Source organism: Anas platyrhynchos, chromosome Z (assembly GCF_047663525.1).
Source record: "Anas platyrhynchos isolate ZD024472 breed Pekin duck chromosome Z, IASCAAS_PekinDuck_T2T, whole genome shotgun sequence".
Taxonomy (NCBI): Eukaryota; Metazoa; Chordata; class Aves; order Anseriformes; family Anatidae; genus Anas; species Anas platyrhynchos.
Genome location: NC_092621.1, coordinates 64,044,363 through 64,111,091, shown reverse-complemented (window position 1 = coordinate 64,111,091; position 66,729 = coordinate 64,044,363). Strand labels below are relative to the sequence as shown.

At 41.6% G+C, this 66,729-nt stretch overlaps 2 protein-coding genes across 2 annotated transcripts; one reads left to right on the top strand and one right to left on the bottom strand.

The window, feature by feature from the left end:
- Positions 1–12,628: 12,628 nt before the first annotated feature.
- Positions 12,629–30,275, bottom strand: ALDH7A1 (aldehyde dehydrogenase 7 family member A1). Its single transcript, XM_027446484.3, has 18 exons — positions 30,037–30,275; positions 29,869–29,922; positions 29,534–29,599; positions 27,780–27,860; positions 24,804–24,927; positions 24,090–24,222; positions 23,454–23,498; positions 22,377–22,454; positions 21,666–21,763; positions 20,620–20,661; positions 18,108–18,202; positions 17,098–17,182; positions 16,689–16,795; positions 15,819–15,935; positions 15,276–15,373; positions 15,030–15,103; positions 14,000–14,075; positions 12,629–13,138 (listed from the first exon to the last, which is right to left on the bottom strand). The coding sequence occupies exons 1-18, from the start codon at positions 30,208–30,210 to the stop codon at positions 13,084–13,086; spliced, it is 1,602 nt and encodes a 533-aa protein (XP_027302285.1). The 5' UTR covers positions 30,211–30,275; the 3' UTR covers positions 12,629–13,083.
- A 19,418-nt stretch (positions 30,276–49,693) lies between these two features.
- On the top strand, positions 49,694–66,042 carry FEM1C (fem-1 homolog C). Its single transcript, XM_027446286.3, has 3 exons — positions 49,694–49,829; positions 50,116–50,811; positions 60,368–66,042. Exons 2-3 carry the CDS (start codon positions 50,268–50,270, stop codon positions 61,675–61,677), a joined length of 1,854 nt encoding a protein of 617 aa, XP_027302087.2. The 5' UTR covers positions 49,694–49,829; positions 50,116–50,267; the 3' UTR covers positions 61,678–66,042.
- The last annotated feature ends 687 nt before the right edge of the window (positions 66,043–66,729 follow it).

The window sequence follows — 66,729 nt, the reverse complement described above, 5'->3', positions numbered from 1 at the left end:
TTCAGAGTTGGCTATTCAGAAGTCACATATTTGGTTATTCCTTCCCTCTGCCTATTGTCCATTCTCTACCTCAATTTTCCTTCTTGAGCTACCTGATGTAACACATACAAAAGTAGTTAACTTTCCAACAGATATGTGAAGACAAAGAAGATCTTGTAAGACAGCACAGTATCAAATAAATGCCTGTTGAGCAATGCTGATAGTAATATTCCAGGAGATTTGCTACCATTATTTTTTCCTTCTATCTCTTTCTGTAATTATACTCCATGCAAGGTGAAAAAACATCAGAAACTACAAGAATATTCTGAGGCAGTATCTCTGTCCTACACCTTTTTGCTTCCTCAAGAGCCATTGCCACAGATGGGTGAGATGGGCCAAAAACATCAGCAGTGATTCCTTAGGCTTCTACACAAGCTGAGAGTGCTGCTCACATCAGGGAGAAGTCCTCAATATATGGCAATCAAAGATAATTAAAGCATAATGCATGTGTCCTGTGATGTTTTTGTTGTTGTTGTTGTTGTTTATGTTCTCCCAGGCAGCAGTGACCTGTAGTCCTATTTCCATACAGAGCATACAAAATACAGAGTGCTGTATTCCCATTTCCAATATACTGAAATCTGACAGTTCTTTAAAGTTGTGGCAGCCCTTAATATTAAAGTTGGAAGCATGTCTGTCATAGCAAATACACTTCAGGAGAAGGTAGGCTGTAAGCTAAGTGAAATATTATCTTTTTCTTCTGCAAAAGCAAGGTTACATTCTGGCACACTTTATTGTTTTTCCTCCATGTTTTTAATAGTGGAATTAGTGTCAAGGCACCAACACCAAACAGAAATTATCTCTTTCATCTCTTACTTTTTGTATTTATGTCTTCTTTTTTCATTTACTTCTATCTCATGAATTAGCAAACACTGTGCTATAAGGAACAGATACAGAAAATCACAGGTCTGTTTGATTGTTTATAATAAGCTCTTCAGGCTTATTCTGGAAATTCTATTTATGCATCTCAATTTGTGAAAAAAATGTGTTTTTTTTTTTGTGTTGGTGTAATGTAAAACAACTATACAGTGAACTACCTAGTGTCCTACAGTGTATTTAACTTTTAATATAGCATTGTAGTGTTAATATTTTCATGACTTTAAATACAATTAATGCAAAATGCTCACAGAAATGACACAAGTAAACATGTTTTATTGTTTGATTAATCTATTATTTTCTAAAAAATTTGCCTGACTGTGGCATTAGACATTGAAGACTGATGTTATAACCAAACCATCAAACCATCTTGACCATTTTTATATTCTTAAACAGCATAATTCACAGCAGTTCGTTGTTTAATTAACAACCTTTATTACACTGTTTCCTGGTCTTGTTTTCTAGTCCCTTCGGCAGCTTCATTTCTCTTCTCTGAACATGTTCCAGGAACTTAATATCCTTCTTATAGAGACCCAAAACACTTCCAACTCCCTGGACTGCTTTCTGATAAAAACTTGTTACGATACACCTCAAGAATTTCAATGGATGAGTGACTCACGTAACAGCTACACTGTTCTAGCCACTACAATGCTATTGCATGGTGTCCTGGACCATTCAAAAATGTTGCTTGGAAGCCTGAATGTGGAAAGCTGTGAGCTGTGCACATTTTCCCTTCTGCATAGCTAGCCATCACCTGGCTCTGCTTGGGGGAGACAGCCCCCAGTTGCACTCTCATTGCCCTCAGGCACAGCCCTTCCCTTGAGGGGGAAAAATCTCCAGTAATTTCACAACCTCTGGTAGTTGTTACTTCTCCTGGTGTCAACACCACTGAAAGCTACGTGCCAGTGCTGACAAATAAGGGGATGTATTTACATTGGATGCTCATCCCACACTGGTCTAACAGACGCTGTGGGAGACCTAGAAGAAGAGACCTATTTCTCCTCTGGTTGAACCAGACAAAGAAATTTCCTAAGTGAATAAGCTCGTGCACTGGATAGCCACCACAGCCTAATGACAGGAGACTACAGCATTCTTACCAGTAGTGTCAGGATTAAAAGTCTACAGTGCTGCAAAAGTTTTGGCTTCATTGCAGACTAACAAGGATGTGCAATTTGAGCAAATGAAAGGCAGATCTTTTGTGAGTTGATGTAAAGTTCTGATGTTTCCTCCAACTTATTTGTCCTCATAACTGTCATCAGTCTAGAAGGAATTTTGGCAGCCTTGTTAAGGAAGCAGCCAGAAAACCTATCACAGTAATAAGTAGATAGCATCAGCCTGGATTCTCTAATCTATTTATAATCAAGAATTGTCCAAAGTACAAAAGTCTCTCTGTTGTGAGGGTCTTTGTTTGGATTCCCAGGGCACACCCTCTCTGCTTTGCCTTGCATGCAATCATATTAACACATACAATAACGCAATTTAAGCGTGACTTACTGCAGGGGGTGGGCACACACTAGCTCAGAGGTCCCAGCAAACTGTGGCTTCTGGCTCAGGGCCTGTTGGCAGCAGCACAAATGACAACACCGGAGAAGAAGCTCTGTGCAGGTTGCTGCCAAGCTGCTACTCTCAGTATAAGTTTCTTGATGTAAAAAAAAAAAAAAAAACCAAAAAAAAAAAAACACCAATTTTATTACCAAAATCTAATTGGCCTAGTGAGAGCACATTTTAAAGGCTGCAAATGAACAAAACAAAAGAAAATGTCCATTCACACCTCTGCTGCAGAATCAGTACTTCTTCTTGTTCTCCTCAATCACATGCAACCAGCCAATTTCTCTGCTGGGGATAGTTAATGAGAAAAGGAAGTTGCTAGCCTAGGATTTTATTGGCAATAACATGCGTCATGCGCTGCACCACAGGAGTGCTGGGCTTTTCAAATAACCCACGCCACTTGTCTTTCCTCCACCTCTCCAGCACTTGCAATGAGCAATCCCTCACAAGACGTTTGTGGCCAGCTGCTTCAGTTATTATTTACTATACCCCATGCAGGTGTGAGTGGCTCATGTCTTACCTGAGATTAAAAACGAGTATAAAGAAATTACCTTTGCCTGATTGCTATGCATTTCATCATAATGCCACCCAAATCACTCCAGCCATATGCACATTTCCAGCCCACCACCCTTAAGCCTTTAAATGATGTCGGCTTTGACAGTCTTTGACCATCTTCAGCAGGACTGAAGACCACAAGCACTGCCTCCCTGGTGCTACCTCTCTCCCTGGCTGCCTGCTTCTGCCTTCCATCCCCACACATATGCCTGTGGTGCAGTTCCCAACCACCTCCTGATTTGCTCGGGGTTATTTTGTGCACAGCTCCCAGAGCACAAAGGTCCCAGAGCAAAAAGCACTATGCTGCCCAGCTGAAAGGGATTAGATCAGCTGGGCAAGCAATTTGGTAGAGGAAGGACTGTCGAGAGTAAAAACGCATGTGTCTTCCAGGGGTGGAGGTGGAAGATACTGCTTTGGGCATCAAACAGCCTTTTGGCAGCACTTATCTATATTTAGGAGTGAACTTGAATCCCACTGTCACACTCTCATACATGTGCTTGGTCATAAAATACAACAGCGACAACTGGATTTTGTGAGATTCCCCAGCCTGGCTCTGAGGAAACCTACTGAATCAAACACCAAGAGGCTGCAGGACAAAGGCTGGTTAAAGGCCAGAGGGTTGGGCTGGTTCCAGAGAAAATCACCAGGAAAATCACCAGGATTGGGCAGCAGTCTAACCAAGATTTTGTTCAGACCCAGATTCAATGCACAAGCCTAAATCCTGTTTCATAATGACCTGTCATAAAAGCTGCCTTAATATCAAAACCTCTGTGTTTTCACCTTGTAGGAAAATGCAAAAGGGTAACTGTAGAGCAACAATTTCCCTGTGTCGTGGTTTTGGCTGGGGTAATTTTCTTTGTAGAGGCCTTTATGATGTTGTTTTGGATTCAGGAGAAAAATAATGCTGATAACACACGGATGTGTCAGTTGTTGCAGAGCAGTGCTCACACAGAGCCAAGGACGTTTCAGCTTCTGGCGCTGCCCTGCCAGCTGGAGCCCACCCATGGGTTCTTACACTTTTACCTTTCTGATTCTCTCCCCCATCCCACCTGGGGACAGTGAGCGAGTGGCTTTGTCAGGCCCCGCCGTGCCACAAACACACGCTGTGGTTCCCCAGAGGACTCACTGCACCAGGCTGCCACATGGCGTGCTTCATCTGGCTCGAGGCCTTCTGCCACCTCTGACCCCTGGCGCTGGCTCTGTGGATGGAAAGTTCGGAGGAAATGGGTGGCGGCCGTGCTTGCATGCTGGCTGGAGGCAAAACAGACACTTTACTCCCTCCTCCCACTACGCTGCTTTCCTGAGGCCCGTGACCTTGCCTCCCTGGCCCTCCAAGGCCTACCAAGTATCTCCTTGAGAGGTGCAGCTCTCCAGCAGCTCTGAACCTCAACTCTGAACTGAGTGCCCACATACCTGCTCCTACCGAAACAAGGAGCAGCCCAAGCCCGACCAGTCTCACAGGTGCATCTACACGCTTAGGTGAGGCTATATATTACACACGAAATACAGGTTTGGTGCGTGGCTATGCTCACTGTGCTGGTCCCATCTCTGTGGGAAGAAAGCAAAGATTAACACCTCCAGTCCTAATTAATGAAACAGCCTGTTAGAGACACACACAGCTCTAGATTCTCCTCTCCCAGCTGGAGTAACTATGCAGAAATGAGACAGAAATGGTGCTAAAAAAGTATAATGAGAAGAGAATAATTATTTTCTGCTCTGCTCTGCTGATTTCCTGAACCACAAGCAAAGGTCATCTAATCTCACCTCAGCTGGGGAATGTGAAGCTGCAGAATGATGATCAGGTAAATGACTAAAACAAACACAAGGCCATGAAGACACTACAGAAAATACACTTGAAGGTATTTAGAGGAAAAATAAATTATTTTAACTTGGGTCATATTCACCATAATTCTACATCAGAACTCATTTTGATTTTGCTCTCTTGTAAGCAAAAAAATGAAAGAGCATGGTTTCCTGGTGTTTTAAGCTACATTCCAAAAGGTTTTCTTAGTAGTATAAATACAGAACTCAAAATACTTGTTTTCTGGTTAGCTGAGGACCATTGTAAGATAAACAAATCATAATTTTTGCAGACCCAGCAGACTTTAAAATGCCAGTCTTATCCTGGTTTTAAAAACCCACAAAGAAACCAGCTAACACCAAAGAATGACAAACTTCTTACAGTAAGAGGCAAATCTGCGGCTCAAAGAGTTGCATAAACTATGCTTCATATTTACCATTTCCTGTTGGAACAACGCAACATGGAGTAATAAACCACTGGTAAGGATAGCCTTTTCTTGAACTCTCGCTATTTATTGTTCAGAAATAAGAAGGCAATGAGCAGCCAGAAAAGTAAATGATACAAGCAACATGCAAACTAGAGTACTAAGGCAAATACTGCCTAGCATAAAGCTAACAAATATATAGATGTAGCAAGATATGAAATGTGTGGATTAAAACAACAGATACACAGAACAAAGGGATTGGTGCAGTTTACTTTATTTCAATTTAAATAAAATGTTCTGAACGGGATTGGGATCATTTTTATAGTCAAAAAAAAAAAAAAGAAGAAACACAAATATCAAAACAAGAAAGTTGATTCTGTTCTCCATTCCTTTCCTTTCCTTTGTTGTTGTTTGTTGTTTTTAATCATAATAGGCAGTTTTGACAGCCTGGCCTACTGCCAGATTCACACTCCAACCAGTGAATTCTAGCAGATTTGAAGGTTTTGATATTGTTCTGTCGTGAATATGTGTCTGTGCTTTATCTGCCCTAATTGCAGCCTTATGTATTAACTAAAATTCCTTCTGGCTCCTTTTTCTGTTCTCCTTACCCAGTAATTCTTATCCTTTTGTTCCTTTATACTGTAAAACCATGCCCTCACAACCTATTCTATTTTGTGCACTCTTCCCCATCTCCCACTGCAAGTCTGATGTTATCTTCTTCAGTGCTCCCTATGTAATAACCAGCATCTAAAAGCCTGGTACTGGGTCCTCTTTCTCCTCTTCAATGCTGCCTGTGTCTTTCACCATGGCTTTACCAGCTTCTTTGCTGGTGGTTTTGAATTTCCTATTCTCACTTTCTAGACCTCTCCTTTTTCTGCAGCCAACAGCTTGTTGCTGCCTTCCTAAAGGTTTCCCTGCACATCTCTAGTGCTTGTCAGACTTTGCAGGATGCCATTTCGGCATTAAATTGGCAGGAAAACCAAACCAAACCAAACAAAAACAAAACAACAACAAAAATTACCTAAAATATCAAAAGGAGTAGGAAATTAGCAGGGTCACAGAAGCAGTATAGTTACAAATGCCACAGAACAGCAATGATTGACTACATTATTGTTATATTTTCTATTGTGTGCTCCATCCCTGACTTTTTCCTTATCACCATAAGCCTGTGTCCTCTGCTGTCAGTCCTTGTTACTACATACCTTCAGCTAAGATCCCCACATTGTGTTTTTTTTGTTTGTTTGTTTGTTTGTTTTTGTTTTGTTTTGTTTTTTTGTTTTTTTTCAAGGTACAAATATATAATACCAATAACAAAACCTGGGAGGATAGACTGACGTGTACTATTTTGAGAAACATCGCTTTAACTTTACTCTAGTGCTTTTTCTGCCTTAAACCACTACCATAAATTAGGTGCCGTCATGGTCATATTGATGTATGTATTTACTCCTTATGGGGCAAACAGGAATCCCTTACTTACACTTAACAAGCAGTACCTCAAATCCATAATTGTGAACATGTATAGTCTTAAGTGAATACAGGCACATATGAGCTAAAAAAAGGTTTATACCCTTGAGTTTATGAGTGTCCTGCATACTTCTGGTGCTAAACAAATGCATTACAATTTAAACAAACAAACAAACATAAAAAAAAACAGTATTTCATCTGTGGTATATGCACACCTCACTGTCATTTGTAAACAGGCTCCTTGAATTAGCGTGGACAAAATACAACTCAGAGAAGAGTATGTGCTGCACTTGCTAAGACACTGCTCAAATGCAGTCACCACACTGGACTGAGGGGTTTATATCATTGTACCCCACTGTAAATTATGGGTGAATGAGTGAGTAAACTCTTAAAACCCACATACAGCAAAATACCATAACCACGCAGTAATACCTTGAGCATTAAACAAAAGCAATAGAAGTAAAATAGCTTGCATTTACTCTCTGTTATTACAAATACTACCGAATTACTACCAGTTTTCCAGACTTCATACAATAAAAGGATGTGTCTTCCTCTAAAGTTCAGAAATCCAGCTTGCATTGTCTTTTCCCTTGAACCAATGTCTGAAATCAGATTGCAGGAAAACAGAACCGTAATGCCAGAGAACGTACTAGGCAACGAGTGTATTAAGCAGTTTGTTTTTAGTTCCCCAGAGATGAGTACCTGGTTGAAATACTATTTCTCTATCTTTTAGATTTCGGAGTTAATGTTTTATATAAGAACTGCATTAACCAGCTGAGGCTTTTGCAGAATAAAGTGGGTTTAATTACCAGAAAAGAAGTAACATTCCCAGCTGTGCTGGAATATAAGAGGCGTTCAGAAGAATAGGCTGGTGTTTTACACATCTGCCTAATGAATGGAAAGACTGTTCTGCGGTGACCTCAGGCACGAGAGGGAGAACTGAAGAGCAAGTGCCCTCGGCTGCACACCAGCAGGCCAACAGCGACACCGAGAGGAACACGACGCTCAAAAAATGCTCTGCAATGCTTTACCGGGCAAAGTCCCTGTTCCGAAATACTGAAGTGTGTCCCTGTAATCTGGCAGACAGCAGCGAGCCATATGAGATATCGATGCTGATAATTTCAGCAGAAGGAATAGCGACTGCAAACAAGTGTAACACGTACCTGCAGGCAACCCCGTTCAAAATGCAAGGTTAGAGTTAATGATCCACACTGTAAAAACACTTCATTGGCAACAGAAGTTTGAAAACAAACAAATGCAATTAATCCAGCAGTTTACAAACACAAGGTATATAGCGTATGACTGTACCTTTTGCTCATCCAGGGACGTATATTTCATAACGCTAAAATAATGCATTGCAGAAGTCCCTTCCACACCATTTTTTTTAATCAAAAATTTTATTCTATATGATTAAATCCCATATACAAGTCTTAAAATTGTGTCCTCTTCCACACAGAGAAATAAGAATATACACATGTGCAATACGTGCCCATCACATTGGTGCAGATAACATATTCAGAAGACAATCCAGGGAAAAAGCTCTCCCATAATTTGCACATTTTTACACAGCTCCTGGTAAGATTAATGCAGAGACTTGAATGGATTAATAACAGCGTAACTGATTGAGAACTGCCCCTATAATGTGTAATATCTCATACAATAACATCAGCAGCAGCCACAAAATAAAAGTTCTGGTAGCCACATGGCTTTGAACTAATCCAGTAACATCACAGACTTGAATGATGAAAGAGAAAACCCTCCTCACTACAGTCTCCTTTCCTTGTATTTGAGGTCTCACCACTACTGCACAGAAGGGGACTGTCACCTCCCTGGTCCTGCTGGCCACGCTATTTCTGATGCAGGCCAGGATGCCCTTGGCCTTCTTGGCCACCCGGGCTTCCTGTTCAGCCAGCTGCCAACCACCAGCCCCAGGTTCTTTTCTGCTGGACAGCTTTCCAGCCACTCTTGCCCAGGCATATACAGCTACATGGGGTTGTTAAGACCCAGGTCCAGGACCTGGCACTTACCCTTGTTGAATGCCATGTGATTGGACTCAGTTTATTGAGCTAGCCCATCCAGATTCCTCTGCAAGGCTTTCCTATCCTCAAGCAGATTGACATTCCTGCCCCATTTGGCAACATCTGGAAACTCACAGAGTGAACTTGGTCCCCTCATTCAAATCACTGATAAAAACTTAAAACAAAACTGGACACAAGACAGAGCTCTGGGGAAGACCAAGGGTGACTGGCTGCCAATTTGTTTGGATAGAACACATTAGGAGTCTCTTCCTAACTTCTGAAATCAGGGTAAATCTGTGGAGCCTAGTTTTACAAAGAATATCTAATAGACGTATCCAAGATGAGGACCCCAAGGGGTCTCTCTTCCTAGGCCAAGTATCTTCCTAGGAAAGAAGGGACTCCTTTGGTCTGTAGTTGGTGCTGTTTCTGTGTACCTCCAAAGAGCTGGATCCATCCTTCCTGTTCCCCCACCCCAAAGGAGCTGAGGATAACCACAAGAGCTCTCCTTTCCCTTCTAGTCTCCAGGGTGAACAAAAGCCTCTCTCTCCATTTCAGATGTCCTGTATTACAGTAGATAGCCCATCTCTGTTGCATCCTGTTCCATGGAGTCAATGGCAGTCCTGCTCTGGGGAGACCAAACTGGACACAGGACTCCAGATGTAATTTGGCTTGGTGGTGCTAACACAAGAGGAAAGATCCGTAGCACAGAGAGGAGGTGGCATCGAAACCAGTTTAGGCAACTAGGGCTATTAGGGCTATCCAAAAGAGTGGCCTCGGTTCTTCCCTGGATTTAGCAGGGGAATTCTTGGGTCAGACGTTTGGTGCACATGACAGGGATGTTGCCATAAAGAGACAGCAAGGTGTGAGTTACATGGAGTAAGGTTTGGAGAGTAGTTCTACAACGCTGCACTAGCCCTGCGGGGGAAGTCAGTTTATAACCATCCTCAAGGGATGCTGGAGTAATGTGTTTCTTTCTACTGCCTCATACCTAAAGTTCACTTTGATTTTCCTTGGCCCTGCAAGAGGAATAAAAGTGACCATTGAGAATATGAGTAATGCAATTCTGTTGTTAGGGTTTCTGCAGGTTTAAGCTTGTGTCATCCATTTTGTGCCAAGAGACCTCTGAAATAATTGCACTAATTCATTTTGTTTTTCATTACTAGCAGATGTTGCTGAGTGAAACAAGGATCCTGGGTCCTGCATAACAAAACAAACACTGCTCTACTGCGTGCCTGCCCTGGATGGAAGATTTCCTTGTCCAGCAGAAAACCGAAAATACTGAAAGACAACAATGAGCACTTTTCCAATTGTTTTAATTATAGCACAGCAGGGCTGCTATTTGCAAAAATTCTAGTTGAATCCTGCTATTGACAAGTCATATTACCTGGCTCCTGAAAACAGCTCCAGTAACAATAGCCTGCTATTTTCTGTGCTATTAGAAACTGTGATAAGATGCAGTAAAATGGAAGAGTAGCAGCAGTTCACAGCCTGCAGTTTTGATTTTTCACCATTCATTAAAAAATTAACTGCTGTGCTTGTTTATAAGTAAAAATTAAAACAGCAGAATTAGCATTTTACTTTGGCTAAAATTAACATGTCCAAAAGAAAGTAAGTTACTTGCGAGACTGTTCCCGTCAAGGTCATTTCACAGTAAGCAATACTGTGCTAATAAATGAATTATTGATCATGTGTCATTTAACACTTGTTATTCACTGGTGTTACACAGTCAGGGGTAATTAAGTTTATGCAACAGTGGAAGCTGCTGGTAGAGTTTGTATTGTAACTGCAAGTTCCACCATGCTGCATATACCAGAAGCTCCAAGATGTATTTATGAACACTCAAAATGTTTTTCTTCAGTGAGATAAGCCAATGACAGATAATGCAGCTTAAAATTTCCTGAATGGACTTTCCTAACTAAAGCAAAAATTCCGTAACAGGGTGTTTACGTTATCTGTAAGCTTACTTGACTTTATTACTTCGTCATAATCATGACTGTTCATAAGCATCTAAATCCCTTCCCAAACCTATTACTCTCTGCAACTGGAGCCTCTCTTTTAGGCAGTTTCCCTACACCTCCCTCACTGGAAGACAGCTAGTCAATTCAGGTAACATTCTTCAAGAAGAAGTGACTAAATAAAGGGGTGGAGAGAAGCAAGATTGGAAATATCATTTAAGGAATCCAGAGTTGTCTGGAAAACAGATGAAATGTGATTATCACTTGCAATGCCATACTAGAAGTCATAACAATGCAGGTAACATCATCTTTGCAATAGTATTTTATACATTCAGCAAAAGTCAGGATCAAATTGTAATCAAAGTGCATCTGATGTGCCTATTCACAGAGGTAGTTACAAAAGTATTTGAAGTTGAGAGTCTTCTACAAGACTACTCAAGTTTGTGTTGAAGAAGGGATTGTTATACATCAAAATTTCAAAATAAACTTCAAAAATAACTTAGTAGATTTGCTGTAAAGCTCAGTCACCCTCACAACAACATTCCTGTATTTTTTTTTTCCATTCATACTTGTCACCATCCATTTTTGTTCTATTCCACCATGGCTTGAGTTCATATATTTAAAGCCAGAATGCACAGCTAACATTATTCCTGCACACAGAAACCACTGGATTTGTGAAATCATTTTCTCCAAAAAAGTAAGGAGGCCTTTTTGTTCTAAAAAAAACAGACGTGACATAGTAAGGTTACCCAAAAACTATTAATAAGCAGTATGAATAGGAAAAAGAAAAGTTTTGCTTATTTTTCATTGTTAAGACAATTTCATAAAGACACTCCATGACACAGAATGGTGTTAAAGAACGGAACTTCTATAACTGGTGCTATTTTCAGGAAAAAGAAAAAAAAAAAAAACGAAAATTAGATTGTTTTTTTTGTGGTCTATCTGCTAATGATTTATATGTCTGCTTTAGGAATTTCAGTTCCTTCTATGTACAAATATCTTTCTACGTGCAAATTTCTTTCAAGAAATCTGTTTCCTAGTTAAATGGCCAAGCACAAAGAACTTCAGGAGAGTTCACCTGAATGTGAGAGACTCATGATCTCTAGTATGAAAATACTTTAACTGCCTACTGTTTGCTCTTTAGGAAGTGCCACTCGAAAGATTTTCCATAATACAGATGCAAATTTAAAACACTATTTGTTTTAAAACTAGAAATTATGATGAAAGAACAGCTGATGTTGCACGATGCTGGGTCTCTAACACTGTTTGGACAACATTGCTATATGTCAAATCTTAGAATCAAGATAAATATAAAGCTGCATCTGTGTCCTACAATCTGAGCTCAAAATGAACGGTTCTGCCACGTTCAGAGATTGTGGAAGCATGATATGTATGTAAGACCTAGTGGAAAAGAATTTTTTACCAAAAGTAATACATAAAAAATCTCTGAAGTTACTCAGTGGAAAAAATCAGCATAAGAGCACTGTGCCTTTTCTTGCCTTGCATTCTGAGCAAGACTCCCAAATGACCTCCCGGTGTCTGTAGTCTTCAGTCTCCATGAGAAAATGCCACCTAATTTGAAATTGCATATAAACAACTTGCCTTTCCACAGCAAATCCCTGATAGAAAAGTATTCCCGCCTGGCTGCACATCTGGTTCTTCAGCTCATTTGATTGAAGGATGTGAAAAGGGCCATGGCAACCTCAATCAGCTCTCAAACCTTCTAGCCTAAGAGATGGTTACACAAGCCTGCAATAACCCTTGATCTTTCCCATTATTTCCCAACACATGGGGCAAAAGCTTCCTTTCCAAAAAAGATGCAGAAAACTGAAGTGGTTCATTTAGCTGAATTACGTTCCTCCCAGCTGTCAGCTCAATGAGAGGAAATGGATGGACTGCTCAAAGTTTCTGCTTCAAAATAGTGAGCAAAAAAACCTAGAAGCCTAAGAAATTTCACAAAAGGTACGTTTATTTATGCATTGAAAAATAGCGCTGCACTGCCCACCCCCCATAGCACCAGGTAACCGTAGGAAACTCAACATGTAGTTTGAAGTATAGACCCACTGGATGGAAATAATTAGCAAATTGTAAAGAGGAAAGAGATACAGACAATGATGATATTGAAGTACAACGATAAGGCAACAGAAGACTATCCAGGCGACCTCAATCCAAGTTTGCTAATTTTGGTTACCTTCCCTTCTTCCCAAAGACCACGGATTTCTCAGTTGAAGACAGAAGTAGTAATTTCATACATTTAAAGTTAAGCAATTTTAGAGTATCTGATTTTTGACAGAATCATCATTGATGCAGCCAAGTTTTAGGCAATTAATTTTCTTCGCCATGGGGCTTAGAAGGTGCATGGTTCTGAAATGTTAGGAGTTCATGGCATGACCATTCATAACGTTGTTATTGAAACTTGATTCCTTGAGCCAAAGGTAAATCCTTGCTGTAGTTGATTGTACTGGAAGAGAAACAAGTATTTAGAGATGAAGCTCAATCACTGGGACAGATTATGCAGCCCACTTCCCAAGTATATTGCTTCTGACTGCTGTTAAATAGATATGAAAGACTTCTGGGAATGGTTTGTCTGTTGAAAGTCATCAGCTGTCTTTAGTTCAGTTTCCAGAACAGTATCCACGTAAAGGGAAAGACCACATTCCCTGTGCTCTCTTCCTTTGTAGATTGAAGCATAATCCCTTATTTCATCTCTTAACAACAGAACATCCATATAGGAAATCAAGGTGTGATTTCTCACATTCATATGTCTTCACACAGTAACCAAGTTAGCAAAGGAAAATGCCAGGGAGGGAATGGGAAAGATAACTGCTAGAGGCTAACCATCATCAGACTCATGGAAAGATACCCAACACTTCAACAAATTATCATCCCATTGGTAATAATGGCCCCCTCTCTGTGGGTGCCACTTCATGTATTTCCTGAAAGTTTCCAGTAATCTAATTTCTAGCTTGGTTTAAGATTAGGCAAAAGGGGAAACAAAAAATAAAAAAATTATTAAATAAATAAACCATGTTTAAAGAATAAAGAATAAACTCTTTTTCCAGCTCTTACAAATTGCCCTATTCTGTAGAAAAAGGTGTTCCCTTTGAGGAATGGTGAGTAAACATAGGTCTTTAAAGAAATCATCTTCTATTAGGAACACAGTTGTCAATTCTTACATGATGAAAAAGAAAAACTACACTTTTACATGATTATCTCACACTTAGTGTAGATAACCTCCTGTAGTCACAGATTTATATATTTTGGACTTTAGCAAATCTATCTGTAATTTACACTTATATGCAATTAAAAATGTCTGCCTTACCAAGTTGACCGTCTCATATAAAGTTTCCATGAATCGCTTCCAGATTCTCTTCCCCCACCAGTGTGCTTTTCACCACCTGTAGGAGAAAGGTTATAAATGAAAACATGAAAATTTGCTGGAGCATGGAAATATGGACTAACTTCAGGAGGTGAGACATTTGTAAAAGCTCATGGGGTAAACTATTCCCTCTTCCTTGTTCTAAACCTGAAATAAATTACCAGAATACTGCTATGTACAGCTCACATAGCTAGCTCTCTCCCTGTTCTCAATCTAAAAACCATCTGTCCAAAGTTGAAAGTCTCACCACACTGGCACCAGAGAATGCTGTTTTAATCATATTTTAATGTGAGACAACTGTACAAGAATGTGCTGGTTCTTATACTGTTTAAATGATCAGATGAATATTTCTTCTTTCCTATCCCATTTTCTTTTGTATATAAAAAAAGAAAGGCAAAAATCTTGCGAGACTCTCGCATCAGTACTTTATGCTGTACTTTTTTGTAAACATACACAAGCATATATAACAAGTATGTTCAAGACTGCTTTAATTAAAACTCCATTTTAAACATTTTTCCACTCAGACATACCTCTAAAGAAGTTCAGAACATAATTCTGAGTTACATTACCTTAATGGAGGAACCAAAATGACACCAGTCTTTGATTTTTAAGTATTCCATATATTTTTAAAAGATGAAACCCAACTACCTCCAGTCATTTTTCTGTTTTCTGCTACAGCAGTGTGATTTGAAATTAACTTCATTCATTTCTTCAGATTTAGTCATTTAAATGGACTGATTAAAGTCTTGAAAAAATAAGATGACATCTAAGCTACACTAACTTTACAGTAACAATGCTTTGACTTCCACCTGAAGCTTTTCTTTGCATGAAAAGCTAATACAGTCATTAGTTAAAAAATCCACTCAGCATTAAAAGAAAGAAACCTTAAGAATAATACCAACTCTGTAGAAATGGTACCAGTGAATTGCATTGTTTAAAGGAAAGGAGAAAGCATACAGGGCAAGTAACATACCAAAAGCACCACCAATCTCTGCCCCACTGGTTGGGATATTGACATTCACAATGCCACAGTCAGATCCCTTTGGCCTATGAAAAGAGATAGGACACAATTACTGCTGCGGATCAGGAAAGGCTCCTTTACAGCCCTCCTAAAATGAGGGCTGTAAAGTGTTCAACTAGCAGTATGTACAGACATAAAAAGACACAAAATACAACAATCTTATATTTCAAGAATGTAGAAAAATAATTTTAATTATACCCAAGCCATCGGAAAATCCTTCCCAAATCCTTGGTAAAGATACTGCTGGAAAGACCTTGTTTTACTTCATTATTCCAGGCAAAAACCTCCTCTTCCTCCTATAAAGAAGCATGTCAATAGCTAAACCACACCTTCTCAAAGCAAAGCAGTTAAAAAGAAGCTCTGTCAGGAAAACTCCAGAATGTTACAACCAGAATACAAATACACTAAGTACCACTCGGCACATACACATGCAGCAAGTCAGAGATAGAATATTCCCCCTGACTGCACTGAAAAACATAACTTACTCTAGAGCAGGCAGACATGAGCAACAAGAATCTATTCCTGTACGGACTCTCATCTTAACTGCAGTGTTCTTCACAGAAAATATATAAATATAGCTACACAGTGAGGTAAGCTATTACAGTTCATGTCCCACAGTACACACCTATGGTTAGTGCTTTTTGAACTGTCAGGACAATTGCATGAACATGACACATCAGAAATTGCTCTCCTGAAATCCCTGATCCCTGACACAAGACTATTTTTACATTGCTATTTTACCTTAAATTTCAGCACATACAGTATGGGAGCAAATGTCTCAGTGTGTACAATGGGTGCATTATGCGGAAGGCCAGTCACAATGGTTGGTTCAACGTAGTTTCCAGGGCGATTTATAACCTTCAAAATATATAAAAGAAGAAACAACTGACTAACTTCAGCCAAACCAGTATCCTGCTTGGTACCATTGAAGGAAGGGAATCATTCATATTTTGGTTACTACAGCTGTACCTATCAATCAGACATCGGAGGTCAGACCATCTGAGCAGGTAACTTGAATTTTACTCTTGCTTACAAGTTTAACATATAGAGGTATTACTTAGTCTACTAAACAGATAACCAAATCTCAAAGTCCACCAGCTGTTAAAAAAAAAAACAAAAAAAAAACAAATAAACAAGTTCCTTTCTCCTACCTGTAAGCTGATTAGAATTTTAAAGGCACTAGGAATAAAGATGCCTGTAAGAACAAGAATTCTCAGATTGTTATGTCCAGGAGAGTTAAGCATCACATATGATGAAGATGACCAAGTGACTTTTTGAATCTCTAATGTTTCTTGAATTTTGACATTGTGAGTCCAGTCACAGAACAGTATTTTTTCTTTGTTATGTGTTTGTTAGGCACTATTTACATTGTCATTTGTATTTTCATCACGTGACTGAATGGAAAGGCTCATTGCCATTTCTTGGAGTAGAGCTAAGTAGAGCTATCTTTACCCTAAAAGCACAGGATTGCAATTCGGACATTCTTTGACTGATTAACATAACATCCTGTAATGGATGACATGACAAACCAAAATCTTGGCCTAAGCTATCATGTTGCTGTATTTCTTTCCTAGAAGACTAACTGCAGCAGGGAGAATAAAAGTAAGTCACCTTTCCACCACAGACCACAGAGCCACCTTGTTGTTTTGCTTGTTCTACTGCATCAAGAAACATTTTCACTGCTTCTTTGGTATGAAGAGGCCCATACAGAGTGTCAGCTAAAACAAACAAAGAAGAAACAAAACACACACAAAAAAAAATTCTTTCAGGACAACTTTTTATAACATTCTTTATCATAGCATTTTGAGAGTAACTATTTAACCTGTCCAAGATGAAGAGTAACAGTAGTAGCTGGATTCTCCATTTCAGGGTTTGTATTCTGAATTAAACTAGCTATAACCATTCCCCAGTAAACTGCTAAAATTAGGTATCTTTGATCTATAATCATTTTGGAACTTAAACAAAAAGATGCAAACAGAAATGTGTCTCCTAAGGCCATGAGTTGGAAAGAGCTACTTACAATCCCATGGATCACCAATGCGGACCTGGGCATAGGCTTTTGCAAGCTTTTCCACCACCACATCATGGATGCTTTCATGGAGGAACTAAAAACAAAACATGGTAAGAAGGCTGTAAGACAATGAAGCCTGTGCCACTAAGCCTGATGTACTGATGAAGAAAGTGCAGTAAAGTAAAGTAAAGAAAATAATAATATGAGTATTATTACTCATATTCAGCAAATACCATATGTGAAAATAAACACAAGAGCAAAGCCTGATATATAAATATAGCTAGCACCACCATGAAAGCAAACCATGAAGATTTAAAAGAATCAAAGAAAAAAAATACATTTTAATTTAACCGCATTACAGATCAATGATACCCACACATTTTGTAAACTCTTAAGCTAAGCATTTTAGTACGAATACTCAAGTATATTGAGTATTATTGAGTATTATCGAATACTTGCTGTAATTTGAGGAATTACCATCCCTCCTATCTGCACAAAGTTAAACCACATCTTTCTTTACAAAAATTTACCCAATCAACCCAATTCAGGAAAAAAAAAATACACAAACACATGTGATACATTTAAATTTGCTCACTGATTGGTAAAAAAAAACAAGGAAGGAAAAAACATGCAAGCAACACATGCACCCTTGCACTGCTGAAATTTAAACTCCATAAACCATAATTTGAAGCAGGCACACAGGAATGAGTTCTTGAAATGCAACAGAAGAGAAATACAGGAATTATGATGAGTTTTAATTTTAAAGTTTTAGGACCATGTGAGAAACAAATTAAAAAAAAACTCTCTGGAATTAGAATTATAGTGACAAACTAATTCATCTGCCAGAAAAACTGCCGTCATATTTTCGTATCATAATGATTTTAGTCAGAATGAAAACGCCTAAAAAATACTGTTTGTTGTTCTCCACAATATTAGTAATTGATAAGCATTTTCTGAACAAATTTGGAATTAATTTTAAAGTCAGAGCTACCCAAACAAGTTCAGACACTGTTACTTACCAGTCTTCTGGCAGTTGTGCACCTCTGACCTGCCGTTCCCACAGCAGCAAATAGAGCAGATGGGATGACTAGGTTCAGATCTGCATCTTCAAACACTTAAAAGTTAAACATCGCAATGTTATTTAAAAAAAAACAGACAAGATGAAAACTGATGTTTATGTGCTGAAGGTTCTCTAAACTTACAAAACCAAAAACACTAGACAGAATATAATAAACTCTGTTATGTTGCTCAAGAAGCATTAGGAATGGCAGCACTAGCATAGTACACTAAGATACACAAAAACACTTAAAACACTTAAAACACTTAAAAACTCCCATTGTACCTGGAATTAGACACCTGCAACTGGACATAAACATAGCTTTGAACCTAAGAGTTTGAACTAAAGAGCCTATCATGATAGAATTTGCAAAGTAGCTCAGCTTCATTTTAATCCAAAAAATTACAAGCAATTTCTTGCCACTTCTTCACCTTCCCTCCATGAGAAAAAGTCTAGTTGCATAAAGAAACAATGGTAAAGGATATCTTGATAGCATAAAAAAAAAAAAGGTAGCTGTAAGGCACAGATTCACAGTAGTGTAAAACACAAATGAGCTGAACAAAGTCATGTGTCTAGAAGACATCAGAATCTTATATCAAAGCCTGTATGTATAAGCCTCAGAAGACCCCCAATATATCATTCCGCTTAACCAGCCCCACAGAATTCCCTAAGTGTCCAAAACTATTACTAAATGTGGAAATAAGTCACAGAATCACAGAATCTCTAGGTTGGAAGAGACCTCAAGATCATCAAGTCCAACCTCTAACATAACACTAACAGTCCCCACTAAACCATATCCCTAAGCTCTACATCTAAACGTCTTTTGAAGACTTTCAGGGATGGTGACTCCACCACCTCCCTGGGCAGCCTGTTCCAGTGCCTAACAACCCTTTCAGTAAAGAAATTCTTCCTAACATCTAACCTAAAACTCCCCTGGCGTAACTTTAGCCCATTCCCCCTCGTCCTGTCACCAGGCACATGGGAGAACAGGCCAACCCCCACCTCGCTACAGCCTCCTTTAATGTACTTATACAGAGCAATAAGGTCACCCCTGAGCCTCCTCTTCTCTAGGCTGAACAAGCCCAGCTCTTTCAGCCGCTCCTCATAGGACTTGCTCTCCAGGCCCCTCACCAGCTTCGTCGCCCTTCTTTGGACCCGCTCAAGCACCTCGATGTCCTTCTTGTAGCGAGGGGCCCAAAACTGAACACAGTACTCGAGGTGCGGCCTCACCAGAGCCGAGTACAGGGGGACGATCACCTCCCTAGCCCTGCTGGTCACACTGTTTCTGATACAAGCCAGGATGCCGTTGGCGTTCTTGGCCACCTGAGCACACTGCTGGCTCATATTCAGCCGACTGTCCACCATCACTCCCAGGTCCTTCTCTGTCTGGCAGCTCTCCAACCATTCCTCTCCCAGCCTGTAGCTCTGCTTGGGGTTATTGCGCCCCAGGTGCAGGACCCAGCACTTGGCCTTGTTGAACTTCATACAGTTGACCTCAGCCCATCGGTGCAGCCTATCCAGATCCTCCTGCAGAGCCTTCCTACCCTCGAACAGATCGACACACGCACCTAGCTTGGTGTCATCTGCAAACTTACTGAGGGTGCACTCAATGCCGTCATCCAGATCATTGATGAAGATGTTAAAGAGGACCGGCCCCAGCACCGAGCCCAAGCAAGCAATTTTCATGTAATCATTCAAAGTCAATTTCAGAAAAAGCAGGACTTTTATATGAAAAAGAAAACATTTCTCTTACGACAAAACAAGTTTACGCTACTTTGTGCCAAACAGCACAGGCAAGAAAAAAGAAACTGATCATACCAGATTTTCAAAAGTGCTCAATATTCTAGATAGGCAACAACATTTGTTCAATTCACAGCAAAGGTGAAAAAGAAGGCTGTAACATGGTCTTCTTAGAACAGCAGCTTAGGTATTTAGTTGGCCTATGTTTTCTTTCTGTCATACCACTCAGTGTTACAGAACTTGCGTCATGCTTATCTGGGAGTCAGAACGTGCCCTAAACTACATGAACCTGTAAAACAGGCTACTGAAATGAATACCTACATGATTTACTTTCAAGTAAAATACTATCTTAGGTGTCATATATATACATGTATGCCTACATATATATGTAGATGTACTTATACTCTAAAATGCTAAAACTGTCATGTTCAGAGTAGATCCAAATTTCATTAGCAGCATTGTCCACGTCACATTACTGATGCCTACTGCTTCGCCAATTCCATTTTTCAAATCAAAAGTAATAATGTGAATTTGAATTCTCATTTTCATCCTAAAGCACTACCCCTCAAGAACACCGAAGACAGAAAGAGAAAAAAAAAATACAAACACATTCCACTAAGGACTTTTTAAACCCCCCAGTGTAAAAATAAATAAATAAATAAAAATGCTGTGAACATTTATATACTAACTTTTAAATAACATCTATGGGACTAAATTTCTACACTGCATATTACCAATAATGGCGTTGTTTCCTCCCAGTTCCAGCAGACTCCGGCCTAATAAAAACACACAAAAATTATATCAATTGCACATGTGTTTATAGCACATTTCAGAACATTTCAGTAAAATCATCTCTAATTAAAGCTAGGTTTCATTACATGTATTCTTCTGTATAGACAGTGTAGTCAACTAATTGCACTAGTTGAACTAGAAAATTACACTGAATACTACATCTATCACATAATGTGAAGAAAAATACCTGGAGAACAGCTAGAGCAAAAAAAAAAGCTTTTTTTAAAAAATAGGTGAAAATAGCACTGGAAAAGAAAAAGAAGAATGCAAAACAAACTGCAGGATAAATAGTATGAGGCAGATGAAGAAGAGGAGGAGTTACTATTCAGACTGAAATGTATAAATTAAAAAATAACACTTAAGCAGGCTTGTGTATTTCTATGGCACCTGTTTTATCTCAAATCTGAGAGAAAGAATCACAATCTACATCTAGGTGAACCTTTGCAAGGTGTTCTGAATTTTTCAACACTAACAAACTTCAAATATGCAAAATAAGGAAGTCTTGTTCACGATGAAACTTCTAACTAAAAAGTTAGAATCCAGCAGCTGTGCATGGACTCACAGCTATGCATCCTTGAATTATCTGAAACAAATATGGTACCTCAAAGGTCCTAACTTTTCTCCCGTATTTATAAGGAGTAGAAGGCAAAGGAGTGTTTTTCCATGAAAGGAGTTGCCAAAAGACCATAGGCCCCATCTGTCCATTTGTAAATCTCCATACAATACAGCTACAGAAACCTCCAAATTAACTGCAGGACCATGTATTTGTGGACATCTTGGGAAAAAAAATCCTGATATTGTGACTGAACTAAATGAAAAATGTAACAGCTAGTTTTGAGCTGTTTCCTCATCCTACTCCCATCAAGCTGAAAAAAAGATAACAAAGGAGGTAAGTGAAATAAGATGTAATTTTAAAATAATATGGGATTGTCCTACCTTTTGCAACCATGGAAACAAAAGAAGAAAAGATCCCATCCCTGACACTCACCAAATCTCTCCTGAACCATAAGCGCTACTTGTTTGCCCACTTTTGTGCTGCCAGTGAAGGACAACAGGTCCATTCTCTCATCTCTTGCCATTGCTGTCCTGCACAACAAGACATACATTTATTAGAAGAGCAAACAGCTGGAAAAGACACTCACACCTTTCACATACACCAAACATAATTAAGTGACTGAGCAGACATCAGGAAAGCTTCTCACTCAGAAAAGAGGAACAACTGTTTCCCGCCAAACTGTAAATTCATCACCTGTATTAACTTTGCACTTCAGCCCAAGCTACAGAGTGAGATTAGTTCCCATTGTTGTGTTCCCTAAGAAGATAAGCACACCTATTATTTTTAATGGTTACCATATTTATTTTTTTCATTTCTCCTCCTGAAACTCTCAAAAGTATGTATTTGTATTAGGAATTTTCACATTGCAATAATCACATGGAACACTTTTACTCATTTTGCACTTATATGCAAGTACACAGTCCCTACGTGAGCATGGCAAATGGCAAAGTATTCTCCTCTACAAGTGGTCTGAAAGGCTAACAGGCAAGAAAGTGAAAAAAGTATATGATTAGTGGAATTTTATGTTGTACTTGCCTGTACAGGCAACTCCTGGAGATCGGATTAATTTTAAAACCAGGAATCCCTTCAATAATATTATTTGTCCTCTATCCACATTCACAAAACACAAGAAATGTTACCTACCCAATGTCTGCTCCACCACAGACCAGAGAACAGATTGCTCCAGGTATTTTGTTATCCTCCAAGACTTTGGCAATTATCCTAGAATCAAAGATGCAAAAATTTCAGAGATCTCTGACAGGTGCACATAAAAAGGCAATGAGCCATTAAAACTATCTGACCATGCAAATGAAGAAGAATCAGATTTAAAAAAAAATGTCTTGCAGTTAAAAAGTTTGTAAAAAACGTGCACGCTTCTCCATTCAAGGACCTTGGTGTTATAATCACTGCTCAGGCAGAAGTAAGACTCAAAATTATATCCCATATGTATCCACACAACTGGCACAGAGAAACATACATCAGTGGCCATATGTAGTCTTTCACCATTAGAAAGAGACATATAACTTCATGAGGTTACTTAAAATACTTACAGGTAGCTTGCGGCCATGTTTTGAGGCCCATTTTAAAGCTACAAGACATACTAGTTAGTTATTTTGAAGGGACTGTTTATATTTAGAATATAAAAATAAATCTTATTTTTAGCTTGCAGTAGGTAAGTATTTAAAATGCTAATAAAGTAAAACAAAGTAGCAATAAACCTAGAACATGTACCACTATGACACTATGCTTCAGAGTTCTCTGTATCAGGAATGGGTTTTGAACCCTGGAAAGGTATGTTGTGATGTTACTAGTTTTGGATAATAAGGACTGTGTGAACACATCTTCAGGAGATACGTCTTCACAGACAGACAGAAGAATTTGCCAAAACCAAACAAACAAACAAACAAAAAAAACATAGTGCTGATGTGGGCCTGAGACTCCCAGATAAACAGATTATTCTGAAACATGAGTGTGTGATTATGGGTAGGTGAATTTCGTGAGCAATTCATCTTTTACAGGGAAGCAAGACAGAGCTACACCTTTTTCAGGAGAAGCGCAGAACTGGTCCCAGAAAAGATGGTAATGGTACAGGTAACATGCTATATATACTGTATACATTTTATGTAACAAGAGAAAGCATTTCTAACCACTGAGCACTATCTCAGACAGAAAACAAGTTGTTTAAAATGTAAGACAGAAAGCAAAGAAACCAGAACTCACTTTGTAACAGCAACACTGATGAGGGATGTTGTAGGAGCACCTTTCCTAAAAGGGGAAAAAAAATAATAATTTAAATATGCAATTTCATGGTATGTCAAATACAGCAAACTTAGGCTGGTTATCAGATATATGTTAAGACAATTCATGTGTTTCTGTCCACAGCTGAGCATTCAGACCTCCTACTGAGCTCAGCACGAACAAGAGCAAGGCCAGACATTTAAGTAAAGCAGTTAAATGGCAGTGAAGCTGGAGTGTAGAGAGAAAGTAAAGTCAATTACTTAATTGACAATACAATAATTTAAATTTTTAATTTGAACTGTACCAATTGTGAAAGTGTTTTTCTTTCTGTTGTTAATATCAGTGCTGCAAGACCTAAACCTTGTTTCTTCACTAATTTGCCATCTGCCTGAGCCCTGTGCAGGTCTGGATCTCAACATTTAATAAAGAGGTTACTGAGGTTACCATAAAAGAAAATTTTTTTGACTACAAGTGAACATTAAGAATACAAATAAATTAAGCCTACATAAATGGAATCAAACACACAGATACAAGTGATGTTTGATAACAAGTACACGTCTGAGATAATAGCTCTGCAGTTTTAAAATACTGTTAGCACATAGGAGAGCTGCATCTTACCAGAGGCAAGCATTTCCACAGATCATTGCAATTGCACTGTTCCACCCATAAACTGCGACAGGGAAGTTGAAGGCGGTGATGATTCCAACTAAGCCAACAGGATTCCACTGCTCTATAAGTGCATGGCCAGGTCCTGGAGGCAAAGACACAACACACCACAATTTGCAACCGCTGAATGTTTTTCAAAAAGGAAATCACAAAGCGCTGTGAACAAGGGACTTCGCAGCACTCCTCTGTTCATCAGAGCGTTAGCTTGTGGAGAGCTGTATTGCAAGCTCAGCCTACTGGAACACGATTAACTAGACTTTAAAAAAAAATAGTAACGTGGCAGCGTGAACTTTTTCTACTTTAACTCTTCAGTTAACTGAATGCTGGTTGGTTACTAATCAATAACCAACAAAAGGCCTCTCAGATCTAAGCACACCGACAAACTTTTTACATACTTTCCTCTACCGCCTTCACTACTGATATGGCAAAGAGAATCTAATGATTCAGAGAGCAGAGGAGAAATCTCTTGCCTCACTTGATACAAGTCATAGGACAGACACTTCTGGCAGTGGTGTTACTGCCTAACAGAACATCTGTTCCTAGACAACATGCTCCATAAATAACTCATAGCACACAGTTTTTGTTGAGATATGTCACTATATATTTAGGATATTACAACCCCATTCCTTCAGTAATACAAAAAAAAAAATTTGCACACATACTTACTTTCTGAAGGCAAAATAGGTCCACCAATCATTCGGGACAAACCAACAGCGTAATCACAGACATCAACATACTCCTGCACTTCCCCAACACCCTCGACATAAATCTTTCCCATTTCCAATGAGACCTGAAAACATTAAGTACAAGACACAATTTTTTTTTTTTTTTGTAATTCATACTCGTTTCCAGTACTTTTTGTCTCCTACTATTATTAGGTTTATCTGTACACCAAGTAAGATTCAATGCAGATTTTTTCAATAGAAGAGATTCACCTATTCCTAAAATATTCACAGCTTAAAGAAAAAAAAAACAACAAACAATAGACAACCAGATTAAGAGTCACATTCCCATACAATAGAAGGAAATTAATATAGGAAATTAATCAGCAGAGGTAATTAATATATTTAAAGAAGTATCCAACAACGAGATTCACAGCTTTGGCTCAAAGGACATTTTTGTCAGGTCATTCGCATACACTTTGGATCAGGTGTGAAATAAATTGGAAAGGAGGGATTCCTCTACTCCAGCAAAAGAAAATCACAGAATCACAGAACTGTAGGGGTTGGAAGGGACCACGAAAGATCATTGGGTCCAACCCTCCTGCCAAAGCAGGTTCCTTAGAGCAGGCTGCCCAGGTAGGCATCCAGACAGGCCTTGAATATCTCCAGAGAAGGAGACTCCACAACCTCCCTAGGCAGCCTGTTCCAATGCTCCGTCACCCTCACCGTGAAGAAGTTCTTTCGCATGTCAGTGAGGAACTTCCTGTGCTTTAACTTGCAGCCACTGCCCCTTGTCCTATCCCCACAAACCACTGAGAAGAGGTTGGCTACATCCTTCTGTCCCCCACCCCTCAGATATTTATATACATTGAAGAGATCCCCTCTCAGTCTTCTCTTCTCCAGGATGAACAGACCCAGTTCTCTCAGCCTTTCCTCATAGGGAAGATGCTCCAGGCCCTGTATCATCTTTGTGGCCCTCCACTGGACTCTTTCCAGAGAAGTCTTTTTACTGTCTTTCTTGTACCGTGGAGCCCAGAACTGGACACTACTCCAGGTGAGGCCTGACCAGGACAGAGTAGAAGGGGAGGACCCTTGACCTGCTGGCCACGCTCCTTTTAATGCACGCCAGGATCCCATTAGCCCTTTTGGCCACATAAGTAATTTAGATTTTTTCTTAAGAAAACTACTAATTTTATAACATCTCAAAGTGAGTTTGAGAGTTACAATTTTTAAACATTGATGAAACAACTGCTCATTTTCAGTCCTTTAGTGATCCAGGTGAGGTGTTTAGTAACAAATTTTTTATTCCCTTTTCTTCAGAAGTCAGTCCTAAGCTATAGCCTTCTATTCTACTAGAAGCATGTATGCATACACACCAGACATACTGTTTGCCGATGAGAGTAAGTTGATACTTGAAGATATTTTCCTCCATAAGTAAGGAAATTTACTGACCTAGGAACTGGAAAGTTACCCATTTACTCCTACTTAATTTTGCAGGGATGCTATGATATCTACAGGTAACTTTATGCAAATATCACCTACCACTTTAGGCTGAGGATTGCACTTTTAAAAAGCTGTTAAGCGAGGAGTCGGGTTCAATGATTGCCATAAGATTTTATTCTCCATGCAGAGATTAAAATAAAGCTGACTAAATACATCTCTAGGTATTGCTATGATGCCTGTGGTTCCAAATCCTTGCTAGGCTACTCTGCTCACAGCAAAAAAGGAACATCTGATTTCTGCTTCATCCTAAAGAAAGGGAAGACATTTGAGAAGGGAGAGACCAGAATATAAAGGTTTTATGTAACACATTATTTGTTGGGAACAAATCATTTAGAATCTGAGCACCACACTCAGCAAACAGGATGCCTGGCCATCTCAAGGCAGAAGGAAAAACCCCTGTGGACAGCTATCAAGAGGCATCAGAAACAAATTGCTGAGCCTGTGGAAGTATTAGAAATACATCTGAACAATTGGCAAGGACATTCTGAGGCTAGGCTGTAAAGTCTCAATTGAACATGTAAAGGTGAGTTGCCATACTGCTCACTTTTATGTATGCCAGTTTCAAAATCTACAGCCAAGAGAAGTCTGAATACCTGGACACCTACTACACAGCTTTCACCCTGAGATTCAGCCCCTATCCTGGAAGAGCTCATTATCTGTTCGGGAAAACTACAAACACACAACAAGGTTTCTCTAAGGAACATACAAACTGCTGTCTGTCCACACACTGGGAAGCTATAACGTTTTTGAATACAAATGTACTTCAGAAATGTACCACAGAAACTCTCACAGGGAGCCAGCATCTATGGAACCAGCAGAGCAAAATTTTGTAGGTTAACAGTATGGGTTTGACTACACATGGAGTTATTCAAGGATAGCTGTTTCTGAATAGCAGCACATACTGGCAAGCCTTGTAAAAGGAAAGTGGCAAGCTCCCCACTTGTCCCCTTTTCTTCCCTAGTAACTAGTGAGTGTTTTAAAGGAATGGTCCTTCAACCTTTACATCCTACACAGCACTGCAAGAAGATCTCATTAAGACCATCTCACCTTCTGAAGCCTTATACCTCCACATGTCAATTCTCAAAACCCTGCAGAACACCAGAAAAGGGCTCAAGGTTAAAAGCTCTGTGTTAGAGAAAGATCTTTTTCAGGATATCTTAAGTATACGACGGTGCTTTATCTGGCAGGCAAGTGGAAAAACAGCATGGCAGCAGTTGTAATTCTCTTCAGTTTACAGGCTCAGAACAAATTACACTTGGTTCCCCCAATAAGAAATATCATTTTCAGTGTAGGGTGTCAGAATGCTATGATACTTTTTTTTTTTAATCTAAAGTTCTTTATGCAAGTTAACAGAACCAACAGCACTTTAATTGTTATTAAGGTTAGTATTGCAGAGTAGTACATTAAAACAAGAGCAAAACAGTTTTGATGTTTTTTTTCCCCCTCTAAAGTCAGGCTGCTCCTTAAAACACCTTACCAAGCTTCCTAGAACTTTGATTTTTTGTCTCAGGGCATCGCCAATCTGTCGTACTATTTCTCCACGTTTTGGTGCAGGGATCTAGTCAAAAAAAAAAAAAAAAAAAGAAAATATAAGAATGCATTTGAGATTGAACATCTCTGACTTCTGCTGCATACATTATGCTCATTTGCTACCCCTGTAGCAAGAGATCACTGGTTGCTGTAATTCTTCCCCCCCTTCTCCTCCTAATCACGCATTCATTTTTATCTGCTTTACAACAAACTCCTACCTTGCAGTGACTAGTAACACTGCACATATTTATGCCTGTTCAAAGTTTCAATTCCACTGAATACTGACAGAAGAAGCCAGATTTCAAGTTCTTAGTTCTAATACTTGTGTTCAGCTACAGCACTCACAAGGCCCCAGAAGAATCATCTGGAGTTCAGGAAACAAGCATTTTTTAAAGCATTCTTAAAGGTTTCTGAGCTTCTGTAGTGTACTTAATATATTTTCAAGCTTTGTTTTCAATTTAACAATGGCTACTGACACTTATTTTGTTAGCAGATGCTGAGACAGACAGAAGCCTCAATTCTTAGAAAAATTAAACCCACGTACCAAATATTAATACATTTTTTGATGTGGTAACAGTATGTTAAATAAGAATCTATGGCTAGAATCAATAATAAGCCATTTTCATAAAACACAACACTTACAGGATTAAAAACTGCTAAAGAGCAGGTAGCTGGGAAGAGAAGTGAGGAATGCATAAATGATACCAACATATGTCTTCACAGTAAAAATCTTTTGGACAAGCTCATTAAGCCCAAAAAAATTCACAAACTAAAACCAAACAGCTTTGAGATGAGATTTTAAAGCATTAGATCTGTTGATTCTTTTTTATTGTAGACTGCTTTCAAATTATCTCCAAACACATTATGAGCTGGCATCCACTCACTAACATATTCAGAAGTTGTAACAAAAGAGCATGTTTTAACATATCCGAAGAAAGCTGTTGTGTTTGTCCTAAACTTTGTTCTCTTTAGATAAGGCAACCTACTTTGCTGGATCAAGTACACAGAATGCATGATACCTTACAAAATTCATCAAAGAAATGTCGGTATCTGTAAAAACAAGCTTTGTATGGCCAGCAAGAGAACGGATGATGCCTGGAAATAGCTTGTACTGGGACACTGAGAACTACAGCTTCCTAAGGGGACAGAGCTTAGCTCTAATCTGATATAGCAACATAACACTAAAGCTTTGGAATAACACAGTTCTTTTGTGAAATATCAAGATTTGACTGGTGGTCAAAAAAGTGCAGTCAAAACTATCAGACTTCCTTACCCCTTGAAAGCAAGACTATCACCAGGAGTTAGATAGCCAAATATTCTGTGAAACTCTCACAGGAGAAAGCATGCTGCAACATGAAGTTAAATATGCCCGGAGCAATAATGTGCTCGCTTACAAGGTTCCTGAACTTCAGCAGACCTGCTGGCGATGGCTTACAGGCACAAGCCTGAGTAAAGATGCCAGGCTTTTCAAAGCAAACAGTGCGCAAAGTCAATGTCCTCATCTTTGTACCTTAATGTAATGAATGCAAGTTGTCTGGCTTTGTTTCTTGGTCCTCGTTACAAATTTTTGCTTCAATGCAACGTATAGAACATGAACATGTTTTTACACCCTCAACCAACAGGCCAACTTAAATAGGCCTTTAAATGCCAGAGACACGCGTTCAAAGATAAACACCGTAAAAGATAATTCTGTTCACTTACATCAGCCCAGACTTTCCATGCCTCTTTAGCCTTCTTTACTGTTTCTTCATAGTCCTCCAAACTTGCCTACGTAGGCAGAGAAGCAGATAAAAGACAAAGTTAGTGATTTGCTCCCCACCCACCCCCCCCCCAAAAAAATAAAATAAATAAAATAAAAGATTGGGCATCCAACTCAAGCACGGGACATTTCTAGTGGATAAGGCTTCACAGAGGGGCCAGCAGCCCCTCGGCAGAGGAAGGATGAACCAGAGGCCGGTCCCTAGCGGGCAGGGAGGGCTGGGGGCGAGCCGTTAGGGCAGCCCCCGACCCCGGGGCGGTGTTTGGGGCAGCCCTACCTGTCTGACGCTGGCGATGGGCTCGTTGTTGGCCGGGCAGTAGGTCGTCACCACCTAGAGCAGAAAGGAGCGCAGGGCGGGCGGTCACTGGCACGGCACCACCACCACCGCCACCGCCACCACCACCACCGCCTCCCCCCCGCTTCTCGCCCGCTCCCCCCGCCTCACCTGCCCGCTGCCCCCCCAGCGCCCATTGTAGACGCCCGGGTTCTCCTCCTGCAGGCCCAGCTCCCGCAGCCAGGCGTAGCGCGGCTGGTTCACCAGCAGGGTTGACATGGCGGCCGCCGCCCGCAGCGGCAGCAGCAGCGGCAGGGAGGCGGCAGCGTGGCGCAGCCCCAGCATCGCCGCCGCAATGGGCCCCGGCCCGCCCCGCCTCCAGGCCGCCCCCACGGATACCGGCGGCGATTGGCGAGGACCGGCGGCGCCCCCCGGCACCTCCCGGTTCCCCCCCGGCACCTCCCGGCTCTCCCCCGGCTCCCTCTGCCGGCCCCCAGCGTGCCCACGGCCCGCCCGGGGAGCCGGAGAGCCCAGCCCGGCCCCGGGGCTCCTCTGGGAGCTGTTTGGTTCCCTTGTTTTCAAGTGAAAATCATATTTCGGTGATGTAAACAAAGCATGGCTATAAAGCAGGCTTGCACGGTCCAAAACCCCTATATGCCATTGTCTTCGCTGCGTACACAGTCAAATTTTCACTGGGAAAGTGGGTTTGGATACCATAAAACTTGTAGCAAACAGTCAGTAGTCCCTTCAGCTCTGAAGGGGATATATAAAGAATCCCAAACAAAGCCGCTTGAAAGGGAAAGCGGTGCCTCTGAAAGATAAAACTCTTCTCCGGGAGGAGGATGAAATCTTACATCTGTCCGGAGAAGGAGCACAGCCAAGAGAACAGCCATGCCTGCTCTCTGCCGCTGCCTTGACATCGTGCTTTTAAAAACTTGACCTCCAGGAACTACCCTACGGATGGTACAGTAGATCAGTCCCCGGAGCTGTTTGTTCACTGTCTTGCCTGCAGAGCCTATATCTTGCTGGAGCTGCAACAACACCATCCACTCTGTTCACATGGCCCACTGAAACCTGGCAGATAAGTTTCAGTCTCATACCTGACCTGGAGTGAGTTTGTTTTGATCTAGTGAACCGGAGGTGTAAAGCATCCCTAGAGCTGTTCTGTCTCCTGATGGCTGTTAGTCATAGAGCAAACCTTCCTCTCAGAAGGTTAATTTACTATAGATCAAATACATAGATGAAACGGGTTCCAGCCCTCTGAACAGCATGAAGCACCTGGCGAAGCTGGAACTTCAGCAACACCTCATGTGCCTCAGGGAAGAACAGGCTTTTGAAAGAGTACCCAATTCATTTAATTGAGAGGCCTTTGTGGACATAACTGTCCTTGCATATTGTTCACCCAGCACGATAAATCACCAGCAGAACAGAAGCCCCCAGCTTTGTGTTTGAAGTTGGCAAGAATCCTTGTGGAAACCACAAACTCTGCTTCTGCTACTGAAACTTTCCAGAGATGACCCTCACAAAGTCTGGCATTGATGCCTCCCGGAGGGACAACAATAAAGAGACTGAAGAGAGAGACTAGCACAAGGACACAAACTTTCTTTTAGTATTTAATAACAACATTGTAAACACATTGCCTCAAGACAGTCTGGGTCCTGAAGGCATTAATAGGCCTTAATAACCAGCATCATCTGAGGCCTCCAGCCCTCACTACCACATCCAGACCATGGGAACAGGCATTTATTTGAGCGCAACCTTTGGTATCTTCCTCTCTGAGCTATACTGGAAGAGTCCTGGCCCTATCATGGACTTCATGAGATAGACTCTGGACTGGAGGCTGCTGACCTCAGCCTGTCATGGTGGGTCTGACAGTCCACTGCTAGCTTCGTCCTGAGCAGCAGGCTGGCTTGACCTCAGACCTGTGTTGCCCCTGCAATATGGTCTTCACCATGACTTTGGGTCATAAGTCCCTATCCAGCTGGCTGCACTGTTGCCTTTGGCTCTCTGCCCCCAGGGAGCCACCAGCCCTTGCTGAGTGAGGACTGATTTTGTACTAAGGTCTTTGAGAGGTGGAAATTTCTAAAGCATTTTGTAACCTTGTGCAGACTTTCACCTTTTTTTTTTTTTTTTTTGGCATATCATGTGTGAAGGGGTATTTCAAAATGACCTAGCTTCAAGATGTCTGCAGGCCATGGATTGGATTCTAGGAAAAAATAAAAAATAAAAATAGGACTTAAATATCTAGCCTGGGTAGCTGAGGCTAGATATTCAAGCAACATGGTTTCAGTTTCTAGCTCCTCTGCTTTCTGTCACCATAAGTGGTTTCTCCAAGCCACGACTATTGGTAAAGTAGCTATTGGTCAAGCCAGAAAGAAAATTGAAACCCTGGCACTGTGCCTCTCTTGGCTCTGTTCATCTTTTTGCTAAAGGGTGTCCAAGCAGTTCAAACTGTCAGCGTAACAGTTGGTGCCAAAGTCCTTCTAGGAGGGATACCGAACTAGCTTGTCTGTATCATATTGGCCAGTGAACAGATATGCAAAGCTGGAAGTGTGAGCCACATTGTTTTTGAACTATCTGATGTAGTGAAGATGTGATTAGACCTGCATGAAAGTTTAACGTAGGTCCCAAGCTTTTTTTCCTGTCATGCTGAAATCCACATCTAAATCCAGGTATGCCTCTAAAAGCTACGAGTGCAATAGAAGTGTGAATTCAGGCCAGTGACTGAAATGCAGCATAGACACACCATGTGCTACTGTTCCATGCCTGCAGAGCAAGAATAATAGGAGTGTTTAGAGGATATATAAAGACTGTGCAGCAGGGAGCTGTATGAGAGAGAAAAAGGCTCTCTCTGATCACAGTATATATTTTTTCTACTTGCTCTGCATGATCATATTGAGCTTGATATTAAAATCTTTAAGGTGAATTTCAGCACAAAATTACTTATCTACGATAAGCCTATTTTCTAGCATGATCATGCTAATGCAATTTGCAGCCCTCTTGATTTGGATGTGTTGTATCCACTTGTGAAGGCATAACTTTAAGTATGTGAGATTTAAAAGTGGCCATGAAACATTATTCTGCTGTAATGATGTAATTAGTGTTGATAAAATAATCACTGCTGCCAAAGCTGTCAAATGGATATAAAATGATCCATTTCAGGGATACTTGTGGAAAGTCAGTAAGAATATATCCTTTTCTTGTTCATCAAAGTTCCCTTATTTGCAAATCAATTCATGAGTTGAATCAGCTGAGCACACTCAGAAGCACTTGGCTCTGGCTGAAGGAAAGCAGCATGATAGTGGAAGAAGGCTGGAGAGGAGGCAGCTTGGCAGGCGCTTCCTCAGTCGTAGGTATGGAAAATATGGATTCTGTGAACACATGCTCTTGGGTTCTGGATTCAGTACAGTGTTTTCCAGATGTAGCCCTTTCTTTCTTTGTGCTTCATTTTGTCATCTGTTGAAACAGGTATAAGATTGTTCCCAATTTATAAGAGTGTTATATCTGTGAAACACTATCTGCTTGGATAAGATGAGAGTGAAGGTTGAGTGTTTATGTTAAAATGAGGAGATGGAAGAGTTCTCAAACTGATGTGAAGTTAGAGCTGCTTCATCCTAGTACAAGGAGTTCGGACAGTGGGGAGGGAAATGGAAAGGGTTAAAGCTTCCAAAAACACACCTGAATCTTTCCTTCACACACTTGCAGGAGGACGCAGCCTCACCCAGAACTGCAGACCACTCTGTCATGACTGTTTTCTCAGTTCATTCTCAGAAGGAACTATGTATTTTGTTTTGTGGTAATATATTAGGAAATGGAAGAACTTTGGGCAATTCTTGTTCGCTAAGCACTGAGCTGAAGTTACAAGGGAAAAATTGAACCACAGTGTTTTTCTTCTGATGTATTTCAACCCAGTGGCTTTCACTTTTGTATTTTGTCAGTTATATTTTCAAGTTAGCTATTTACTCTGAACAGAAAATAATACTATTTATGAGTCAATTGAATGATAAACAATAGGCATATTGTATAGGCCATAAAGGCAGAAAATTCTTTGAAATATTGAAAAACAAACTGAAAATAGTTTGTCATGCAAACAATACAACATGGGCTTTAGCATGCATGCAAAACCCCTAAAACTTCACAGATGTAGCCCCAAGCAATAGTGCAACAGGCAACAGTCTTTTACTGACAACCATCAAACACTGTCTTCAATCATAAGCATATAATACAAGAAATGAAGAGCAGACCACTGAGATCTGAGCCCAGAAAGGAAGCTTGTTCAGCAACAACCTCTGCACTGTAATGTGTCCTTCCCATGCTCTACATACTATGATGACCATGGAATTAAACTGGTTCACAGGTAACAGATACCTTATAAAGTAAAGACCATCCCCAAAGAAACACAGTTTTCCTGATTTAAAGCTGCTAATATACAAGTCCTCTTTGGGCTATGCAAAAAATCAAGTAAACTATAGCTTCTTTGGATGCAGCTTGAGGACTCGTACCTACCCCTTACACAGCCTGTTCCACCTGCAGAAAACACTTTGTAACACAACAATCATTGGAAACATTATACCACTGTCGAACTGGCAATCCATAGAAGTCACTTCATAAGCTAATGGGGGAATTTAAAATTTGTGTTCAGCCTAGTGCTTCAGCCCTGAGGCACTGCTGCTTTATCGTTATCAATGCACCCTTATGTTACAGCTGTGCAGCTTTCATAAAGTCTGTAACTGCATTAAAAACGCCTATATAGCTTATTTTCAAAGCATAAACTGATAGTAATGATAGAATCATAAACATCCTGAGTTAGAAGGGACCCACAAGAATCATCGTGTCTAACTCCTGGGTCCCCAGAGGACCACCCAAAAATTAGACCACGTATCTGAGAGCATTGTCCAAATGCTCCTTGACCTCTGGCAGGCTCAGTGCCGTGACCACTGCCCTGGGGAGCCTGTCCCAGTGCCCGACCACCCTCTGGGTGCAGACCCTTCCCCTAACCCCCAGCCTGACCCTCCCCTGTCCCAGCTCCATGCCGTTCCCTCGGGTCCTGTCGCTGTCCCCAGAGAGCAGAGCTCAGCGCCTGCCCCTCCGCTCCCCTGTGAGGGAGCTGCGGGCCGCCATGAGGCCTCCCCTCAGCCTGCTCTGCTCGGGGCTGAGCAAACCAAGGCACCTCAGCTGCTCCTCATATGTCTTCCCCACCAGACCCTTCAGCATCCATCTTCCCCCCCAGACCCCTCATCATCTTTGTAGCCCTCCTTTGAATACTCTCTAGTTGTTTTATATCTTTCTTACACCTTGGCATCCAAAACTGCAGACAGTGTTCAAGGTGAGACTGCTCCAGCGCAGAGTAGTGCGGGACAATTCTTGATGCACCCCAGGAAACAGTTGGCCCTCCTGACCAAAGTACACTGCTGCATCATGTTCAGCTTATTGTTAATCAAGACCCCCAGATCCCTTTCTGTGGGGCTGCTCTCCAGCATCTCCTCCCTCACTCTGTATGTATTACCAGGGTTGCCATCTCCCAGCTCCAGAATCCAACACTTGCTCTTGTTAAACTTCATAATGTTGGTGGTTGCCCAGCTCTCTAATTTTTCAAGGTCTCTCTGCAAGGCCTCACCACCCTCGACAGACTCAACAGCTCCACTCATTTTAGTATCATCTGCAAACTTGTTTAAAAAATCTTCAAGTCCTTCATCCAAATTGGTTATGAAACATTGAAGAGGTTCTAAAATGGAGCTCTGGGGAACCCTACTAGTGACAGGTTGATGTAACTAACTGCTTTTACAAGAACCCTCTGGGCCTGACCCATTAGCCTGTTGTTCACCTCTCTTGCTATGCTTTTATCTAACCATATTCTGGTAATTTTGTTCAGAAGGATACTGTGAGAGAGAGTATCAAAAGCTTTACTGAAATCCAGAGAGATTACGTTGCCTGGCTTCCTTTGGTCATCTAGAAGGGTGATATTATCATAGAAGGAAATTAAATTTGTTAGACATGACTTTCCCCTAGGGAACCCATGTTGGCTCTGACCAATGACTGTGTTGTCCTGTAGGTGTTTTACAATAAGAATTATTTTCTCCATAATTTTACCATGCACTGAAGTGAGGCTGACAGGCCTGTAATTGCCAGGATCTTCTTTCTTACCCTTCTTGAAAATTGGGATCACATTTGCCAGCTTCTGATCGACTGGGACCTCTCCAGTTTCCCAAGACAGTTAAACTGTTAATAGAGAGAGGTCCTGCAATGGCATCCACACACTGAGTGCTCACAAACCAACCAGCCTGATTGATCAAAATCAATGCCTTTAAAGCATTTTTCCAGGACACATTACTAATTAGTTCCCTGAGCAGTCTGAAGTCTGCTCTCCCCAGATCTTAGGAGAGCTCTTCCCAACTGTGTAGAAAAACAACGCTCCAAAAATCCCATTGATTTCCAGAATTACTTCCTTTAAGCTCAATATATGAACATGCACACACCTGTGAAGGGGATTTGCATCCACTTCTTGATGGCCCAGGTCACTCACTGGTGAGCACTGAGGAGCATGGACATGCATGGACAGTCAGCCCATGAAGGAGTCACACGAGAGCCTGGGACACCTTCCCACTTCCCTTTTCATTGAGTCAGGGAGTTGTGGAGATGGCTTCCTCAGCTGGATCACACCTTGCCCAAGAGCTGGCATGTGCACATAGCATTTAGCAAGAGGACCAACGAGGACCCTGCTGGATACACATCATTCCTTTTCCAAGACTTTTCTTTTCAGATATCGATTCTTTTCAGGTGTCGATCAGCTGATCTGAGTGAGACTAAAGCTCAGGTGGGCTGTTTCAGACAAATTACCCTCCAGTTGTAGATCAAAGATCAGACTGCCAGTAGGCACTGAAAAGCCCCGGCTCACATTCAGTGAAAATGCATTACCAACTTACTTAACGCAAAAGTCATTAACTGATCTTTTGCAGCCAGCCCAGAAGCCAGACACGAACAGTGCTATGAAGATACAACAGACACATGCATGGACAGGTGCAGAGGCAAACAGCACAGGGAGAAAACATGCAGGCTTGTGCAGTATTTTATCAGGGAGCACAGCTAAAAAGCTGTCCTCCTTGCTGTGTGCAAGTTGTCCCAAGAGAGTACTTTGTATGATGACTAAAAGTCATGCTTTATTGCACATGATCAGTTCTCTAGATGTGGCTTTGAAAGGAATATTCTCTCAAAATGCTTGGCTATCATTCTGTGGCTGCAAAACATAGTTTAAAATGAAAAGGCTAAAGCAAGTATAAATGTCTGATGAAGTTGTCTGCAGTGTTATTTTGTCATGAAAATTCACAGCTGACTGAGGAGAGTGGCTAGGACACAGTATAGAATTACTAGGGTAAGTATTCATGTACATGAGTGTTAGTACATAGGGTTTTATACCTTTCAGGCATACAGGTACAATATAAGTTGTCCAATCGCTAATTAACACATGCTACTGACTACAATCACAGTAAAACTTAACAAAGCAACTTACCTATTACTTCAGCCATCGCTGCATTCAGTTTTGTACTAGTTACTTATCTATGACACCAGACACTGTGGGGTGAGGGGGCTGGATTTCAAGGATATGTGAGAGACAGCTAGGATGCAAGCGTTATCCTGGTTGTTTTGCCTACAAGGCTACTTTTCTGGCCATCCAAGTAGCTAGGCCTGTATCTCTGGGGCTGACCTTGCAATGAGCTGATGTCCTTCAGTTTGCTTGCTTAAGCACATACAACACCAAAGTCCCCAGTAAAATTCCACTGATCAATGTATGATGTAAACCAACACACCATAATACTACAATGACTGATCACAATTATTAGGGAAGAAATTTTCATCACAGTTTCAACAGACTGGGAAATGTCAAGGGAATGGAAATGGAAATCAGCAGAGTGTCCTGAGGCATGGCCTTATCTAGAAATGGAGGTAGTTATAGCCCAGCAGAAAGAGTATATAGGGTAAATGAGTACGCTAGGTGTATGGGAAAACATTGCCCATGCTCACTCTGATTCCATCAGTGAACAAAATTTTAGAGGTAGAAGAAGTTGATCCAGCCCAAAACAAGAACCTGGTGGGCACCACCAGTGGTGAAATGTTTGTTTCCTTCTTCAGCCATTAGGGTAAAACCGTGGCTGCTTCCTCTGCTTTATTAATCTCGAATCTCAAATAAAAACAGAAATTTATTCGGTGTCTCTCCATCTTCTCCTTCATTACTTCTTTCCTAGTCCAGGTTTGCCCAAGCACATCTCATATGGGAGCTTCCTTTACCTCCAGTGAGTTTTATTACTGATATCTGGTGATTTCATTTTTTTTTCCTCCTCTAAAGCTATTCATCTGGTTCAACAGAACCTGACAGCAGGACCTTGTTAACACTGGAGTGTCACTTTATATCCCGGGTAAGTCTGTGGAATAGTCTCCTCAAAGGAGCGAAGCAACGCCGAGCAGGCCTGTCTAAAGCAGAGGGCAGACAGGCAGGGTGAAGAGCCCTCTTCTTCCAGGCAGTCTCTAAGGCTCTTCTCTACCATTTTTTTCTAGCATTTCTTACAGACTTCCAGGGCAAATCAGGTATCCTTCTCTGTCATCCCATTTCTCTGACAACAGAGGTCGCTCGAGATGTAGCAACTGCATAGCACAACACAGCTCTACTCCTGCACGTGAATCAGTGCTCTAGCAAAAATTGCCTGTTCCCAAATGTAATTTACAGCCAAATGAATAATCCATCTGGAAAGAAAAGCACAAGTTTCCCTAAGTGGCATTCACTAGAGGGAAATGTGGACTAAACTCGTTTTTGGTCCTTTTTCTGTTTCACTTACGGAGCTGTTTGACAGTGAAATTGTTGTTCTTAGGATTCCAAGTTTACATCAGCCTGAGGTTAATGGTGATGCAGTTGTTTCTGTCTCAGACACAGGGCTGAATTGGGCAAATCTCCTTGAGATAAATGAATGTGCCTGTACGTGTGTGTGTGCACAGTAATCCCCTGGGAAGCAAGGAGAGTACCATTGGTGATAACACTGTTCTCAGGTGAGGGATAAGATTAAAATTTAAAAAATTGATTGAAATGAGGCTTCTGGAGTTCCACACTTAGGCACTGAAGGAAATACCTTTCATTCAAAAGTGACAAGCATCCACAGCTTCCTGCTTACACACTTAAACAGACTTTGGGGTTGATGCAGGTAGTTCTTAAGGTTGAAGCCTCCACTATACGGAAAGGTGATGAGGAATGGATGGACTTCCACAGCCCTCCATGGAAGTTTCAGTAAAGATCCCTGGCAGATGATCTCCAATCAGAATTAAAATGGGGCATCAACTATTTTATATATTTTCTTTCGAAGACTGAGACCCAAGTGGAGTTCAGGCTGCTTGGCTATGTTTATTGAACATTTTAAATAGTGATGTGCTTCAAGTTGGCTAAAAAAAGTTATCCTAGAGGAAGGTGGTACAGTCTTTAAAGAGGGCTGAGTATATTTTTGTTTGCTTTGTTGTTGTTTTGTCACATTATGTATTTTAAATTTTACTTCGTATACCTTTAAAAATAAAAGCACATGTTTTTCTGTGACGTACAGTCTCATCACTGAGATCATCTCTCTCTCAGACCTTGCGTAAGAAAAGAAAGCAGATATTTAGAAGCATTTCATTATTTTTTTTTTCAATGCAGGGAAAATTTGTTTGTTTGTTTTGTATTATTGGTATTACTTGGTGTATATATATATATATGGTGTATGGCATATTTGGTATTACTATCTATATTTTTATTTTATTTTATTTTATTTTATTTTATTTTATTTTATTTTATTTTATTTTATTTTATTTTATTTTATTTTATTTTATTTTATTTTATTTTATTTTTATTTTTCTTTCACCCTCTTGGAGTGAGAGTATTTGCTGCTTGTCCTCTTGACAACCTTTATTCTGCTTTTCCTTTCCTGGAGGTTGGTCTTTGCTTCCAAGAGAGGGCAGCAAACAAGCATAGTAACCGCATGCCTGCCCCATGGTAGGTCACATGGGATTTTTTTCAAAGGGTCATTAGTACAGGAGCTGTGTCTGTGTTGTACTGTAATTACTGCTCAAAGCACTTAGCTACTGCTAATTCATTCTCACTACAAAATCAAGCCTTCAGTTTGTTCTCTTTTCTCCGTGTGTGCTTTCAAACAAAAGAAATCGGCCCAAAGTTTTGCTGACTCATTAGAAAACCAGCCCTGCGCTATGGAAGCATGATCAAACAAACACCAGAGGCTGCTCCGGGGACTCTGTGTGGAAGGCACAGATCCCTTCTCTCTGCGCTCCCACTCCTGCAGCTTGCCAGGGACTAACAGTGAGTAATGAACAAAAGAGGTGTGTAAAGCTGTGCTACGGCTTTCTTTCAAAATGGTAGGGATCTTCGTTGTTCAGGCTGTCACCTTCTTACTGCAGACCGTGTGACTGATAAAACCACTGTCCTGCTCTGCAGCAGGCAGCATTTTCTCTCAAATCTACCAATCCTGTAATTTCCAGAGCTACCCTCTTTATGTGCAGGCCTGCATGGCCAGGTCATCGCATATCCTTAAAGACATGCTTATCCCAATATCCATTGACTGGACCTGGGCTGAAGCTGTTTTGGAAACAAAAGTAATTTGGTTGGTTTTAACACAGAATTTATTTCTACCCCAGCAGGAGCTGCAGTGTTCCGGGCCCTGCCCCTGGGGACAGCAAGTCCTCCTGCCCAAACCATGGGCATGGCGAGGTGAAAACACTGTGTGAGGGCAGATCTTCAGTTAGAGAAGCTGGCGCTTCACCCACGGCTGGAGAGCACCCAAGGCTCTAGGGTCAGACAGTGCCAACATTTTAATGATGGAAGAAGAAGAAACCAGGCCCAGCCAGTCTGTGCAGCACTGAAAGGTGTTAGCACTGTGGAGACAGCAAGAAGCAGTAGGTGACTCTTGCCACAGGCCTCACGCTGAAACATGAGTAGGTTCGTACGGGCCTAACTTCACAAACAAAGAAGGGAGAGCTGTGGGTCAGCCCGAGGCGTGGCTGGGGGCACCCATGGTGGACTGCTTGGGGAAGGAATGGCTGGGAGAGCACTCAATCCAGCCCTCCTCAGCCGCGGGATGCTGTGCCACAGAAGCCTCTCCACCAAGAGAGGGCCGAACGCCTGTGGTCCCACCCACAGGCCTGCCCCACTCAGCCCTGTGGATGTACTCAGGTTTGTAAAGGGTATTACCAGTATTAAAAACCTCAGCTCCTCCAGCTTCTTTGCACAGAGGATGCTCCTTTATGTTTAGCTCAAACTGAGCAAAGAACTATTAAGTTTTCTTCTTTCATATTGCCTTAATTCCTTGTAGATTTTTTGCTTTTTATTTCTCTTTCCATTTTTTCCTCTTTTAGAAAGGAGAGAACAGATGCTAGTCATGTCAGCAAATCACTCCCAGGTGCGTGTGCTTGTCATGACAGGCAGTTCTAACCCCAAACAGCAGCAGCGAGAGCCTATCAACCTGATTACAACTCAGAGACCTCAAGCTAATTAATGAGCTGCACGGCCAATCTGCCAAAATCTGTGAGCCTGCAAGCACAGCTCCAACATTTTGCAGTGGTAATGAGAATATTGAGGCTGTTTTCTATTGTGACTCTGCACTCTAAGGTGATATAGAAAAATCTGAATCCAGAACTTGCTGCAGAACAAACCTGGTGTTAAACATGGACCAAACTTTGCAGGGATGCCGTGTAGTAAACAAATCCTGGAAAAATGAAGTGATGCTGTGAATGGGAAAGCATAGCTATTATGCTACTGGCAGAAAATCTGAGTGGACATCTGTATGCACTTCAGTCTTACACCTCCTTTGTCAATGCTCTTAGCAAACAGGATCAATTACAACTCCCTGATACATGCAAGGCAGATGAATAACTTCCTGTCCTGTGAGAAGACCCCTTTTGCTTTGCAGGCTACTGATACACTGAAAGAGATGGTCCAGGCTTTGCAAAACAAGTAGGGAAATTTTTCTAAGAGTCTACAGGTAGGCAACAGAGAGAGAGAGATGGAGGTAGGAAAGGATGAGAGAGAAACTAAAGCATTTATGGTGAAATAACTGTGAAGGCAGACCATGTTCAGAATAAAGCAGAAGTGGTATTCTTTTATCTTGCTTAATAGAGGAAAGCAAACTCTTCTCTTTGATAAAATTAATGGTAAAATTCTCTGCCATGGCACGTTAATAAAGTACCACTGAACACACACTGTATATCAAGGCATGACTCTCACTGGGCCTTCTTACAGGGCTGACAACCCTAGTCCCTAGCTACTTTTGTCTTTGTCTTTTGTGTTGTGTCAGAAATGCATGGTTTTCTATTAAAAATCTACAGCTCTTCACATCCTGTATTTGATACTGGAAAATGTAAATAAAGAAGCAGTATTAGTCCTTTATGAAAACTATACGTTATGAAAGGCACTCCCTGAAGAATGCTGCTGCTTTGAGGAACAGGCATGTAGATGTTTTTTGGTTTTGCTACATTTGTGATTTTTTATATAGAAAAACACATTTTGAGATGTGTTTTGTAATTTCAGTAAAAAAACATCTTGGGTTATTTTGACTGAACTTTTTTTTTTTTTTTGGTACATTTTCAGAGGAAAAAAATAGACAATTATATTGGAAATAATGAGGGAGACTGTGTTTTTCTTCAAGGTAACTGTTCTAAGCTGAAGTTGGAAAAGGAGGAGAGTGACAGAAACTGCATCTTTTTGAATCACTCGTATTTTGAATTGCTTTCCAAATATCCTAGCTTCTAAGCCGGTATGAATACATTTAAGATGGATCTTCAAAGGTGCTTTTTTCCTGATATGTTTGATAAGTCTGCTCTTTGTGATTTAGTAAGCCACCTTACATTAGATTTAAGTATAGTTTTGTATTGCTGGTGTGGAATGTAATTACTAAAAGAGCATTGGAAATCTTTGCCTTTTTTTTTTTTTCCTGGTGGAAATGCAATTAGAACACGGCAGTTTGTTGTTATTTTGTTTGGTTGTGTTTTTTTTTTTCCTGAGTGACTGAAAAATGCCTGTTCTGAATGTGAGGACAGTCAGCTCAGACTAAAACAATTTGTGCTTTGCTGAAGAGAAAAGACAATGAAAGGGGCTCTGGTGTCAGGACTGGCGTCAATGCCGTACCAGTGGGGAGGCAGCTGGCATGGTAGCTGTGCCGCTGCTTGCATGCAGCATGACTGGACACGGTGTCTTGCATTCTGCCTCTGTTCCCTATTTTGCAAGCAAGTAGAAAATACATCTGCGAATCTCTGCCTCGGAACTTCAAGGTGAGAATCAGTTACAGATACATTGCCTGCTTCATCCACCTGTGGGTCGTAACCCTATGCCACAGGGAAGCAAACGCTTGCATCCAGGGGGATGCTGCATGCCTGCAGTCTCCTGGCCCCGCCAAGCCCTGAGTGGGGAGGGGGCTTTCAAGCAGCCACCCCTACTGCTCCTGGTGCTGGGTGCAATGCCCACTGGTGACAGGCAGCTGCCTGCAAGCAGAGGCCATGGTCAGGGGGGTGATGTGCTGCACTCCCAAGCCTTTCCATTACAGTGGCAGTCGCTGAGCCACCAGAGCTCCTGGAGCAAAGCCACAAGGAGGGTTTCAGCTGTGGGAGGGTTTCTGAGTTCCTCTGCCAGTGCTGATTCATGTAAGTGCTGCTTACGGTATTTTATTTTTTTTTTTCTCCCTGGTGTAAATTGACGTTTTCTTTGATGTTTGAAATGGTAAATGTAACTGCACATCTATGCTGTACGGCATATAAACCATACTGGTGGGAGGATTATGCATAGAAGGCAGAAGGAAAGGAGAACTGGAAAAAGTCTCAGAGAAACAGGAGGAAGAGTGGTCTGCCCTGGGCTGTTATGCAGCCAAATGTTTCCAAAAAGGGAAGCTCATTCTTGGGCTCAGAGCAAACCTCAGCAACCCCAAGACTTCTTGAGCTACCAAGTCAGTACCTTGCTGTCAGCTGTTGTTTCCACCTCTGTGAAACCATTCAACCTCTGTAAAACCATCTCTTCAGGCTGCTCCCAGGAGGCACCAGTTGCTTTGCCGGGGAGAAGCCCAAACTTGCAGGCGATATCCTACCATGGAGCTCCCAGGCAATGTTTGGGGGCAGAAGTCCCCAGGTCATTCACATTTTGATGCTGTTCTCCTTCAGCAGCTATTTCAAATGAAAGTTGTTCCTGTGAAGTGTTACTGTCTGCTCACACCACTGCATGCTGCCACTGCACGCTGCGTTACTGCTGCTGCACCCAACCTTGATTTCTGAAAACTTCACCTTTCCCATAACCCGAGGTGTGCCTGTGTCCAGCCCTCCTGGTGGACTTACCAGGATTTTGGGTGTGCTGCCCAGCTCGGGGCACAACTGCCTGGCCATTGAGAGCCTGCCGGGGAGTTACAGACTCCAGCCAGATGAAGATCCTGTCACTCATTTTGGGCTGTACCCTCTGCTCGCCTGTGCCTCCTGCAAGTGTCTGCGTTCCTGCTACCCGCAAAGTTCCCAGATTATTTAATTCCCAGTGTTAAAAGGGCATGCAGGGATACTGTGGCAAAAGGAGGAAGTTTGGATCCTGCACTAAAAATGATGAAGGAATGCCTGTGTCGTCCCGCTGTGACCTGCCCCTGTCTCACTCCTGTGGAAGCGACTGATGGAGAGGCTAGCTGGGTCACCCCACCCCACCTCCGCTATGGTAAAAGAGTCATGAGCGTGCTGCTGGGTGAACAGCACTGCACAACACACCAGATGCATGGAATTAAGCCCGAAGCTGAATTACCTCTCTCCGGGAGAATCTGGAGCGCTGTTGCCATGACTATAGCATTTGCAGACTCCCGCCTGCATCAGAGCAGGCTGCAGTCAGCAGCCTCTGCACCACCTCCTCCCTCTGGAGGTCCCAGATACCACCACACCACCACCTGTCCCCTCTGTACGCCCTGACCTGGCAGAGGTGAGAGACTGGGACAGATCCTGGGGATGCTGAGCATTGTGAAGGGCTCCTGTCGCTACAGCATGGGACAGGGGGGCTGCAGAGACCCCCTGGTTTGACCCACCTCTTACTGGGTGGCTCACATGAGGAGACACCTTGCTTGGTGTGCGGGTGCTGAACAGCACAGGAAGCACATTGGAAAGTTTCTCTGCTGCATCCCTTCCACCCCAGTGGTGCTCAAAGAGCTCTGAAAGCTCAGCAGCAACCTCTGTGTCCTGCTATCTGCAGCTGCTAAGCAGGGACACAGATCCTTACATCGCCACCTGTGTTTTATTTGCCAAGACTTATTAAGTGGAATAAGCCATTTGCTGTTTTTCCTCTCTTAAATGTACATTCATGTTGCAAAATCTCTGGCACAGGTCTCAGATGCTTCCCAATCTACTTGGCAAATGTGAAACCTAGCTGCCACGTCACCCCGCCCTGCATTCATCCCGCAGAGAAAGGGCAGGGTAAAACTAGAAGCTCTTCTTCTCGGAAAATTGCCATTCTCATTTGGCATAACCACTAGAAGGGGAAAAAAAACCTCACTGAGATACAGCTCCTCACCCTTCCCACACCTTCTCCTCATTTTTCAGTGCTGGGGATGGTTTGCCTGAGCTCCCTGGCTGACAGCCAGAGTTGGGGGTACCTAAGGGAAGGACTGTGGCTGTGTACTCAAGGTACTAGTGGCTCAAATCCAAGAAATCTATAACTCCTAAATGAACCAAGGCCATCTGTGGAGAAGATGTTTAATAAGCTCAGTGCTGTTACTGTTAAAAAGCAAGCAAGCAGCTCCAATCTGCTCCAAGTGTGTCTTCCGAGGCATGTTTGCAAGAAGCCCTAGTAAAATGTGTTTTGGTAACCTAATCTGCAGGAGAAAAAAAAATAAAAAATAAAATAAAATAAAAAAGAGTGGATGCTCATATGCTGGAGGAATAGAACAGGCCGCCTAGATGTGCAGGGAACTATCTACAGGGGTGTCTGCTGCAGACTGGCTCAAAAATGCAAACCCCCTGGCTAAGGGATTGGACTGGATGATCCTCAGAGGTCCCTTCCAGCCTGCACCATTCTGGCACGCTGCTGCGGGTCCTGAGGGTTTAGGTAAGGCAGGTTGGGTGTCTGGGGCTCACCATGGCCAGCAGCAGCTCCAAGAGAAGAACCGCCCTGGAAATGTCACCGGTCTTTCTGAGCAGACCACACAGACAGGTGGAGGGGACACCCCTGCACAAGAGAACTGAGAAAGTCAATGGCTGAGCCCCAAGTCACAAAAAAAAAAAACCCACTGCCTCCTAACCTAGAGCAAAGCTGGGCTTGGAAATGGCTTTCCAACTGGCCCATGCCCTCTGCTTCTCCTGCAGTGACCTGGAGCTTGCAGTCAGAGGCAGATGCACAGAAAAGTTTGTGGTCTAATAGGAAGCGACTCACAGGGTTGAGAGGCTGCAGGCTTGTGTCTGACCCGCTGCTGGCGTACATGGTCCGAAGGCAGAAAACAAGAGAAGAAACCCACTCCTGCACACACCCACGCAGCCAGAAACCGCTGTGTGCTGGTGGCCCTTGTCACCAGCCTTGTCCAAGCTGCAAGATGCTGCTGCTGACTGCTGGTGGCAGCTGGGGACAGCTAAAAGGCAGGGGCACCGCTGGCACTTGCAGCCAAGGTCCGGGGCTGGCGTAGCAGCAGCATGCTCAGGGTGCTCCCAGCCACCCCGCAGCTCCTGCAGAAACCACCACACACCCGTGTCGCAATCGTGGCCGCTGCCTGGTGCTCTATTTTTTTTTTTTGTCCCTCATTGCGTTCGGTAAAGGCAGCATTTCTCTGGTTTACCCCTTCTGCTGACACCTACTTGCGGGGAAGTAGCTTTACCGCAGAGATGCTTGCTTCCAACGCTTGGGACTCCCCAGAGCCTGCCTCAGCTCCCTTCTTTTTCTGGAAGTATTCTGGGGAATTAGTGGAGGGGGCTGCTCTGATGAGCTGAGGGAGCTGAATATGCGTGTTGCCAAATGCCACCTCTAGCCTGGTAGGCTTCATGGTGGGTGAAATGTCTGTTCTATATTTAGAAAGCAGAGGATGTTATGTATTTTCTATTCCACCCACTGTCGAAATCTCGTGAGTTTATTAACTACAGTTCTGTGTATCTTCACCAGCGCTGTCAGGCCTGTCCTTGCCTTGGCCTGGGCACAAAGGAGGGAAAAGAGCAGGAGGACAACACTGATGGGGTAAAGGAGGGCAGCGCAGAGACGGTGGGCAGCCTCCTCTGGGGTTTCACTTGTGTAACATACCAGAACAGGTATAGCCTGCGGGACACGAGAGGCCTTGGTGTCACAGGGACACGACCCAGATTTTAACAGAGCAAAGGTTTAGTGTCACCAATCACCTGTATGTGAAGCCACTGTGCATGCCCAGTGTTGCTTAGGTGGAGGATCCCACCACAGCAGAGCATGGTTCACTCCTGGTCTAGCAGCATGAGCATCACCGGCTCTGTCTAATAATGGCATGGTAAGGGCACAGCAGGCTAATTTTTAACCCATTTGCTATCTACAGCTTAGCCAACTGATGACTTGAAACAACCATACTGATGAATATGAGAATATTTTGCAAGTGGCAAATGTTGCTCTGGGAGATAATTTCTTTTTGGCAGTTGCTTTTGTTACGTTCAACTTCTGCTGTGTTAAATTTACAGGTTTTGCTGCTTCAGATCTGCTACGCAGCCTACCACAGCCTCTCCCAAAAAGCCAGAATACTGTCATCAGAGAGGCAACATATGGTCACACACAGGCTAGCTGGAGTGTATGAATGGATGCACGAATTCAGGCGTGCAGGTCATTCACAATGCATGTTAGGAGGACACAGAAACACACAGTCACAACAGGGCTGAGGTCATTGGGGACCTCCACTGCTCCAACCCCTGCTCCAGCAGGGCCACCCAGAGCAGGGTGCCCAGCACCACGTCCAGGGGGCTTTTGGAGATCCCCAAGGAGGGACCCCACAGCCTCTGGGCAGCCTGTGCCAGTGCTCAGTCACCCGCACAGCAAAGTGGCACTCCTGGTGTTCAGAGGGAGCCTCCTGTGCCCAGCTGGTGCCCAGTGCCTCTTGTGCTGGCACTGGGCGCCACTGAAAAGAGCCCCACATCTCCTTTCACCTCCCAAGTCTTCTTTCCTCCGGGCTGAACAATAACAGCTAGTTCAGCTTCTCCTCACAGGTTGCCAGCAGAGGAAGAAAATTGAGTTTGCTTTCTTAGAGGGAAATTCTGTTTTGACAAGCTCGGCAAATGCTGACCTAAAGCTAGGTGCACATCTGCCACCACTGTTAACAGCAGAGATGTCAGAATCCCTGGGAACTGCAACTTCTGTAAATGTACTTTCAGGCCCTTGAATTAGCACCAGAGACCATGGAGAGAGAGAAGAGGAAATATTTCAGCAGACACTTCAGGCTGTTAAAAAGCACGCATATGAGGCCATCTGCAAGCTTGCCTTGTTTGTACCTTTCAGAAATACCCATAACACGTGGTACAGCACCTGTTCCCTGCAGTATATTTCCATCGCTAAACCACTGTACATATTTTAGGGAAGTTAACCTATAAACCATCTCCATTATATACACATACATGCATGTGTGCATATATATAGTTTAATAGCATAGAAAATTGGCATGATCTGTGCAAGTATTTTTAAGAATTAGAACTAAATGGATTATCATTTTCTTATTTCTCTCTCCAAGTTCTCAGTACGACTACAGAAAATCAGCATGCAAAATATTGGAATGGTTTTCAAGGAGGTTATGGAGGTAAAAGCTCAGCTCAGCTGACATCTCTGGAAACAATGTGATATCCTTACTCTCCTGGGCACACGGGCAGAGATGCTCATTTCCCTGTTGAAATGAGGTACTTGGGGACCAGACCTCTCCCTCTCAGTGTGTGTCCACCCTCATCAGCCCTTGCTCCAGCCTGAGGACACAGTTCCCGATTTCACCCTCAGCCAGGCTGGTGTAGGGGACTGGGTACAGCCGAGGCAGGACATGAGCTACACAGAGCACCTGGAGCATGGCTCCTTGCAATATGCATCATGGAGATGTGTGTTAGCAGAAGTACAGCCATGCTGCGGGTGCCCCTGGGCCGCGATGAAAAGCAAGGTCAAAAATTTGCAGAAATTTCCATGTTAATACAGACGCATTGGTTTCAGTGCCTAAGCTAAGAGCTGAGGTGTGGGTTAGGTTTTTCTTTGGTTCATTCCTTTGCGCGGCCTGATGTGAAGAGAAGGGAACCTACAGCTCTGCACTCGTCCTCCTCTGCCCTTTTGGGACACAAAGACCTGGATGGATAATGTGAAGTGATTTAGTGCTTTACAACAGGCGCCCTGACTGGAAACCTAATGCGAGTCCCAGAATGGTTTCAATGGGAGTTTGTACAAACTCTGTATGAAAAAAAAAAAAAAAAAAAAAAAGAGGAAAAAATCAGGCGTTGTGTGGTGCCCCCCGTGTTCTCCCTCACACCCTTGGAGCCAGGGCTGCGGATACAGCCGCAAAATGTCCGCCACGGGGCTGTGAGCGAGCGGGGCAGGAGGGCAGAGCCCTGCCGGGCTGTGCTCCAGCCGGGAAGCCCCCTGATGCCTCCTGGAGCCGGGCAGCCCACTAGCTCCACGGGCGTGAGGCGAGGAGCCCGTCCTGCCGCCCACTGCTGCCGCTGCCCTGAGGCGAGCGCCCCGCCATGGCGGCCCCGCTCCCGTCCCCTCCCCTCCCCGCCCCGCCCCTCCCCTCCCCTCCCCTCCCGGCCCCGCCCGCCGCCATTCGGGGCAGCCCTCCCTCCCGCCGCGCCTAGTCCCGCCCCCTCCCTTTTTCCATTGGCTGTCGGGCGCCCGCGCCTCTCTCTCATTGGCTGCGGCGGGCCGGCCCCCCCCGCACTTCCTCGGGCTGCGCTGCGCCCGCTGGCAGGGCCGCGGCTGGCGGTCGGGCTGTCATGGCGGCGCGGCGGGGCGCTGCGCTCTGAGGCGCGGGGAGGTAACGGCGGCTCCGGGGGCGCCTCACGGGGCTCGGTGGGGCCGGGGGGGCTGTGGGGAGTTGTGGGGAATTATGGGGAATTATGGGGAATTATGGGGGGCTATGGGGGGTTATGGGGGGCGGGTGCTGGGCTTGGGCGGCGGTTGGGAGCCGAAGGGGAGCGGAGTGGAGCGGGGGGGTGCGCGCCCCGCCGCCATCTCGGGGGGCTCTGAGGGGGGCTCTGAGGGGGGGGGGGGGCGGTGTCTGTCGCGACTCGCCGGTCGCGACTCGTCTGCGTGCTCCGCAGGTCGCCGGCAGGCCGCTGGGTGCTGTTGTCGTCGTCGTCGCTGTCGTCGTCGTTGTCCCTGTCGTCCCCAACCCATGTCCCAGGCGCGAGGAGGCGGCGGGCGGCGGTGGTGCCGCCAGTGAGGGGGCAGAGCGGCGGCGGAGCGGGGCCCGATGGATCTGAAGACGGCCGTGTTCAACGCGGCCCGCGATGGCAAGCTGCGGCTGCTCTCCAAGCTGCTGGCCAGCAAGACGCGGGAGGAGGTGGCGGTGCTGGTGTCGGAGAAGACCAACGGGGCCACGCCGCTGCTGATGGCGGCCCGCTACGGTCACCTTGAGATGGTGGAGTACCTGCTGGAGCACTGCGCCGCCTCCATCGAGGTCGGCGGCTCGGTCAACTTCGATGGCGAGACCATCGAGGGGGCCCCGCCGCTCTGGGCGGCCTCGGCTGCCGGCCACCTGAAGGTGGTCCAGTGCCTGCTGGACCACGGCGCCTCGGTCAACAACACCACCCTGACCAACTCGACCCCGCTGCGGGCCGCCTGCTTCGACGGGCACCTGGAGATCGTGAAGTACCTGGTGGAGCACAAGGCGGACCTGGAGGTGTCGAACCGCCACGGGCACACCTGCCTGATGATCTCCTGCTACAAAGGCCACAAGGAGATCGCCCAGTATCTGCTCGAGAAGGGAGCTGATGTCAACAGGAAAAGCGTTAAGGGTAAGTCGATCGCTTTATTTTCCTTGTGGTAAAGAGGGGTAGAACTCCCTCCTCCTCCTCCTTTAGGAGGCTGCGAGCACCCAGAAATATTCTTCCAGTCTCATCGTATGGATGAGTAAGAGATGAAGCATATTTAGCCGTGTTTCTACTGTGTTGGTTTTTTTTTTTTCAGCATACTTCCTTGTTAACAGTGACTGTGTAACTTCTTTCTAAATTGATTAATTTTAAGCTTCAAATTCTTAAAGTCATACGAACATGGGAAAAGCTAATAAACTTTGTGTAAACTGTGTAATTTTTTTTTGTGTAAAGCTGTGTAAACACTTGTCTGTTTGTGTAGTAGTACGGTCCAAGCATATATTTGTTTTCATGCTGTTTCTTCAAACAAACAAACAGGCTGTACTTAAAACTGGCTTATGCCACTAAGACTATAGTGGGGAAAGACTCACAAAGAAGAAAAAATATTTTCTACTTTGGAAATGAGTAACTACTTTGCTCTTCACCCACCTCTCCCTTCAAATTCTTGAATCCTTTTGGGCCCTTCCTTTTCCACGTCAAAACAAAAACACGTATTAGGATTAAAGAAATGAGGCTTCAGGTGACTATGACGGCAACAGAAGGACTTCCAGGGTTGCACAGATCACTAAGGACGTGTCTCTGCCCCTGTTTTGCAATTATTCTGTCAAAGTGACAGTTTCTCTCACTTGGTTGTGATTGTAGTTTTGTGGGCTCCTTGGTTTAACCACTTGTTTTTTTTCTTCACAAGTTGGACTCTTAGGTGAATGTGATACTGGCCTAAAAAGCATGCCAAGTATTTCAGGTTACAGTTAATTTTTAACTCACTGAGGCAGGATTGTGTTTCAGCAGTTTGTTTTTTATATTATGTTACTAGTTATTACTGTAACAAAATACTTTGTCTATTTAAGGCTAAATTATATGTGTAACAGGATACTATACAGTTAATTTATGTCAAAATTTACTTTGTGTTTAGATTATTATACGATACTGTTAAATACCAAATGTGAGGGTGATCTCTTTGAAAAAGCTGCTCAGCTAAGTATGCTTTCTTTCAGCAAATCATCAGATATGCGGGGTTAATGTAAAGCAAGATAAACTACCGATTTGTCATAGAGGTGGGCAGAGCAAAATAAATCTTCCTTTGTAAGGATTTAAGTTTGCTTATGAATCATCATGGACTTGTGATAGGACAAAAATGTCATTTTTTCTCTAGACAGGGTTAGTGGAATAACAAGCTAAGCATAAAACGTGCATCCTTTTTTTGAACATATTCCTTCGTATGAAAGGTATGGGTAGAACAGAGCTGTTAAGCCTCTGATGTAACAGGGAAAGAAAAAATCTGTGGCTCTTCTTTCATTTTGTGTCAGTAGAGTAGGCTTTAATTTATTCGTCCTTCTTATTTACTTTTCTACTGCATTAGTGTTTTTTTTGTTTCTTTGCTTAAATACTTGAAGGCAGATGTGCTTTCCTAAGGATTTTCTCATCACTCTCAGTTTCTTTATTATCTTAATTCCTTCCTCTCTATGCTTCTTTTAGTTTCTGGTGTGACTCGCATCTTGAGCACTTAACCAAAAGTTCCCAAGGTATAACAGATCTTTACTGATTAAAAATAAAGAAGTTGGATTAGATATGTTTTAGATCACTAAAATTAATTTTATACTTTGAAATGCAGAGCGCACAAATGGATGTGTGTAAATGTTACCTATTGGTCAGGTATGGTTTGCCTTTTTGTGTTTGGAAATCCTCTCTCATGTGACAGGAGTGTTCTTCTTTTTGATGTCTTAAGCCTGTCTGATCTCTGAACTTATTTAATAAGCAGTGACAAGGTAGAGGAAGAGAGAAAGTAACTACTGTAAAACCTGAAAGTGAATGTCAGCTGCGGAAAGACGAAGAACTGAGCCAAACTGGGTAGCCTTAAATTTTACAGCGGTATGGGTGTTGTGGTGGCTGAGGCTCGACAGCTCACCTTCTGAACTTTGTTTTGCAAAAAATGCTCAGTAGCAGCTAGTTTCAAAATGAGTGTTTCCAACAGGATTTATTCTACACTATCACATTCCCCCTCAAAGTCTCTGGTCTCAAAGTCTCAAATGAAAGTTATTTTCATTTTTTTGCTTCACCCAGCTGTTCATTAAAGAACAGACAAAAAATAGGGGTGGTGTAGTAAGGAGGTAAAAAGAACTTGAGTGGTCTGATTTGGAGTAGGAAAACTTGTTGCAGTCCCTGTATCTGAACTTTAGATGGGCTGTCTCCTGGGCCGTTCAGGGGGAAGCCCTTTTCTGTGAAAGAAGTAAAAGCTTTACCTAATAGAAATTTTTTCAGCAATTAGAATTACAAACCTCTTCACAGGAACAAAGCTATGGAGCTTTCGTGGAGGTACCTTTGGAAAAGTGCTGTTGTGGGAGGTAATTACAGATTGTTTTCCAGTTATTCTCAAAACCAGGAAAGGGTTTGAACCACCCATTGTGTTTTTTTACACCGGAATTTGATATTGTAAGGTAGGATTTTATTCACATTTTCGTAACTGGGAAATTCTAGGGCTGAAAAAGGTATAAAGATGTTTATGTTGGTAGTTCCAGGGAAACTTCAAAATACGTTCAGATGAAAAAATTGGTATGGTCACAGATTACTAAAAATCTGGATGACTGCTGAGGCAGGGTGTAAAAGAGCAGCTGAAAAACGTAGTGAAATTCTAATTCTAAAATATGGGTAAAATCCTGCAACAGTGTTTAGGACTACTGAAACTCAGAACACAAAGGCTCTTGAAGGAGAGTTAGGGAAGTGCAAAAGTACATCTAGGGCGTGATTAGGGCATCCATAAAAACTTCAGAGTCTGAGTCAGGTAACAGGCTACAGTGAGGTGAGGTGTAGGTCTGGCACTGTCTCTCAGGAGAAGGTGTTGAAGAAGGCAATAACAGGTTGTTTGGGGTATGTAAGTGCAGTACTGGGAAAAATGGGCTGTAGTTCTGTATTTAAAATACGAGCATTTTGTTGGCTTTCATCTGATTTTGTGCAGATCTGACTCTCACAGTTGCCCGAAAGTTCTGTGAGGAATGTAGGCAACAAAAATGAAAACAAAAGACTAAGAAAAATTAGGTTACACAAACCACATAAGCGAGGGGGGGAAAGTCATAAGTGTGTTATGAAGGGTGTTTTTTTTCCTATTAGAGCTATGGGAAATAACAGAGATACCTGCAGGTATCTTTTATTTTTCTTATTTTTTAGTAAAAGCAAAAACAGCCAAAGCAACGCTTCTCAAGTGAGTTAATTCGGCTTAATCTTCCAATTTCAGAGGCTTCTCAGAGATGTTACTCCTGCTTGGAGAAGCTACAAACTAAAAGTAACAAATCTTAATAAGTTTTAATGGTATAAAACATCTAAAATAACTAATTATTATTTTAAAAAACAAACAACTCTTACATCCTAAAGTTCTTACATTGCTCTTAAAAGGAGGAACAGGGTGGGTAATAAATGCTACAGTAGCAGAAACCTGAGTTTTTCTCCTGAGGAGGTGGAACCCAAGAGGTGGCCCTTTCCCCTGAGGAGGGAAGCTTCTGCGTTGTGGCTCCGTGCGGTTTTCTGTTCATCTGCATGGCCAATCTTGCCAGCAATCTGTAAGTTAAATGCTGTCTGACAGCATTGGAACAGTCCTCTGGATTCCTCAATACAGTTTCACTGACGTATTTCTGTGCACAGTCGTCTTGAGACCAGCAGGTCAGCACAGGGAGGAAAATGCTTGCTGTTGTAATTCAGGTGGTAGCAGTCTTGGCCATGCCTTCAGACTACAGATTTGAGCGTTCTTGTTGATACACATCGGGTCATGTTTGTCAGAACTGGATTTTATATTTAAATTATTTTGTAATTGTCCCAAAAAACTACTTTGCTTGCAGACCATTTAAAAGAGATCTTGTACTTCTGACTCCAGACAAAACACATAGGTCTTGCTTTATGAGTGTGGGCTATGCACGTTTTGATAATCTGCATTATTCTTCATCCTCTTCTTCCAGTCCTGCTGCAATAATGTAGATTTGTTCCTTCCTTTTCTGCAATTAAGAAGTTGAATAATAGATAAGGTACACAAGCAGTGATAGCCTGGATGGTCTTAATGGCATGGGGAATAAGGACTCTTTTTTTCCAGAGTATCTTCTTGAAAGGGAGGTGTTGCTTTTTTTTTTTTTTTTTTTTTTTCTGAACATGGCTTCTAACTCTTTCCATTGCTCAGCCGCTTGGAATGTGGTCTCTGTCTTCAGCGTCATATTCCTGTGTTTTACTGATGGTCTTCACTAACCCAGTCCCCCTCCTGTTGTTAGCAGACACATCTGCTAGCTACAAGACTAGTTTTTCCCCCTCTGAAGTATTAGAAAATGCTGTAAGAACTGCTGGACAAGGCATTCCTTTAGGATCTTCTTGAGATCTGCACAGGAATGCTCGGTTGAAAGCACAGTTTTTGTCATTTATGGTCCTCTGTACCACCATACCATAGCAGTCAGAGGAAGGCATGCATTCTGAAAATGCAAAACAACACTGTAATTCAAAATCTTGTAAAGTTATACTACATACAGCTCATATTAGCATATTTTAGAATAGCTTTATAACATAGCACAAAGGATGAGGCTTGTTCACTTTGCTTGCTCAGTTTGGGAGCTCCAGAAGCGTACGGACCTCAGTCACTGCAGGTAGTTTATCAAGGTTATACACACAGCGGTGCTGTGACAAGGGCTACTGCTGTTTCCGTGTTATTGTTTGTGTGGGAGACTGGGAAGCATAATGCTCAAACCTCTTGGGAAGGAGAAAATCTTTTACAGAATTAGGCTAAGAAATACAGGGATTAGGTAGATTCCCACTTTTTCCTCTATGATCAGAGTGGTTTAGTATGCATTAAAAATAATTAATTTTCCCTTGCAGTAAACATTAAGGAGTCTGACAGGTTTGTTCTCTTTTTTTTTTTTTTTTGTCTTGTATACTTGCCAAGATTCATTTTTTTGGGGAAACAAAAGCTAAACAAAGATTTATTTTTTTTCCCCTGTGAGTAAAGGCCTTGCTCTAAAAGTGTCCTGTGCCTTTTTTTTAGTTATTATTTTGGTTGGGTTGTTTTTTTTTCCTTTTTTGGTTAATATTGCATGACACAGTGCACTGCATTTTGTTGATATTTTGTGTGTGATGGTATGTGAAAACTTCAGTACAAATGTCTGTAAATAAAATAAGGAAGATTAAATAAGGAAAGAGTTTAAACAAATATTTCTTTTTTATTTCCACTAAAAAGGAGATTATGTTGAAATTAAATGGTTAAAAATGAGATTTATGCTGTGAATTTTGATGATACAAGTTATCCTGAAATAATTTTGTGAGCAAGGGGAGCAATTATTCTTTTACAGAATGTGGAAAGTAGATTAAAACTTGTTGAGGTTAGCAATGCTTTGCAATTTTTACTAGATTTCTTCTCGAAGGGAAGACATGCCTTTAGCTTTTCTTTGTTATGCTTACTGAGTGTAAAGATGTAAAGGGATTTGTGTGCACTGTCCACATTTGTAAGTATATATCAATACATATTTTTTTTAAAAAAAGTACAGCTGCTGAAGGATTTAATTGCTTCCAGTGCAGTGTTGAAAATCAGTGTTACATGAACAGCTTCACTTTTAAAAGAGTGATTAATTTTATCTGTAAGGCTGCAAAAATAGATGTATCTGGCTGGTTTTACACGCTGGTCAGTCAATCAAATTTTTTCTCTCCTCTATCTAATGTTGAACAGCTCTGTGTTTATTTTCAGGAACAGATCCCGGATATGAAATCAGACTGATAATAAATTTTACTACCCAGAAATCTGATCAGGCATTATTTATTTATTTATTAAATAAGGAAGTAATATTCTATATATTAAAAATGTAATAAAGAAGTGGAGGTACTTGATATTGTTTGCAAATCAAGTCAAATCACTTTGTGTCATTGTTGTTTTTCTTTCATTGCTGTGTCACAAGCTACCAGTCTGTTTTGGGAATTATTTGTTTTGACACAGAAAGACACAACCTCGTTGTAAATTTGAGTCCCCACCCCAATTAGCTTTTTGTAATACTGGAAAATTAGGTAATTAAATCTGGGTTACATAGTAGTGATTGCGTAATATTAATAATACTTTTAAAGAAGGACTGTGACAAAAGAATGAAATGTGCAGCTACGATGTCAACTGACCCTAACTTTATCCCTTATCTGTTCTTGCAAGATTTAGGAGGACTGAAGATGATGGTTATTCCCTTTTTATTTTGTTGTTCTTTTTAATTAGAGGAAGTTATTAGGTAATGTGAATAGTGATTTTTTTTTTTTTTATACAGACAGAAACAGCTTATAAGCAGTATTAGCAATGCAGTATCCTGGCATTCAATTCCTAGCAGAGAAGTACTATGCCTGCTGTAACATTGCCAGTCCAATTTCATTCCTATGCAAGAATGATGCTGATTATTAAGCAGCATGAAAGGCTCAGTCTTCTATATGTGATCAAATTCCCGCAGATTATTTCAGAATGGAAAGTAGTTTAACAAAATCTAATGAATTCTTTTTTGAATTATTCATGCACAATTAAAAAGCAACTAACAACAATAAAGAAAACCCACAACAAAGCCACGTAACAAAGACGTTGGTCAAATTCAAGTTATTTGCCCTTTAGAAAAATGCTTATCAGAGAATAACTTTTAAAAAACTTCCTTACTTTCAATCTTTTTCCTTTTTAATACAGCAGTAGATACATTACAAAAAGACCGATTGGCTTCTGAAATGGATAGATAATGTTTAGCCACTGTTTATTCCTGTAACTGTAAACCAGATAGTGTTTCTGAAATGGATGAAATTTTTAAATTCATAATAATGGTTCATTTATTTCAGCTGTTCAACTCCTGGGCAGTATGTGGAATGTAGACATAGTTGCTGTAAGGCCACTGCCACATCTCTCAAGTACTGCAGTATTTCCTTTCTACTGCAGTACTTACACCATCCAGTCAAATTAAGTGAGGTGCAGTGGCTGAAAGTTAGTGGTGATGGTCTTCCTTTTTCAGTCTGCCCATTGTTAGAAGTAGCTCTGGTCACCAAGGGCTACTGCAGTGTAGGGAGCTAGAAAAAAATACCCTGATTCTGATAATGCTGTCAGTAACTACTGTTTAAGTCAATTGTAATACTAACATTATCTTTTTTCTAACGAAGGACAGTCTGATTGGAAAGATTAGTCAAGTTCTTGGGGTTCTAGGCATACTCCCACATGTCCTGCAAGGCTGTGCCATAAGTTAGTGACATTCTAAGTTGTTGGATTGGACCTGAATTTACCCAGGCAGTGGCTAAGCTTAGAGTGTGGTATAAGTATTATTGTGTCATAGGATATAAGCCTGGCAACTGATAAGAGTTTCAAGAGCAGCATTATATGGTGATGGATCTGCAGTGTGTGGTATGAATAGCTACCATGGATTCAATTGTCAAAGCCAGCAAAGTGAATTAATTGTCAAAGCATTGAAAGAACTCTGGTGATGCTCTGGTATTTTGCGTGATTTGTTGTTAACATACTTCTGTGTTATGACTTCTTTTAATTTCCTAAAAACGTTGACCTGAAGGGAGAAAGCAAGTGCCGATTCCAGTGTTGTGGAGCTCTGCTGTGAAGGATGGGATGTGGACTTGAACACCCCCTCAAACGGCTGCATTAGCTGACGGCTCAGCCAGCACCCAGACACGTCTGGCTTTGCTGCTATCACAAAACACTGAAGTGCCGATGGCACAGGGAGCAGCACTTTGGGTGCTGTAGTTGCGTTTTAACTGGATTTCCCCAGCACAGCAAGAAGAATTGCATAACGTGTATATTTTGGCAAGTTCCTCTTGTGTGTTTGTCTGCCTGTGACCTCATTCCATCTTGGGAATTTGAAGGTCTCATGCCTGTCAATACTGAGGTACAGAGGTACAGAGAGAGGGGATTACATTTGATAAACTACATGTGCCAAACTTCTAACCTATCTGAATTTGGAAAAATATGTTCTTGTGGTTGAAATCTTTGTTAGTCTTGGTAGAGGCTGTAGTGTGAGCAAACCAGTCCTGACTTCAAACTCTCCATTACTGACAATAATTGCCTAAGGTATTAACATTTGAAAATCACTTGCCGCTGTATGACCTGGATTTAGTTTCACGAGTCTTGATCTAATAGATAATTTCAGGTGCCACTTTGTGTTGGGTGTCATCCTCTGTTTACTTTTTAAGAAGTGATAATAAAATAATTGGCAGCTATTGCAAAATTTATCAGGAAAATAATATATTGCAAGTCAAGTTCACTGTATGAATTAATGTTACATTATTTTGTTTGTTGTTTTCCAGAAACAGCAAAGCTAACTGCAAATCACTGTCTTTTTGGCATAAAAAAGCCAGCCAAAAATTCAAATAAGGAAGTTTTAGGAAACCTTTCAGTTTTTAAAGGCAAAAGTCGATGACTATAAATGGACAGACAGCCTTTGGATAAGGTCTCACTTGAGACTACAGAAACTTGCTGACAGTGTAACAGACATGGATGGTCTGATAACCAGTTAACTAGGATTTTGCAGTGCTGATATGTAAGAAAAATTAATGGAGGGGGTGGTGGGTAGTTACATGAGCCTTCTGTAAATTATTTCGTGTTGATTTAGTGGGAGATTGAAAAGTTGGTAAGCCTGAATCTGTAGTACATACAATATGTATAAAGAACAAGGTGGGTTTCAATTGTGTGGTTTAAGAACAACCAGTGGCATGAGGCTTTATGTTGGGAGAGGATCAGGAGAGCTTATCATCCGTCGTCTTCCCTTCTCTTCCAGTGAAGTGCTCATATTTGAAACAGAGCAAAATTTTCATCTATTTGAATCATAATAGCTAAATATTTAACTGTTGTGCCTGATGTTTTCTTTCTGATTTGCTGTGTACGTGATTTTCAGTGAAGTGGCTTTAGTGCTTGCAAGAAATCTCAACACACTGTTAGTACTGGAGTGCCTTTAAATTAGAGAATATGCAATGACAGGCTTAAGAAGAATAATCTGAATGTAAATGATAAGACACAAGATAGATGGCTGCATGTTGTGCTGAAGACATTTTTTCTTCGTGTTGAGTTAGCCCAGCTTTAATTTTCATGCAGATCACATTTTTAATTATGTCTAGAGATACGGAGGAAGGAAACTTGATGAGGGGAGAAGGAAAAATACAACAACATGGAGATTAGCAAGCTTAGTTTTCTGTTTCATATTTGAAAGCAGATTTAAAAAAATCTCGTATGTAAGGGAGGACTCTGTTTTTACTCTGTTTTGTTGTGTTTTTGTTTTTTGAGTAATGAGACAAAGGATCTTAAGACCTGTTTAAATCTTTCAGGCAATAAAATATCAAACATTTTGATTTGTTTAACTTCCCTGTAGCCTTGGTATTTTAGTCAATCTTAAATATTTAACTTTTCATTTAAGCCTTTCATAGACCATAGATGTCAAAGTATTTTTTTAACACTTAACGTTGCTGGATTTAGGCTATAATTTAATTGTTTGTGTAATTGATTTTTTTCTCTTACTAGGAAACACCGCATTACACGATTGTGCAGAATCTGGAAGTTTGGAGATCATGAAGATGCTTCTCAAGTATTGTGCTAAAATGGAAAAGGATGGTTATGGAATGACTCCCCTGCTGTCAGCTAGTGTGACAGGCCACACAAATATCGTGGACTTTCTGACCCAGCACGTACAGACCAGTAAGGCTGAATGCATAAACGCCCTGGAACTTCTAGGAGCAACGTTTGTGGACAAAAAGAGAGATCTGCTTGGTGCTTTGAAATACTGGAAGCGAGCTATGGAGATGAGATACAGTGACAGGACTAATATCCTGAGCAAACCTGTGCCACAAACACTAATTATGGCCTATGATTATGCTAAAGAGGTAAACAGCTCAGAAGAGCTAGAAAATCTTATTGCAGATCCTGACGAAATGAGAATGCAGGCACTATTGATTAGAGAACGTATTCTTGGCCCTTCTCACCCAGATACATCCTACTACATTAGATATAGAGGTGCTGTCTATGCAGACTCTGGAAACTTTAAGCGTTGCATCAACTTATGGAAATACGCTTTGGACATGCAGCAGAACAACTTAGATCCGCTGAGCCCTATGACGGCCAGCAGTTTGCTGTCATTTGCTGAGCTTTTCTCCTTCATGCTGCAGGATAGGGCGAAAGGCCTACTGGGCACTACTGTTACCTTTGATGATCTGATGGGCATACTGTGCAAAAGTGTCCTAGAAATAGAGCGGGCCATGAAACAAACCCAGTGTCCTCCTGATCCAATACAGTTGAACAAAGCCCTATCCATTATTTTGCATTTAATCTGCTTGTTGGAGAAAGTACCTTGCAGCTCAGAACAGGAGTATTTTAAGAAACAGACTATTTACAGGTTTCTTAAGCTTCAGCCTAGAGGGAAAAATAACTTCAGTCCGCTTCACCTTGCTGTTGACAATAATACTACATGTGTGGGTCGCTACCCAGTTTGTAAATTCCCTTCTCTACAAGTTACTGCTATCCTGGTGGAATGTGGTGCTGATGTAAATGTCAGAGACTCTGATAACAACAGTCCGTTACACATTGCTGCACTGAACAACCATCCAGACATCATGAATCTTCTCATCAAGTCAGGTTCGCACTTCGATGCCACAAACTCACATAAACAAACTGCTAGCGATTTGCTGGATGAGAAGGAAATAGCAAAGAATTTAATCCAGCCCATAAATCATACTACGTTGCAGTGCCTGGCTGCTCGTGTTATAGCGAATCATAACATATACTACACAGGCCACATCCCTGAAAAACTAGAGGACTTTGTTTTGCTCCACAGATGATAGCGCGGAGCCCCAGAGTACTGTTTTTGAAGCACGATTTGGTGACTGTGTTTTCCTTGAGCACTGTTGTGGTACACCAGCGTTCCCTTAGCTTGCTCCATCTTGCTTTCATTGGCTAAAGTGTTGTTAGCATCAGATCTGCAGAGTTGGTTACCCAGTATTTAATATATGCCATATAATATATTTTGTGGGTTAATTAGAAATGTAATGCCATATTTAGACTCTTAAAATTGTCTGCCAAAGGCTTGTCTATTCTGGTCTTATTTGCCTGTTGGGTGTTTGGGACTGAGTTGAGTATTTTCCACTGATGTCTTTATACTATAACTGTTAATGTGGATTTTATACAGTTGGAAGGTCATCTTTTTTTGGTTTTGCTTGAGCGTTTCTACTCTACTCTATTCTTTTTCTATGGACTCATTGCTAAACTGTTGAAGTTGGATGGACTTGTTAACATTTGCAACTACCATAAGTGCTTTTATCTTCTCTATGCACTGGCTTAATCATGACTGTTGTGTGTGAGCATATTTCTATGCAGCAGTTGGCCAATTTTGACCTAAATGTCAGTTTTGTTTTGCAGTTTGTTTGGACCTCTTTTTGAGAATGCTGTCTTCATAGCATGACAAATTTTGGAGCTACTTAACAGTTCTCCAAACTTGGGTTTGACTTTTTTGAGTGCTGTTACTGAGGTTGCTTTCCTCTCGATCCTCTGGAATTTGTACTAAATTTGGGAGAAGAAAATCCCATTTTCTCATGGTAACCCACTTGAATTTTAAATCTGAAAATTGTTCTGTTGCATCGTGCAGTTAGGGGAAGGGTCCTCGCTGTGTACAACTGACGCCTTCCCCTTTGCACTACTGTCTTGCTTGTGCTGGTTATGTGACTAGATGTGAAGTTTGCTCAAAGTTAAACCTCAAACTTAATGATACACTTTAATGAGAAGTAGATCAAATGTATGCTGTAGTTTAAATTTACAAATCAACTTTAGCTACAAAAGAAACTAAAGCATGTTGGTGGCATGATGCTTTTCAGTCCAGATCTAGACATCATCTAATATAATTATAACATAGTAAGTGGCTGTATGCCAGGGTATTGGAAGTTCTATAGAAGTGTCCCTTTTTCTTCATTTTTAAATATCTTTATAAATATTTGCATGAATTTTACATCTCTACTGTGTCAGCTGTACTTAAAGAAAAGCTGAAGTTCTGTTGTGTATATAGCTCCTGATTAAAGTACCTATTTTTATAATATTTGCACAACAGCTTAGCTTTTACAACAGAAAGGGCTCTTTTGACTTGATAAGAAATCTATAACTGAAGATCATAAACGTGAGTGCAATTCAGGTAATTCATACAATTCAGCACTTTACTGTTGATTAATAGCAGAATATATAATGGCACATTAGCCCTGCAAATGTCTTAAATTCAGTTCTGTTGAGTAGAATACAGTTTACTTGCGAGGTTAGTGGCCTAGCATATTGGATATTGTTGACTTGAGGTGTCATCTCAGTGGTAGGTCGTAAGCATACCTATGGGTTTCTTGCTCCAGAAATTCAGCAAGTTGATTTAGGCTTTTGTCAGTTTTATATAGATATTTAAAAGCCAAATTAATTAGATAAAGGTGAAGCTGTTATAGGAGGGCCATTTTCAATTTTTACTTCTGATTTGATGTTGGAACATTTTTGTCTTTTGTGAATTAGGTTGAGGAGGAGTATATCTTGAGTGCATCTGAGAATAGTTCTTCCTTGTTTTTTGGCTATTTCAGGGTTCCTATTAGTGCTCCTGTTAGTTTAGCCATTCTTGAGGAACATGCTAGGATGGTTTTAAACAAAGCTATGTTGAAAGTGCTGTTGATGTATTGCCACTTTTAGACTCCGTATCTTGAAGCATCTTTCACCTGTGTGTCCCATGCCATGTGTACATCCTATGAAATTCTGAGAATGAGGAAATCCTGTTCCTCTTGCAAATACGCAGCAGTAAGTTTCTATTCAATTGGCTGGATCTTTCTGATTCCGTACAATTAAAACACATGCCACTCAAGTTGTCACTTGTGAGAACAGTAGTTTGACTTTTGTATTCCTTATTTTCTGATTTCCTATGCTTATATTACTTTGTAAGCAGTGGTAGTTAAGAAATCACGCCACAGTAGAAGTGGTCCACATCAAAGCAGTTCTCAAAAATACTTCTCTTTCTATAGGTCAGAGAAAAAGGAATTCTTAGATCTTCAGAGTTTTATACTCTGGAATCTGTCTGCTCCTTAATGGTTTTAGTTTAAATTTCTGTCTTTGTAACAGTCTAATATCCTGTTTAAAATTAGTTACTTGGATGTTGAGTCCAGAAATATAACCTAAAAATTAATTGTTAGCAAATCTTTGAATGGAAGACATTTCCAGGAGAAAGCATATCACTATTGAAAAATACATAAATCTAGTGAGAAATGTTAAGTCTTACAGGGAGGGCCTATTCTGTTAACTGTTTGCTTTTCTTCTTTCTAAGAACTAACACATAATAGAAGTACTGATTTATTGTACGTAGTACTGTCTAAGTATCTACCAGCATGCATCAATCTTGTGGTGTATCACATCCATTTAGAAGTTAATTTTTCACAGTCTTGAGGCTGTTTGCTGAACTCTTAAGTTGCGGTTTTGTCAGATGTGCAGACTTAGGTCTCCAGGTGGATGAGTTCATGCATTTAATTCCATTTCCATAGCCTGGTGTGCTTATGTTACTCTTTAACTTCTTACTTTATTTTAAAAGAGATCAGTACAGAGCCTGTGTTGGTAATATGCAGGGGATTAGTTCAGGATTTGCTGATTAGGAAGGTGGGTCAGGACAGCAGCCCCTGTCTGAGATGCCCGTGCCACTGTGGCCAGTGCTAATGGATAGTAACAGATTTGCCCCCACGGCCCTTGTTTCAGCCCAGTGTTGTCTCCACTGCAGTAGTAGATAACAATGTCATGGACCAGGTATTTTGTTTTTTACTTTTAGTCTTGTTACTTGTTCAGAGGTGGCCGTTAAAATGTTTTCAGTGAAACATGCTGATGTTAAATACAGTAGTACTGCTAGCTGAACTCACTGTGGTCAGGACAAGGAACTAAAAAGCACTCGGAACACAAATAATCTTTGTCACTTTTAACTTTCTTTTCTTTGTATTTGGGCTTTTCTGTGATGAAAGCACTGTTTCTGAGCTACCAATGCATGAACACATTGAGAACACTGTGGAAAAAAATGTGTGGCCTGCAGAGGTGAAACAGGTTTTAAAATTGATTAAACAGTTTACAAGTGTGGTTCCCTAAATACAATGATACCTCCTTGCTTGTTGAGACCTCTTAAGGTGCATTTGGGGATTGGAAGGAGGGTATGGGGATAAAAATACTCATTTTTTTTGTCCAATCATCTTGGACTTCAACTGAAATACTTCAGCCAGGTAGATGAAGAATACTCTAATAAAAAATAAATGCTGTTCCTACCAAATCCTAAAGTTCTCTTCCTGTTTTTTTTTTTTATCACTTACTCTGGTAACAAGGTTCGAGTTGCCTCTTGTATCTGTTCTGTTTGTTAAGTGTGGTGTAATGGCACTTTCTGAATTGCAAGGCAACAGCGTGGTTCCTTTTCCATATATACTTCACAGCAGTCCCTGGTTATGAAGTAATTTTGTACATTTCTGTAGTTCTCAAAAAGTTCTCTTTTAACAAATGTTTTGCAACTGGTTAAAATTAAACTCTTTCCATTTTTACAAGACACTAAAAAAAAAAAGCCACAGAAATCACTAAAAAAAAAAAAAAAAAAGAATGCCATAGCAAAATCCTTACAAATTTTTTTAAAAAGGATAAGAACCTTTTTAGGAAAAACGTGCCTCTCCTCAGTTTTATATCAACTGCAAGGTGATAGTGGCAAGATATGTTGAAAGAGCTTCCACACGCTTTGAAATACACCAAGTGAAATGCATGCTATGCTTTAAAATGTTCACAAATATGACTACATAAAATTAACACTAATTTCAATCTTTTTTGACTGCAATAAAGTCGAGTGGTATTTAATGTTTCAAAGTAATTTTGAGGAAATTAATGGGAGACCTATTAGACTGTCCTTAACTGTTGGGTTTGGGCATGAATGTAGTTGTTGAACCCTCAGTGAGGGCAGAATGAAAAGTTACTGTTCGTTTGGTTTTAACTAATTTTGTGTTTCATTCTACCACAAATTTCCTGTGCAGGGCTAGCTCCATGTATGGAAATATTGCAGTTAATTTTTCACGTGAAGTAATTTAGCTTTAACAGTAATGTTAAAAAGGAATAACAAACACATTTCTCTGCTCATACTCCGTTTAGGCTCCAAATGCAGATTATATTAAAATGTTTTGGAGAACACCTGTCTGAGTCTATACATCTGTTTTCTTTAGGGTTACCCAGTACTGGCTGATAAGCTTTTTTGTGTTGAGTATGAAAAATTAAATGTCAATGCTGCAGCTTTAGACTTCAGTTGTCACATCATTAGGAATTATACCTAACGCAAAATTTTAATTCTCTTATGAGAGAATTGTTTAATTCTCTTTCTTACTGTGAAATGGTGATCCACCCAAACCTTGAAGTTCTGGTAATTGGTCGTGGTGAGGAAAAGGCTTAAACTGAATGACACATACATTCTGTATATCTGTAGAAATTATCTAGGCCAGTTGCTAGAAAATGCAGTTAGTCATGCTATTAACTCCATGAAAATGGTAGTGTTAGCTTATAGCATAATAGTAACTTGCCAGACTTTGTAATAAATGAACAACAGACACATTTTCAAGAAAGTTGAACAAATTGATTTTATTCAAGCTTGTGAAGTGTCTTCCCTATTGCTTGCACCATTTAAAAAAAAAAAAAAAAGTAGAGAAATAGTGTTCTCACCCTTGGAGTACTCTATGAGAAGATCCTTATTAAGAGGAAATAAAGAATGGAGGACTTTGAAGAGCACTGCCATTGTAATTTCAAAAGGTTTCTGTTGGCACAGTTGTTGTAATCCTATCCTTAAAGACATTGTATGCTTCATTTCAGAGAGCTGAAACTTTAGTTTT

Coding starts and splice junctions, on each gene's coding strand:
- ALDH7A1 (XM_027446484.3), bottom strand. CDS start 30,210: ATGCTGGGGCTGCGCCACGCTGCCGCCTCCCTGCCGCTGCTGCTGCCG. Junction 17,183..18,107: donor GCACAACTGCCAGAAGACTG/GTAAGTAACAGT, acceptor TTTTGTTTTTAG/TTCCTCCATGAAAGCATCCA. Junction 13,139..13,999: donor TATATGAGACGGTCAACTTG/GTAAGGCAGACA, acceptor TTTCTCTTCCAG/TACAATCAACTACAGCAAGG.
- FEM1C (XM_027446286.3), top strand. CDS start 50,268: ATGGATCTGAAGACGGCCGTGTTCAACGCGGCCCGCGATGGCAAGCTG. Junction 50,812..60,367: donor CAACAGGAAAAGCGTTAAGG/GTAAGTCGATCG, acceptor TTCTCTTACTAG/GAAACACCGCATTACACGAT.